The sequence below is a fragment of the Muntiacus reevesi genome, chromosome 4 (genome assembly GCF_963930625.1).
Source record: "Muntiacus reevesi chromosome 4, mMunRee1.1, whole genome shotgun sequence".
NCBI lineage: Eukaryota > Metazoa > Chordata > Mammalia > Artiodactyla > Cervidae > Muntiacus > Muntiacus reevesi.
This window is the reverse complement of record NC_089252.1, coordinates 59,478,082-59,533,837: the sequence shown is the minus strand read 5'-3', so window position 1 is coordinate 59,533,837 and position 55,756 is coordinate 59,478,082. Positions and strand designations below refer to the sequence as shown.

At 37.0% G+C, this 55,756-nt stretch overlaps 2 protein-coding genes and 2 pseudogenes across 2 annotated transcripts; 3 read left to right on the top strand and 1 right to left on the bottom strand.

Annotated features, from left to right (window-relative positions):
* Positions 1-26,217: 26,217 nt before the first annotated feature.
* On the top strand, positions 26,218-27,045 carry LOC136166167 (olfactory receptor 4C15-like). The gene has a single exon (XM_065932200.1). It carries the CDS (start codon positions 26,218-26,220, stop codon positions 27,043-27,045), a length of 828 nt encoding a protein of 275 aa, XP_065788272.1.
* An 11,287-nt stretch (positions 27,046-38,332) lies between these two features.
* LOC136167426 (olfactory receptor 4C11-like) lies at positions 38,333-40,470 on the top strand. Its single transcript, XM_065935010.1, has 3 exons — positions 38,333-38,401; positions 38,482-39,028; positions 40,382-40,470. The coding sequence occupies exons 1-3, from the start codon at positions 38,333-38,335 to the stop codon at positions 40,468-40,470; spliced, it is 705 nt and encodes a 234-aa protein (XP_065791082.1).
* LOC136167425 (olfactory receptor 4A47-like) lies at positions 40,467-41,330 on the top strand (annotated as a pseudogene).
* A 13,834-nt stretch (positions 41,331-55,164) lies between these two features.
* On the bottom strand, positions 55,165-55,634 carry LOC136167702 (histone deacetylase complex subunit SAP18 pseudogene; annotated as a pseudogene).
* Positions 55,635-55,756: the final 122 nt, after the last annotated feature.

The window sequence follows — 55,756 nt, the reverse complement described above, 5'->3', positions numbered from 1 at the left end:
AAAGAAGAAAGAAATGTAAGGCAGGCTCACCTCAGTGTATGGAATTTTGCTGGTTTGTAAATAATTCTAGGGAATTTAAGATATTTCTTTGCACTCATCATCAAAAAGCTCACAAAGACAACGCCATTTGATTATGTCTGATTCTTTAAGAAACATATCAAGAAATATGTCTCTCCTAAATATCAATGAGATAAATAATATTTGGGTCTGTTGTTAAGAGTATTTTCATTTAATCTAGACTGTAAATTTAATGAAAATATTAGGCATTAAATGAGGAAGGTGAGCTCATTGTTGAAGGCCAACTATGAAGCATACATTTTGATAGGTTTGTTACATACTTTAACTCCTTTAATTATCTAACTCCTTTAATGAAGCAGCATGTATTATTAGAGAGGTTGATACTTCATTTTATACAAAAAGAAAATGTGACAATGAAGTTAAACAATATCAAACCTTTGAAATTCTGCTTCCTCTACTCTTTCCACTTCACAAGATTTTTTCCTAGCTTGATGTGAAAATATCAAAATACAGATCTGATCATTGGCCAAGTTCTGAAGATTGTCATTGAAGTATTCAGCCTTTATTTTGGGGGTGGGGGGGATGGGGCATTTTCTTCCTCTCATTTATGCATTGATCTTCACTTCCCAGGCTACTTGCACCTTCTTGATTCCTCTTATATCAGAGAAAAACCAACTGACGATCTCATTTGTGCAGATATGTTACCCTTTACACACATCATGAAAAGTGAAGTGTAATGGACTTAAGAAATAAAAAGAAATTGTTGAATTTCAAAAAAGAGTGATACTTAGATGAAAGAGATATTTGGACAAAAAACAAGCAGCTCAGTCGTCGAGGAGACTGATACTTTGAGCATGACGTTAGCACGTTGAACAACCATTATAGGCAACCTTTCCTCAGGGATTCTCACACTGTTATCCCATAATGCTAACAAATACTACTGGAAACAATGTCTCCATGGGCGATTCAGCTTAGGACATTTTGAGATATTTAATTTGTCCAAATAATAATGTCTAGTGCCTACAGTATGTGAGAGAGTTATAGGAACTGGGTATGCAAATTTTACAAATAAGAGTTGTGTTTGGGTGAAAGTTAAATTCCAGTGAATGTATAATAAACAAATAAATAAATAAAAAATATAATTTTGTTAGCAATGGGTCTGATGAAAATCATTTTATAAGAGGGTGTTGCAAGAGAGAAGAATTGGATAGAGATTTGTGTAGTGTTTAAAGTTCAGCTAGAATTGTAGTTAGGGCCAAGTTTAAATAATCACATTATTCTTCTCACCCTTTTAAAAAATAAGTAGGTTGCTCTAACACATATACTTGAAATGAAGAAAATATCTCCCCGAAGCATGTAAAAATATTTTCTTGGAGGATGAAAATGTCAAAGTTTTTATATATAAAGCACATATATACATAAAACAGATAAATGGGCAGTGTATTTGTGGTTATAATATTTTAAGGGGAGTGATTAAGGAAACAATGTTTAAAATGTGCCTTTAGAAAGCACTGTATTGGTAGAAGATTAAGGAATACAGCCCTAGATTATGTCTGAATGGTTAGGTAAGATAACTACTCATGGAGTAACTAGGAAATGCCATCCAAGCACAGAGGTTGACCTATCACCTGTGCAGATCATATTCAGTAAAACTGAAGCTCTTCCTTCTCAGCAGGCTTCCCAGAGTACATTATCAACTATGTTAACAAACCAATTGTAGCCTGTGACTATTGAAGGTTGAAAATAAGGAAGGCTATAACCCCAAATATTTCTAAATTCAAAGGATGTCGATTGAAAATACTGTTATGGAGTGAGAGTTTAGTCCTTATTTTTTCTGGCTTAGAAACATTTTAGAATCCATTATAATGGCAACTCTCCTGAAGTTAGATGTGAGATAATTTTAACAACAGTTTTGAAAGATGTAGGGAACACCAGGTTTCGTGATACAAGAATTCAGTCCTGATACTACCTAGGTGGCCAAGAATAAGTCCTATCGATTTTTCTTCACCTGTATTATCAGGCAGGCAAATTAAGAATAGAGGTTAGTTGTTCAAAAATTATCGAATGGTTACTACTGTGATATGGCTTTGCGTTTGTGGAGTATCAGCTTGGCCTGGCTCCAGTGAACCTCTGCCCCTGGGAAAAGTGGATCATTGCAGTAGTGGCTTGGAATTGACTGGTATGGTGATTAGTGTCGCAGTCAGTGGAGACATAGCCTCAAAGGGATGCAGTTGAAATGATACAAGTCTGCACATTGAAAATGGCACTTTGCCCCCTTTCAGTTCATGTTCTATTACCCAAAGGAGAACATCTCAATAATGATGTGTCTGCAAGGTGTGTATTAAAAACTGTTTACAAATTAAACTCAAGTATAGCTAAATGGCAGGCACAGTTCCATGAACAATTTTGTAAACAGCTTAGCTGGCTGCCTTATTTGGCAATCTTTCCTATTTGGGTGAAGTCTGAATTACTTTGCCACATTCAAGTGGCAAATCCCTGGTCATTAGGTAAATCCCTGGACACTTAGATCATCTGTTTAAAATCTTTCTTTAAAATCATTAGAAATCCTGGACCTACCAAAATGACTCTCCATTAAGTGATTGGATGTTTTGCTCACAGTGTGGTCCTGACTTATTTGCCTCTGTGCTTGGATTTGCTAAGCTGTAACTCTAACATGTCATGACTCCAAGCTCATTTTTAAGAGGAAAGTTCTCATAACTACATCCTGGATGGACCCAGATCTTTGGTTACCTTGACATGGTCCTAAAAAATTTACTCCCACAATATCTGCCTTCTGTTTACTGGAACCATCAGGTAACTGGGTTTTAGAGGTTACAGAGATGACATGAGACTGAGTTTTGGAGGTGATTTTAACAAATAGTTGAGTATTTAAGAGAGTTACAGCCTTATTAATTTGAACTATTATTGTAAAATCTTTGAATAACTGAATTGCTTATATGCACACACAATTATATTTAAAATGTATCAGTAGTTCACCTGTTTTGTCTGCATAAACAAATTGTAGCTTCAGGATGAAGAGCTTTGAGCTATCAACAATTTTTAGCTTAATTTACTTTAATCTCTTTTGGCAATTTATCAAAATGTAAGTGTCTCCCTTTGGTCTCTGTCCAGATCATGAGATCATCAAATAAAATGGTCTGTTTATGTTTCAGAGATTTGTTTTAAAAAAGGGAGGAACAGGAGTAGCTGATATATATAGGATATTTTAAGATAGATGTTGTGTTTCCCTTCTTTCATGCAGTTTTCTGTATGTATACACACACACACACACACACACACACACACACACATGTATATACATGGATATATTCCTTTTCCTCTTGTACCAGTTTCCTTTAGCTTAATTTTTCTACTAATCATCTCTGAGTAGGACTTTTTATCATGATTTTTCTCTCTGTTTGAATTGATTAATGATTCCAGTTTTTCAGTGATACTGAAGAGTTGACTTTAGAAATATATCTATCTATGTAAAAATACATTCCTTTGTGAGCAGCTCTGCCCACAGGGATGGTGTTGGCTTTGGTGCTGAGGGTGATGTATTATTATGAGATTGGTATATTTGTTTAGATTATATATCTCTATATAGACATTACGTTGCATGCAATTTAAATTTATCTGGAGGCCAATAATATATTTATTCTTTATGTCATTAGTGAAATTCTATGAATGAATACAAATTAAAATGAGGTGAGTTTTCACCTAATTTGTTTTAAATATATTAGTTTAATAATGACAACATTTAGAATTGGCAAGGCTGTAGGGAAATTACTGTTTAATACTCTGTAATACACAATTTATGGCAATAAAAGATGCTTCAAAACTTTGAGAGAGGAATGTTACAGAGTCTATCAAATTTAAACATATGCATATTTTTGACGTGGTGATGATATAGATTTCTTCAACAGAAATATTCAAACCACTAAGTAAAGATTTTTGTAAGGGATGTTCCTTATGGCCCTGTATGTGAGGCAAAATATTAGAAATAAAATTAATTCCAAGCAAAAATGGACTGGTTAAAGGAACTATGTTGTAACCATAAAATGGAATAATGTTTGTATGTGTGTGTAAGTTTCTCAGTCATGTTTGACACTTTGTGACCCCATGGACTGTAACCTACCAAGCTCCTCTGTCCATGGGATTTCCCAAGAAGAATATTGGCTTGGGTAACTATTTCCTTCTCCAGGGGATCTTCCCAGTGTAGAGATCAGACTCGGGTCTCCCACACTGCAGGCAGATTCTTAACTGTCTGAGCCACCAGGGAAGCCCCAAATAGAATAATATGTAGCAATTAAAATGAAGGAGAATTCATAAGTACTGACAAATAGTCTTCATACAAATTTTGATTAGAATTTCATGTATATTATTGCATTGTATGTGCTTTCATATGGAATAAAACACATTAAAGAATGTACATGTACCTACACACAAATGCACATTTGAAGAACTTGCACTAAACTGTTAATTGAGGATCCATGAGTGCTTAGGGTTGGGAGAGGTGCTTTGACTGTAAAATTTGTATCATTCTATCTGTATGTACTATTTTCCAACAGTGATAACTTACATAAATAAATGCTTTGTATTTAAGTTATTCTTCTTTAGTTCAGAGCTATGTTTTAGAACATAATTTTGGCACTTTTTTTCCTTTCAGGTCAATTCAAAAACTTACATTCTGCTGAAGTATTGATGAGTCATAAAGCCAGTATCCTGCCAGTAAACAGAACATTTATCAGATGCATATGTAAACACATGATCCAAAGGAGGGGAAGTTCTTAAAAATAGTCTGTTGTCAATAGCATTCTCCTCTTGCTGGAAAAGCAAATGAGAATGCTGATCTAACCCCTTTACATTCATAAAACCACTCAATCTTTAAAACAACCTTTTCGGATGGTAATGTTACTTTCCCATTTTACAGAGAATGAAACTGAGGCACAGAGAGGTTGTCTGACATATTGCAGGTACTTAGAAGAAAGAAGCAACTGAAATGGGAAAAATGAAGTATTTACATGGATTTCTTTAAGGTGAAAGTTGAAAGTGTTACTCACTCAGTCATGTCCAACTCTTTGTGACCCCATGGACTGTAGCCTTCCAGGTTCCTCTGTCCTTGGAATTCTTAAGGCAAGAATATTGGAGTGGGTTGCCATTTCCTTCTCCAGGGCATCTTCCTGACCCAGGGATTGAACCCAGGTCTCCCACACTGCAAGCAGATTCTTTATTGTCTGCTGCTGCTGCTAAGTCATTTCAGTCGTGTCCGACTCTGTGCGACCCCATAGGTGGCAGCCCACCAGACTCCCCCGTCCCTGGGGTTCTCCAGGCAAGAACACTGGAGTGGGTTGCCATTTCCTTCTCCAGTGCGTGAAAGTGAAAAGTGAAAGTGAAGTCGCTCAGTCGAGTCTGACTCTTTGCGACCCCATGGACTGCAGCCCACCAGGCTCCCCCGTCCCTGGGGTTCACCAGGCAAGAACACTGGAGTGGGTTGCCATTTCCTTCTCCAATGTATGAAAGTGAAAAGTGAAAAGTGAAGTCGCTCAGTCGAGTCCGACTCTTTGCGACCCCATGGACTGCAGCCCACCAGGCTCCTCCGTCCTTGGGATTTTCCAGGCAAGAGTACTGGAGTGGGTTGCCATTGCCTTCTCCGCTTTCCTGTCTGAGTCACCACCAAAGCTTTTACTAATTATTATCGAGTTGAACTCCAGTCTGGTTATATGTCTCTACCTAAGATACCTCCTATCTGGGATTAGTATGGGTATATGTGACTAACTTTCATGAGACAAACAACATATACTAGGATATTGCTCTATTTAAAAAAAATATTTAAGCTATTTTTATCACATTTTAATGTCTATAAGGTTGGATATTAAAATGTAAATTATAATGCCAGGAAGTTAATTTGTTTAATACAACACCTCTGAAAAAAGTAATTGATATATGGTTAGTTATTGATACACCCCTGGAAGGTCCATAATGAAATCCAGGTTTTCTGACCTCAAAATCCATATAATTTGATTCTACACACCATGTATTCATTCTTCTTTCTCTGTGCCTTGACCATGCCATTGCCCTTGTTCATTCTCTAAATTATAATTTTATAAATTTAGAATTGTCTAAATTCTTGTGTCAAAGGCTAGCTCATATTACCTTTTCTGAAGTCTGCATAGCATACTGTTATTTTCCCTTCTGAAAGTTATTTTGTACATGCATTATTTCAGGAGTGCTCATTCTCTCTCCCTCTGTTGGAGAAGGTGCTGAATTGTATTCCTTGCACTATCAGACATGCTATTCAGTGAGAAATATAAACAGTGTAGGTTTTATGCAAACATCTTATGAACAATGGTATTTCACAGGCACACTGGAAAGAAATAGACATTATTACAAAGAAAGTCTAATGGCAGTCACTGAACACTGAACTTGGAAATCTAAGTTATGAAGAAGCTCTTGATTTCGGCTAATGAATGTCTGGGGATAAAACTAGCAAAGACAAAAGAAAGTTACTGGGATTCTTCAACTTGACTGTCAGGGGAATTGTGACCAGGCTCTGAGAGCGGCACTCTCTCATTTCTGGAAGCAAGAGCTGGAGCTGGTTTGCCTGGGCCCCAAGGTTCAATGTAGTTCCTTTTGGATAGATTCAGTTTTATGAATGTTATTAAATTTAATTAAATGACTGTGCACACAGCACAGCATTTGATATTTGGTGGAGCATGACTTACCTAACCTGGAGGGGTTTTTTTGTTGTATTTTTCTGTTTATTTTTATTAGTTGGAGGCTACTTACTTTACAATATTGTAGTGGTTTGTCATACATTGACATGAATCAGCCATGGATTTACATGTATTCCCCACCCTGATTCCCCCTCCCTAACCTGGAGGTTTTTTCAGCTAATGTGTTCTAGGCGCTCAGTAAGTATACAGAATAAATGAATGACAATTTACAGGAAACCTTCCAAATTATTGGCTACTAGGTGTGTCTAAGTGATAAAGTAAGTTCAGATTCCTAAGTTGACATTTCTAAAAGGCAGAGACAGAAAGAAGGGCTTGTGGGTAAGTGGTTCATTTTGGAAAACAGATTGAAGGCTGTAAATGGGGGTGAGCAAGACAAGGAAAGAATGTAAGTGCATCTAAGACTGTGATAAGATGGGTACCATTGATCCCCTGGCTCCTAACTACTGATGATCTAGGTTTTCCTTATAAAATTATATACAAATAAAGGGCTTTCCTGGTGCTCAGATAGTAAAGAGTCTGCCTGCAATGAAGAAGGCCTGGGTTGGATCCTTGGGTAGGAACGATCCCCTGGAGAAGGGAATGGCTACCCGCTCCAGAATTACAGCCTGGAGAATTCCATAGACAGAGGAGCCTGTTGGTCTGCTGTCTGTGCAGTTGCAAAGAGTCTTCCTTAAGATATGTTAATTCTTTATATTACCATGTGATTGATGAAACATAATCTTCTAAGACACTCAACCAGCAAGTGTCAGGAAGGAAAGCAGGAGATACACTGGGGAGAGGTGTTGTAGGGGGAATCACAAGGATCAAGCTGCTATCAGGATATAACTGTTAGCAGCTGGTTGTACAGATGGCTGGAGATAAAGGTAGGTCAGGAGGCTATAACAATGCAAACAATGTCCAACACATTCAATGACTACTAACTAAAAAGAATATTCTTTGTTAGACTTTTCAGCTTAGAGAGAAACTAACATCAGCCCATTGTAAACGGGGAATCTCAGCATGTGATGGAATTCATTCTTTTGGGCATTGCAAAGAATCCGGAGCTGCGGAAAATACTCTCTGCTGTGTTTCTAACCATGTATGTGTCCACTGTTGTGGGAAACCTCCTCATTGTGGTAACTGTGGTCACAAGTCAGAGTCTGAGATCACCCAAGTATTTTTTCCTTATCTTTTTATCCCTTTTGGATGCCACCTACTCTTCTGCCATTGTCCCCTAGATGATTGTGGACTGACTCTCTGAGAGTGCCTGAGAGTGCTACCATCTCCCTGGAAGGCCGCATGGCCCAACTCTTGGCTGAGCACTCCTTTGGTGGAGTGGGCATCCTCCTTCTCACCGTGATGGCCTATGACCTCTCCATGGCCATCTGTAAGCCTCTTCACTACATTACCATCATGAGGTCTCGTGTGTGCTGCCTGTTGCTGGAAGTGGCTTGGCTGGGGGGATCCATACATGAAACAATACAACTTCTCTTTATGTATCAAGTATCCTTCTGTGGCCCTAACATCATTGATCATTTATGTGTGATTTGTTTCCGTTGCTGACACTGGCCTGCATGGACACCCCCACCCTGTGCCTCTTAGTCATCCTCAGCAGTGGGACGATGTGTGTTACCGTCTTCCTGATTCTCATCTCCTCCTATGTGGTCATTCTCTGCTCTGTGAAGTCCTGCAGCTCCAAAGGGCAGTGGAAAGCCCTCTCCACCTGAGGCTCCCACCTCATGGTGGTCATTATGTTCTTTGGGCCTTGCATTTTCTTGTAATTGAGGACTGTGGCCACCTACCCCATAGACAAGGTGATGGTTGTGTCTTTTACCATCACTGCTTCCATGTTAAATCCCCAGATCTACACCTTGAGGAACACAGAGGTAAAAAAAACGCCATGAGGAGACTGGATGAAACAAGGGGCCTTGTGTGGTCATTAACTTACATGCTAAGAGCAATTCTTTCCTGAAGGACAATGAGGTCTTACCTCCCATCCATTATAACCCACTTGGAAGACAACAAATAATGCAAATCTGGTTAAGAATGCAAATCAATTTAAGGTAATAAAATTAGGTATTGCCTACCTCTCAAGTACATTTTATATTACATCCCTTTTCTTAAGGTTCTTTGTCTCTCTCTCTGTCTCTCCCTTCCTTTTTAACCTGTCTTTTGCATAATTCAAGTCTTCCTCAATTCAGAATTTCCATTTATCTGATTCCATTTACTGCTGGAATTCTCTTCCCAGAAATTTTGCTTGTCTTGTTCCATCTTATTTTATATACTTTCAGAAGAGTTCCCATCTTGTTAGACAAGTTTTCCCTGATGACTTTTTCTAGTCATTCCCCTCTATTATTCCCTAATTCTTCATCTGGTTATATCCTTCACATTAATGATCACAAGTTGTACTTTAAAAATTATTTCTTGATTTTTATTTTCTCCATTTCCCACTAAGATTATAATCTCTGTAAGGGCAGGCATCATGTTTATTCATTCATGTTGCATGTAGAACACTGCCAGTCACTTACTAGGTGCTCAGTAAATATTATTGAATGAATATAAGTCTAAAAGAAATAGATTTTTAAATATTTGCAAATTGGGTAAAAATTAAGGGAGAATACATAAATATTAACTCTTTAGGTGATAGAATCTTCCTATCTTTTTTGGAAGATAGAATCTTCCTACAGTTTTCATGCTGCCAAATGTGCTTTTTGGAAATTCTAGAAGGAAGTGTAATTTCAAGTTAGTAGTTTATTGTTTAATATGGAAGACACCACTACAAACATTCTCTACTACTTTTTTTCTTCCTTTACAGGAGCTGAATAAGAAATAGCCACGTCAGCATAATTCAGAATCTGTTGTCTATATCTTGAAGTTATATAATCGTTTACGAGAAGAGAGCAACTATATAGACATACTTTTTTCTTTAACTATGGGAAGAACTATCCTTGATGTTAAATCTGAGATCTTAGTTTCTAAATCCAAAAGATGTTATTTTCTTCCAGATCTTGCTTTGTTTGTCACTTGAGACACATTGATGCTTTTCAAAACTGCATTGCTTAGATACGCTTATGGGAAGACTAAGGTTTTAGTCTAACTTAGTGTTCTGTTATGGTTTTCTTACTTTTAAAAAATATATGATGTATATGATGATAATAATTACAGTATCAGTCTAGTATTTCATACAAGCATAACATATAAAACAAATATTTTATCTTGAAACACATCATGTGTGTGTGCAAAGGTATTTCACATTAATTGTGAACTATTTTCAATAACTATGAAGCACATTTACGTTTTGAAGAATATTTGCCAAGCTTGTATGAAGCATAAGATACTCATAGGATTGGGGTGTATAGTAATGACTAACGCAATACATTTGACTTTTGTCCTGGCGTTGACTTCCTTCAGAAGTCAAGAATACTAAAGATACTAAAGAAGACAAGATAGTCAAATGAAAATAAGGTCATAAGTTGATAACTGATATTCAGAAAGTTTTAATGAAGGGGCACATGTGTGACTGGATAGCTCTAGTTAGGTGAACAAAGGGGGTTTTTCTGAGAGTGTACTTCAAAACTGAGGTCTGAATGATGAGATAGGACCATCCTTAAACACATCAGTGGCAATAACATTCAAGGCAAGAAAAAAGTTTGGGGGTACACATTAAGATAGGAACCACCCAGAAGTGAAGATCAAGGTAATCTATATACAGAGGACAAGAGAGAATCTGGTAGAAGGTGAAATGTAACAGATAGGCAGAGCCATGATAAAAGAATCTACTATTTTCTAAATCTCAGGTTCAAAAAGAGCATGGACTTCAAAATAACTCTATTAGAATAATAATTAAAAATCAAACCCTTAATGAGCCTATAGATGACATAGAAAATTGCTGTCAAACATCTTTGCACAGAACTTCCATTTGAATTTTGCCACATCAATAGCAGAATGTAATATTTACTGCCTGCTTACAATATCTAAAATTTGAATCTCTAGATTCACTTTACAACTCTTTTCCCTGCTTCATGTCAAAGAACAAGTAGAAAAAATTCATGGCAGTGTAATAACCTTGAACTGTGTAAGAACATTTGAGGGTCTTTTTTTTTTTTTTTCTGTTTTAATTGTTGAATTAAAGAATAGGGAAGATCACAGTAAGATCCCTAACCTTAAATATTTGCAATATTTTGGTAATTTTCCAGCATCAAGGTTAGATATAGAATGTATCTCTTATATTAATTAAGTAAGAGCTCTTCTGGCCATTCATGCAGAAATTATTTCCTGTCATTTAGATGCCACAATACTTTTCTCTAATCTGTTCTATCAGTTCAGTTCAGTTCAGTCACTCAGTCTTGTCCAACTCTTTGTGACCCCATGAACTGCAGCATGCCAGGCCTCCCTATCCATCACCAACTCCCAGAGTCCACCCAAGCCCATGTCCAGTGAGTCAATGATGCCATCCAACCATGTCATCCTCTGTCGTCCCCTTCTCCTCCTGCCCTCAATCTTTCCCAGCATCAGGGTCTTTTCCAATGAGTCAGCTCTTTGCATCAGGTGGCCAAAGTATTGGAGTTTCAACTTGAACAATCTGTTCTATAGGTCCCCCTAATTATTTCACACGAAATAGCTTTATTCAATAAACATTTATTTAGCAGTTCAATGGATGACATTTTTTATCTTTTGAAATAAACCTTGGTCTTACTGCTTATTTTTATAGAAATTTGCTGCTGCTAATATTAGATTGTAAACCATATGTTATCTATGTCAGAGTTGAAAAATTAAATACTACTCACGATACAAAACTATCAAAGTGTAGGAATGAAATGGTGCTTTAATTTGAAGTAGCATATTTTTCAAAAAAACTGCTGCAAGCATCAAACTTACTGGGAAACATTAGATGAACTTATTTCCTATTTCACTTAGAAAATGTAAGCCATCAGAAGAAATTTCTCCAGATTCTTACCACTTTATCTACGCATTTTCCAGCACCCATTTGGTTATATACAGGCTTCCATGGTGATTCAGATGGTAAAGAATCTGATTTCAATGCAGGAGACCTGGGTTCAGTCCCTGGGCAGGGAAGATCCCCTGGAGAAGGGAATGGCTACCCACTCTAGAATTCTTGCCTGGAGAATTCCATGGACAGAAGAGCTTGGCAGGCTACAGTACATGGGGTTGCAAAGAGTCAGACACAACTGAGTGACTAACATTCAGTTATATGATAACCTCTTGATTCTTCTAAATGCGTTTTCTGTTCAATCCAAAGGCAACCAACATCATATGCACTGGACTTCATCTTATACTTCACATGAAGACATTGATCAAAAATATCTTCTATTTCTATTAATTCATCTGCATTTCCCTTTTTCTGAATCATTGTACATCAGCAAAGAACTAATCTATTATCTAGCTCACCCTTAAAAATAAAATATCTTAATCCCATTTCCTTTATCGTCTATGACTTCATTTCATTCTCTTTGCTTTGTAACAAAAATCAGAGGATTCGGTAATACCTGTCTCCAATTTCTCTCCTTCTCTTCTCTTTAACCATATTCGTTCACACTTCAGTTATTATATTACACTGAAAATGCTCTTTTCAATGTCATCTGTGACCTCTATGCCATTAGATATAGCACTCATCACTTGCTTCTCATATTACAAAATCCATCAGCAACATTTCATTCAGTCTTCTTTGGCACACTCTCTTTAAAAGACCACAATTCCCAAATTAACTTCAGATGGCTTTCCTGAGGTTGAAACCTGGAAATCCAACTTCTTTCATAGTATTCCTCCTCAGACTAACAGATTTCTTAAACTGAATAAGGTCAAAGTTGTGCCCTGGTTCTTCCTTCATCCCCAAACCTACTTCAGTTACAACATTCTCTGTCTCAGCCGGTGGCATATCTGGTGTCTCATTTTCACCCCACATCCATCAGAAAATCTTTTTGGCTCAAACTTCACTGGTGGTAGTCATGGTTTAGTTGCCAAATCATGTCCAAGTTTTGCAACCCCAGGGACTGTGGCCCACCAGGCTCCTTTGTCCATGAAATTTTCCTGGCAAGAATACTGGAGTGGGTTGTATGCTCTCCTCCAGGGGATCTTCCTAATCCAGGGATCAAAACATCATCTCCTTCATTGCAGGCATATTCTTTTCTACTGAGTCACAGGGAAAGCCTTTAGACCTGTTACCTAGTATCAAACTGCTATCATTTTCACCTGAACTATTGAAATGTCTCAAACCTTTTTGTTGTTGTTCAGTCACTTGGTTGTGTCTGGCTATTTGTGACCCCATGGACTGCAGCACATCAGGCTTCCCTGTCCTTCATCATCTCCTGGAGCTTGCTGAAATTCATGCCCATCAAGTCGGTAATGCCATCCAAACATCTCATCCTCTGTCACCCCCTTGTCCTCCTGCCTTCAATCTTTCCCAGAATCAGGGTTGTTCTAATGAGCTGGCTCTTTGCATCAGGTGCCCAAAGTATTGGAGCTTCAGTTTCAACATCAGTCCTTCCAATGAATATGCAGGGTTGATTTCCTTTAGGATGGACTGTTTTGATCTCCTTGCAGTCCAACAGACTTTCAAGAGTCTTCTCAAACACCACAGTTCAAAAGCATTAATTATTTGATGCTCAGCCTTTTTTATGGTCCAACTCACAACCATATATGACCACTGGTAAAACCATAACTTTGACTAGACGGGCCTTTGTTGGCAAAGTAATCTCTCTGCTCTTTAATGTGCTGTCTAGGTTTATAACAACTTTTCTTCCAAGAAGCAAGCAGCTTTTATTTCTTGGCTACAGTCACCCTCTGCAGTGATTCTGCAGCCCAAGAAGATAAAGTCTGTCACTGTTTCCACCATTTCCCCACATCTATTTGCCATGAATTGATGGGACCAGATGCTATGATCTTAGTTTTTTAAATGTTGAGTTTTAAGCCAGTTTTTTCACTCTCATCTTTCACTTCATTCCTACTCTTCCTGTTTTATTTTGGCATCTTCTGTTCTAGTACTCTATCCTCAGCGCAACACTCACTATTATCCGTTAAACTAGCAAGTCAGATTGTATCACACTTTACAAGTACTCCCCGTGTCACTCAGGGTAAAAGCTAAAATTCTTACAATTAGTAAATCCAGGTAGCTCTAACTGGCTGCCCTGCTATCTCTCTGAACCCAACTCTTATGAGCCACCCCTTACTGGCACCAGTCTGTTCTTCATACTGGCCAGTGGGTTCTTGCTCTAGAGTCTTTACATGGTCTCTGCATTGTATATTTCTCTCTGCATGGTATACTTTGTTCCAGTCATCAGGATAGCTAATTCACTTTACATTTATAAATGGGAAGAGGCAGTATTTTAGTTAGTACTGCCCTTGAGCCCAGGCAAGCAGGTCCACTATTCTCTCTATATGTTGAAGGTCTTCTGAGAATTTTTCTAAACTCTCTTCTGGTATCTGGGACTAGGAAATACCTTCTAGTGGGATGTTCCAGCCAGAGTTAGACTGCACAGTCCTCATATCTGTCTTTCCCCTTCTGGGTGCTCTCTGATGCTCTATCCCATGCATGGGGTCCGCCAGATATTCTCCAAGGCTCTGTATCCTTCACCCATGAAGCTATATATGGCCCCATGGCCAGAAGGGCAGTTTAGCAAGCAAATAGCTTCCACTAGCTGGTTCTTTTTCTTTTTTTTTTTCTTATGATATTGTATTCAATTGATTACTAAGATGGTGTTCATATTGCTGAATTGGGGGACACAAGACCCATTAAGGATCTAAACTATATGTGGTTCCTTTCTGATCCTTGACTTGGGCCAGATGCCTGGCCCTTCTCAGCTCTCACCTGTCCATGGCTGACTGCAGTACCACCATATACAGTGGTATAGGCACATATCCTATATCCTGTTCATTTTTCCTACTGACACCCAAGAAGGTCATCCCAGTCCTTCTGTAGGCTCTATGCTATGCATCTGCCAGTTGTTCAGAGGCAGCTGTGCTTAACTCCTGCAAGGGCTTTACATTGTTTTATATTGTGGAACTGGTTCTCTCTTGCTTCCATGGATGTGGTGGCACTGTGCTCTCCTGTGCTGGTGATAAACCATGAGTGATGAGGAATATAACTAGCATGAATGGGACTGCTTTTCTTGTCTGAAGTCAGGTCTTTCACCTATTGTGCCTACTGGTGGTGGTGAGTGAAAGGCAGGCTGTGGTCAGTGTTGAAAAAATCACCTTCTAGGGATGCAGTGATTATAGCCTAAAGAATTTAAAGGATGACATGGTTGGAAGTTGAATAATTCTTTACTTCTGCTGCGCAATTCCTAGTATGACCAGGAAATGAATTAGTGTTCACATTTTATATCAGGCTCTAGTCTTCAAAATTTGTGTTTGTGCTCATTAATAAGGAAATATTGTTGATAAAATAATTGGCCAGCAATAACTGTGGACAGTCCAATAAAGAATGCAACTTATCAGTTATGACATAAAGCATAATAATATATGGTAAAAATGAACTTCAGAGGCATTATTCCAAAATACAAGGGTTCTAAAGAGAACAGGAGGAAGTGGGTTCTAGGACTGAACAGGAAGCAATGCTTGGACACCAGGAAGTTTCTTTCTGTGCTTTTATTGGATAAAAAACAAATATGTGAGTACATCTTCTTTACCTGTGATTCTAAGTTCCCAACACTAAATCACTATATCTCACACACCCATTAATTTTGTAATGTATTTTAGTCATACTATTATAGTGGAGTCCTTTACAAGTTATACGGCTTGTTCTGTACACCCCAAGAGAGTGTTTTGAGAGACTGATTTAAGAGACTGCTGTTCTGTGATGAACTAACAGCACATCCCTAAATGACAAAGTATATTTTCATGGAAATTGATAATCCAGCTCTAATATTTATAAGGGAGCAACAGACTGTTCCAAATAGGAAAAGGAGTACATCAAGACTGTATATTGTAACCCTGCTTATTTAACTTATATGCAGAGTACATCATTAGAAACACTGGGCTGGAAGAAGCACAAGCTGGAATCAAGAATCCTGGGAGAAGGATCAATAACCTCAGATATGCAGATGACACCACCCTTATGGCAAAAAGTGAAGAGGAACTAAAAAGCCTCTTGATGAAAGTGAAAGAGGAGAGTTAAAATGTTGGCTTAAAGCTCAACATTCAGAAAACAAGATCATGGCATCAGGTCCCATCACTTCATAGGAAATAGATGGGGAAACAGTGGAAACAGTGTCAGACTTCACTTTTGGGCTCAAAATCTGTGCAGATGGTGATTGCAGCCATGAAATTAAAAGACACTTACCACTTGGAAGCAAAGTTATGACCAACCTAGATAGCATATTGTGATTCCCACGTGATTCCCACGTGATTGACACGTGATTCCCACGTGATTCCCACGTCGTGATTCCCACGTGATTGACACGTGATTCCCACCTGATTCCCACGTGATTCCCACGTGATTCCCACGTGATCGACACGTGATTCCCACGTTTTTCCCACGTGATTCCCACGTGATTAGCACGTGATTCCCACATATATGGAATTTAGATAGATGGTAGCGATAACCCTATATGCAAAACAGAAAAAGAGACACAGAAATACAGAACAGACTTTTGAACTCTGGGGGAGAACGTGAGGGTGGGATGTTTTGAAAGAACAGCATGTATATTATCTATGGTGAAACAGACCACCAGCCCAGGTGGGATGCATGAGTCAAGTGCTCGGGCCTGGTGCACTGGGAGGACCCTGAGGAGTCGGGTGGAGAGGGAGGTGGGAGGGGGGATCGGGATGGGGAATACTTGTAACTCTATGGCTGATTCATGTCAATGTATGACAAAACCTACTGAAATGTTGTGAAGTGATTGGCCTCCAACTAATAAAATAATTTAAAAAAAAAAAAAGAAAGAAAAGCATAGACATTACTTTGTCAACAAAGGTCTCTCTAGTCAAGGCTATGGTTTTTCCAGTGGTCATGTATGGATGTGAGAGTTGGACTGTGAAGAAAGCTGAGCACTGAAAAATTGATGCTTTTGAACTGTGGTGTTGGAGAAGACTCTTGAGAGGCCCTTGGACTGCAAGGAGATCCAACCAGTCCATCCTAAAGGAGATCAGCCCTGGGCGTTCATTGGAAGGACTGACATTGAAGCTGAAACTCCAATACTTTGGCCACCTCATGCAAAGAGTTGACTCATTGGAAAAGACCCTGATGCTGGGAGGGATTGGTGGCAGGAGGAGAAGGGGAAAACAGAGGATTAGATGGCTGGATGGCATCACTGACTTGATGGACATGAGTTTGAGTAAACTCCGGGAGTTGGTGATGGACAGGGAGGCCTGGCGTGCTGCGATTCATGGGGTCGCAAAGAGTTGGACACGACTGAGGAACTGAACTGAACTGAACTGAACTAACGCCTGGATTTGCAAAGCCTTGATGATAAAATAATATGAAAAGAACAGAGACAGGGGACTAGACTTACCAGACTACAGGCATATCATAAAGCTTTTTTTTTGTAATTTTTTTTTTGTGTGTGTGTGTATGTGTGTCTGTGTGTACCCAGTTAAGAAGAATTCTAAAGAACAGAAAAAATGGCCCCAAACTGAGCCATCTATCTTTGGAGATACACGTTTTGTAATTTAATTAATGATGAAGGTAGAACTTTAATCTGTCGGGAACTTTGATCTGTCAGGAACTTTGATCTGTCAGGAAGTATGTACTATTGGATAAATCCCAGAAGGGCATCTTGTCACTTATCTTCCCTCTGCCTCATCCCTTTATTTTTGTGCTTTTTTCTGTGCATCTTTCTTTCTTTCTCTGATTTTAAAGTTTTTTTTTAAGTTTACCTTATTTTTTTCATAGATAACCTGCTTGCTATATGATCTTCTCCACTCCATCTTGACACTACTATTTCAGTGTTGTCCCACTCACTTCCTCTAACAGAAACAAATAATAAAGAATTAAGCAAAGGAAAATATGGAATAAAGTAGAAGATGCTAAGTGTGCTTTCAAGTAAGAACTAGGGTTCCAGGATTAATTGCTCGAGTCCTGCAATTGAGTCATAACTTAAAAATATCATTTCCTTCAGGAGTGTGGCTCACTGTCAGATGGTTTACACTTGTCCCTTAACACCATAGTCAAATGAAACCTAGGCACTTATGGGCTTTCACTTTTCTGATGAATCATTTCAGAACTGCTTCTTTCTATAGGGTAGAAAAGTATATATGGCAACAAACTCCCCACTGTGGCCTCTCTCTGCAGGGACCTCATGAACTAAGTCTAGACTTTTCCAATTTTAATACTGCATTCCATCAGAGTAAACAGACTTGTCATTCCCCCCACCTTTTTTTCCCCAAAAAAATGAAAAGAAAAAAATCCCTTTAGTCTCTAGAAATTTTGCACTTTGTTTTAAAGTCATGGTGTATCAGGGTCAGGCACTGAGAGAAGAAAATAACATCTTGGATTAATGTACATGTTTTTGTACATTTATAAAGTTTGTTGTTCTTTAATCAGTACAATTACATTCTTGTCCTGAAATGGTGTATGTCTTCATTGTCTGATGCTTTGTCTAGTTCCAGAACTCACCTTTTTGCGTTTAGTGCACACAAACATTTCATCCCTATTCTGCAGAGACACTATATTTTTTTTCTTACACTATGATCTATTCTGTAACAGCTTAAAGAAAAATCTAAACAAACTTTTTGGTCAAACCAATACAAAATTTTCCATTTCTGAATATGAAGGAAAATGAAAGCATCTTTAAATACAAACACTAGGATCATTTGAAAAAGAAAAAAAAAAGCCTCATGACATAAAAGTTTTGCAAGCACTCAAGTAAGTCAAACCAGAGATAACTGTGTCTTGGAAAATCATAATGATGGGAAATTGCTAAACCCTGAGGGGGACTAAAAGGTAGTCATGCAGGTTTATGACCCTACTGGAGTTTATGACCTTAAATTCCAGTTGGAAGTTAAACAGGAAACCTTTGCTTCTTTCTTTATCTTAGGGACAAGGTTGAAGACAGCCTTTAAGAAGCAGCAAGAAAAAGGCTCGACTTCATCTGCCAGAGTTGTCCTTCCTGTCTCTCTTAGGCATTGAAGTAAGACTTGGAAACATCCTTCACATTCTGGCCAGCTATTGAATAGACTTTTCTCCATAGAGAATAGGAGACTGCCATTATGAGAAGAAGGCAACCAAGTCTAAGGCAAGGTAGGGTCCATCACTTAACTGTCTACTCTGGGACTAGCTATATAACCATGTTTGGCCTTAGAATTTCATCATTTTTTAAAAATAATTTAATTAAATTATTTATTTGGCTGTGCTGGGACTCTGTTGCTGTGTGGGCTTTTCTCCAGTTGTGGGGAGAGGGGGCTGCTCTCTAGTTTCAGGCTTCTTATTGCAGTCACTTCTCTTGCTGTGGAGCATGGGCTCTAGGATGTGTGGGCTTCAGTATCTGCGCTCCCAGGCCCCAGAGCACAGGCTCCAGAGTTGTGGGCACAGTCTTAGCTGCTCTATGGCATGTGGAATCTTCACTGGTCAGGGATCAAATCTGGGTTTCCAGCATCACCAGGTGGATTCTTGATCTCTGAGCCACCCAGCAAGCCCTAGAATTTTTATCTTCAATGGGGATTATATTTTAATTACCTCAAACACTTTGAAACAAATAAAATAATAACTAAGATTTGATTTGACAGTGCTTGACACATATTAAGTGTTCAATAAGTAGCAACTGTTTGAATGCTGACATCTTTGGAGGGTAGGAAAACCTTTTACTTGAACTCTAATGAAATTAGACTTCTCTTCAGGTTTTCTTCAAGTTAAATCCAGATAACTATTAAATGCAACAAATGAATATTTTGTCATAACTAATCTATGGTATTTTTTTCTTTTTTAGTATATTCTCATTTATCATGCATTATTTAATACTGTCCCTCATCCTATTGATTTAGATTTAAAACTGGAATTTTTATGAAGCTCTATAAATAATATCAATATAGGAGAATGGCAATTCAAGTACTGTTCACCATTTACACTGCTATTGACAATAGTATAGTACTTAACATTCTTACCAAAAATGCTAATGAATGGCTCAAGGAAGGGCAAGAAGGGTAAGAAAGTGTATCTTAAATCACAGGGCAGAGTCTTCTGATTTTAAATTTGTTCACTTAATTTTTCTCAGTGCACTTGATGTCAAATAGCACTGTATTTCTCCCAGAATTGCTCAAGCATTTAAATGGATGAAGTTCTGAGCTGCCCTAGTGCTAGTTATTGTGGCTTTTTCTCTTTTTTTAAATGAACTAAATTACTAAGACAACAGAGGAAGGAAGGCTCAGGTATCCATTAGGAAGGGCACACATAACATTGAAAGGTTATTTGGAATTCCAGAAATAGTTGATACATTTAGGAAAATCAACAGAGCAATATTGAGAGGTGAGAAAAGGATATGACATCTACAAAGAACACATTTCTCAGATTGTCAAGGGAAGGAATATGGTTAACTAGATAGGGAAAGAATAAATCTTTCCTAGTTGAAATGAATAATAATCCTGGACCAAAAAGACAAGGATTTTGATGAATGTAACAGGGAAGTTAGTTAGAATGGGATAGTATCTTAATTTAAGCTTGAAATATAATTGATGTCATTCAGTTGCTAAGTTGTGTCTGACTCTTTGTGAACACATAGACTACAGCACTCCAGGCTCCCCTATACTTCACTATCTCCTGGAGTTTCCTCAAATTCATGTCCATTGAGCCAGTGATGCTATCTAACCATCTTATCCTCTGCCTCCCCCTCTTCCGTTTGCCTTCTATCTTTCCCAGGATCAAGGTCTTTTCCAATGAGTCCGTTCTTCACATCAGGCAACCAAAGTGTTGGAGCTTCATTTTTAGCATCAGTTCTTCCAATGAATATGCAGGGTTGATTTCCTTTAAAGCACAATTTATAATGACCAACTTACTACTAGTATCTCATATAGCTTTGAATACTGTATATATTTCAAAGTTGAAACAGGAATTCACATTATTTTCAGAATGATATCAGAATAGTATTATTGCCAAAATGAATGGAAAGTAATGGAAGATAGTAGGAATAGTGGGGAGGCACCATTCCTGGATGGATCAGAAGTGAAAGATCCACAGAAGATGCTTGTTTGAGCAATAAATACTGGAGAGGGAGTGGAGAAAAGGGAACCCTCTTACACTGTTGGTGGGAATGCAAACTAGTACAGCCACTATGGAGAACAGTGTGGAGATTCCTTAAAAAACTGGAAATAAAACTGTTATATGACCCAGCAATCCCACTCCTGGACATACACACCGAGGAAACCAGATCTGAAAGAGACACGTGCACCCCAGTGTTCATCACAGCACTGTTTATAATAGCCAGGACATGGAAGCAACCTAGATGCCCATCAGCAGACGAATGGATAAGAAAGCTGTGGTACATATACACTATGGAATATTACTCAGCCATTAAAAAGAATTCATTTGAACCAGTTCTAATGAGATGGATGAAACTGGAGCCCATTATACAGAGTGAAGTAAGCCAGAAAGATAAAGACCAATACAGTATACTAACACATATATATGGAATTTAGAAAGATGATAATGATAACCCTATATGCAAAACAGAAAAAGAGACACAGATGTACAGAACAGACTTTTGGACTCTGTGGGAGAAGGCGAGGGTGGGATGTTTCGAGAGAACAGCATCGACACATGTATATTATCTATGGTGAAAGAGATCACCAGCCCAGGCTGGGTGCATGAGACAAGTGCTCGGGCCTGGTGCACTGGGAAGACCCAGAGGGATTGGGTGGAGAGGGAAGTGGGAGGGGGGATCGGGATGGGGAACACATGTAAATCCATGGCTGATTCATGTCAGTGTATGGCAAAAACCACTACAATATTATAAAGTAATTAGCCTCCAACAAATAAAAATAAATGAAAAAAAAAAAAAAAGAAGATGCTTGTTTGATCTCTGGGTCAGCCCTGGGAGAGGAAATGACAACCTGCTCCACTAAAGCCTGGAGAGTCCCATGGACAAGGGAGCCTGATGGCTGGCAGACCATGGGATCACAAGGAGCTGGACTCAACTGAGCAGCTAAGCATGAGCGCGAGCCCCAGGCATGGCCCAGAGTCACTAGCTCATGGTTTGAGGGGCCCTGTGCGGTCTCTGGAGCAGTCACAAAATCTAAAGGATACAGCTATCAAGAAAGGTCATGAACTCTTCTAGGAGAAATGAAAAAAGAATAAACTGTTTCCTAAAGAATTATATGAAATAAAAGTTGATATCACAGAGAGTACAGAGGATGGGGAAGGCTGGACCCGTGACTCAGCTCTTTGTACCCGGTTTAGAGTAGCTAAAGTGTTTAGCATATTCATTCCACCAATGAAAATTAGTTATACTGAACAGATAGTAAAATTGTCCTCAAACCCCATCTTTTTCTGAACTGTTTTGGTGATGGAGAAGATGGTATTAGGGGTTTTAACCTTGATTTTTAAAGTCAAAACTTCTTACATCAAAAAGTATATATTCTTATATACTTATTTTATCAAGAAGTATATACTCAATATATGGGTACTGAGAATAAATTCTCTACCATTTTCAAATGTTCCCTCCTTGATTTTAAAATTGCATTGAAATGTCTATACAAATCGGCAGTTATTACAATTTTTATTTTTCTCATTTAACATATTGTAAAATGCTTAATCATTTATATTATTGACAAGTATTTTAGTTATAGAATATTTTGTTATTAGGTTGTAGATTTACATAAACACCTTATTATTGAGCGTTTCAGATATTTCTGAATTTTCACTATTATAAATGACATGACATCATCTTCCATTATAAAACTTACAGCATCTGATTTTACTTTTAGAATAAATTTCAGTGTTGGGGTTACCAGTATAATGAATACAAAAACATTTATGATTCTGAAAATATTTGCTATTTATTTTCATAATGATTATTAAGTATATTTGTCAAAATGGTGAAATCAACATTAATAATTACTATTAACACCATATTTTTTCATACTTCACTAATTTTTCTACTACTGTCTTTTCTGTTCTAGAATTCAATCCAGGCCAACCCATTGCATTTAGGACAATTGCCTTTTATTTATTTATTTTTTTTTTTGACAATTGCCTTTTAATGACATCAAATCATACATCTTGCGATCATAAACTATGAGAACACTGCATTCTCCATTGTCAATGTTTTAACTCTATTTGTGGAAATTCCTCTTATCTGAAAAAAAGATGATGGTGAATTGTTTATATTTAGTGAGCACTTTAATTTTAAAATGATATTTATATTAAAACTCCCCAGATAAGTGAGATTAACAGCCTAAGAATTATTTAATCATTATATTAATATAGACCCTTGTTCTTCCCCCTCAACCTTTACATTATTTGATTTTTTTTTTTTTTTTGGTACAGTGATGCTACCTGAAGAAGAAATAGAGACATGTGAATCTGAAAGTCACAATACTTTGTTCAGAGAGCATTATGAATATTTAAAAGTGTACTCTAATATCTGAAATAGTGCATAACACATAGTAAGTACTCTGTAAATTTATTGGAAGGATGAATGAATGGGTAAATGAATGAATCTTCTTTCTTTATTAAAAGTTTAAGCATTTAAACATATCTGCACTATAACCAATAAAATATTTTATATTTGTGAAGAAGTCAAAGGATGGGTAAAAATACTTCCCATTCTTGATCATGATAAAGCAGGAATTAGAAGTAAAAATTATCATTTCTACTTTAGCCAATGGTTCTGAGGACTTGTTCTTACCATTTACTGTGATTTTCTTCTGTGTTTTTAACTGTGTAAGCATTTTTATCAGTATTGTCTTATCAGATCCTCACAAGAACCTTATCAATAGCCGTTTAAACTATATTCAGTTGCAGACATAACATCCAAGCCTTAGATTTTTAAGTTGCTTTTCCCCATCATATAATACAACTAAGTAGAGAACCCTAGATTTGAACCTAGTTCAGTATGAATCTGGAGTTGATATTCTTCTTCATTTCATTTCATTGTGTCTCTTGTCTTTCTCCAAGAATAAGCTGATAACTACTAAATCATATGTTGACTATATGTTTCTCTCTCTCTCTTTTTTTAAGGCCATAATCCTAGATTTTTTTTTACTTTAATTATTTTTTAACTTTTTCTTTTTTAAATAATGAAAGTATGATAACACACTTACAGGCAACTTGGAAAATATAGTATAAAATTACAAATAGTTCCACTATATATTACAATTATTTTTAAGTAGATAAATTGGAGTTTCAATATAAAACTCTCAAAAATTGATAGAGTGAATAGAAAGAAAAGTAGAAGGATATAGTAGACCTGAAAAGAACTGTGAACCAATTCAACAAGACAAGCTCCAACATAGTTCAATTTGTACGGTTTTCACATAAAAGTAGGATACAAATTCTAATAAATTGCCATTTACTGATCTGACGATCTTACATGGTTTGTTTTATACTTTTCTATTCATAGTGACGACCTGCAACTGAGTATGAAGCTCATAGTGTAGACACTTTCGGAGTGTCTATTACTCTGGAAACACAATGGAAATACATTTCAAAGTAAGTCAAAAGACAAATGTTAGCTAACATAAAACTGTGTATATGCTAGTCTTTCTAATTTTATAAGTTGCTTTTGTTAGCTGTGACAGTCACAAAAATCAGCTTATTTTTATTTCTCATGGTAAGTTTAATTTTTTGCTTTATTCTCCTATTTAACACACACATACACACACACACACACTCATATGCCATTTGACTTATAAATTTCTGTTATGTGTACAGGTGAGGTCACAATCCTTCACAAATGCATGTTGCTATGGAAAATGAAGTCAAAATGTGGAGTAAAAATCTGAATGGCTCATGAAATCTTTCTGTGGGTAACTTGTCTGGCTTTTTAAAGAGAGACTAGAAACTAAAATTGGTAAGGGTGTTTTACCATAAGCAACATTTTCACATTTTCCAATTTGACCCTCATTATAATCCTGTGAAATGAGTAGGGAGGTTAGACATGATCATCCCTATATTACAATGTACGTGAGTGCATAGTCGTCGTTCAGTGGTGTCCAACCCTTTGCGACCCCAGGGACTGGGGCCTACTAGGCTCCTCTGTCCATGGAATTTTCCAGGCAAGAATACTGTAGTGTGTTGCCATTTCCTACTCCAGGGGAATACAATAAAGTTATATAAATTTGAAACAGATATCCTTGGATCTTGATCAGATTGAGCTACATTATATAAATCATTAGTGAAAAATAAAGCATCTAGACTCTGCTATATTCAGCATCCTGTTTCTATCCCTTACCTATACAGTTTCTATCCCTTACCCATTTGTAAGTAACTGGGCTATTATCTTCTGATTCTATTAACACCTCATTTGAACTGCATCCTTATTCAAGAGTCATCATTCAAACATGAACAGGGGAATCAGAAAGTTTTAACCTCTACAATGAATGGAGACTTTAGAAAGACCCCTGCTTTCAAGTTCTTGCTAGAAAATTTTTGCTTCTTTCCCTATAGAGCCAGTGGGATGGACTTGAGTGTTAAAATCAGAAATTTGGGGTTAAAATTCCAGACCCAGCATCTGCTATTTGTTATACTTTTATCTCCTTAAGCATGAATTTCCTAACAGTAAGATAGGGTAAGAAGATCTAACATGAGTTGTTTTCTACCCACTAGATTCTGAAGAGTTGCTTCCTTGCATGATTTAACTTAGTCATTATAGCATACTCATTGGTAGATATTATTCTATGTATAAACTTCTGTTCTTGTTTTTAAATGATGAATTAGGAAAAATACCAATTCAACACACACATGCTTATGAATGTTTAGTTTGCAGCAAGGTGTTTTCCCAATGAGAATTTTTTTTTTTTTCTTAATAAAGGCTCAATTGAGTTCAGATTTTTAAAGACGTAATTCAGGTATTAGTCATGATTTTCAAGTTCCTCTTTAAGCTTTGTCACATTTCTTCTTCTATCTGATCTACAGAAGGAAGTTACTTGATCAGGGATGTGGCAAGCATGACTAATAAACTGCCCTCCTCCTTTCCTCAGAACTTTGATGTGGCTTCAGAATCTTTCTAACAACTGCTGTTGGGAAAATACTACTATGGGATCAGTGTTGGCAGTTGAGATAAAAAAGATTTCTTATCACCACCACAACTGGATCCTTTCCCTTCCCCTATATCGAAGCTCTGACATCTTAAATTATTTAATAATTTATATGTACCACAATTCTTCCTGGCATCCCATACCACATTCAACAAATTTCTAATTTTGTGTTCTCATTGACATGAAGATCATTAGCATGTAAGCTAATTTTTCATATACATGCACCAACTTGTCAACGATCATGATAGTATTACAAGCTGGTTTGAGACAAATTTTTCTTTCTCATCATTATAAATGTTACATGTTCACTGTGGTGGCTTTCATCTTTTACATGGAAATCATGCAAAACCACAGCTTTGTAACTGAGTTTGTACTTTTGGAGGTCTCACAGAGTCCAAATGTGCAGAAAACAATATTTGTTGTAATCTTGTTCATTTACATTGCAACTAACCGGGGGAACTTGCTAATTGTGGTGACTATCAGTAACAGCCCAGCACTCTGGGACTCCCCCATGTACTACTTCCTGGCTTTTCTGTCCTTCCTGGATGCATGCTTCTCCTCTGTCATTGCCCCAAGGATGATTGTGGATTCTCTCCATGAAAGGAAAACCATTTCCCTCAAAGGCTGCATGACCCAGCTCTTTGCTGAACACTTCTTTGCTGGGGTGGGGGTGATTGTCCTCAGCGCCATGGCCTATGACTTCTATGTGGCCAACTGCAAGCCCTTGCACTATTCTTCTATCATGAACCGCAGACTCTGTGTCCTTCTGATGGTGGTAGCCTGGACAAGGGGCTTCGTTCATTCCATGAAACAGATTCTCTTCATTTTCCAGCTGCCTTTCTGTGGCCCCAACATCACTGATCACTTCATGTGTGACTTGTACCCACTGTTGGAGCCTGCCTGCACGGACACTCACGTCTTTGGACTTTTGGTGGTCACCAACAGTGGGTTTATCTGCATCCTAATCTCTTTGTTGCTTGTGCCCTATGGGATCATCCTGCTGTCTCTGAGAACCCATAGCTCTGAAGGGCAGCAGAAAGCCCTCTCCACCTGCGCATCCCACATTGCTGTTGTGGCTTTATTCTTCACCCCATGCATGTTTGTGTATGCACAACCTCCATCTGCTTTCTCCTTTGACAAAATGGTAGCCATATTTTACACATCTTAACTCCCTTGCTCAATCCTTTGATATACATGTTCAGAAATAAGGAAGTGAAAAGTGCCATGAGGAAAGTGTGGACCAGAATAATAGTGATTTCTAATGAAAAATAAAATGTTAAACTTAGGAAATTTTAAAGTAAGTGGAAAGGTTGTCAAACTTTCTTAGACAAAAACTTTGTGTCAAACTTATTTCACAGGTAGTAAGTCATCCAGTCCTTCCCTGGTAGCTCAGCTGGTAAAGAATCCACCTGCAAGCCTGGAGAACCAGGTTTGATTCCTGAGTCAGGAAGATCCACTGGAGAAGGGATAGGCTACCCACGCCAGTATTCTTGGCTTTCCTGGTGGCTCAGCTGGTAAGCAGTATGCTGGGAATGTGGGAGACAGGTCATCCAATAAAAGACCATTAACATGGGGTCTGGGAAATAATGCCTTCTCTCAGATCAGTTGTGAACTCTAACATGGCAACTCTCTTTCCTTATATGTAAATGTAAAAATAATTGAATTTTATGCATATTGGAATCTTTTTTTTTTTTTTTAAAGAATGCCATTACTGATCAGTTCACTTGCTACTCATTTGATGGTTTATAAAATTCTTATGGTGGGAAGAAGAAAATTATCTAACAGATTAGAAACAGGAGCTTACTCAAGCTATCCCAAATGAAAAGAAGTTTATATTTAGGATGCTATTTTAGTGACTGATGAAAATCAGGACACAGGAATAGAAGAGACCAGAGCAATCACAAAACTTCCACTGTAGGAGTTCCTATAGCACAGGTTTATAAATAGCACATCCCAACCTGGATTTCAAGGATCCCTTCCCTATCTACACTTTTATAGAACTCATAAATTTCTGATATATCATATAAATTACTTTTATTGTTTTTTATGTAATCAATATTATTGTTATTTTGTCTGTTTTTTATCTTAGACTATAAGCTGTGCTTCAGGAATTTTTTTTTTTCTTTCTTTTGTTCATTGGTGTGCTGTTAGCATCCAGGAAAGCCTATGTAGAGGCTCTGTTGAATAAAAGAAATATCTTTCCATATTCAAATTTAAACTCATATATAACATTAACACATTAACATGTGAGTTTTGGCAAAAGAGTGTGATTAATTATTGCTGATATTAGCCCTTAGGTATTGATGATAGGGCTTCCTTGGTGGCTCATATGGTAAAAGGTCTGCCTGCAGTGAGGGAGACCCGGGTTCGATCCCGAGTTGGAAAGATTGTCTAGAGAAGGAAAGGCAACCCACTCCAGTACTCTTGCCCAGAAAATTTCATGGATGGGGGAACCTGGTAGGCTACAGTCCATGGGGTCGCAAAGAGTCAGACAGGACTGAGCGACTTCACTTTAAACTTTCACTTTTAATTGATTATAACTGTAATTCATGCTTTGATACAACACAAAGACAGTATTTAAAATAAATTCTACATTCTTGCTAATTCTCACATCTAAGTCTAGATATAGTATATATACAGTGAAGTAGTAAATTGATACAACCACTATGGAGAATAGTATTCCTTAAAAGACTAGGAATAAAGCTACCATATGGCCCAGCAATCCCACTAATGGGCATATACTGTGGGGAAATCATAATTGAAAAAGGCACATTTACCCCAATGTTAATAGCACTATTTACAATAGCTAGGACATGGAAGCAATCTATATATCCATTGACAGATGAAAGGGTAAAGAAGTTGTGGTACATATATAAAATGGAATATTATTCAGTTATATAAAAGAATGAATTTGAGTCAGTTCTAGTGAGGTGGGTGAACCTAGAGTCTGTTATAGAGAGGGAAGTCAGTCAGAAAGAGAAAAAAGCAAATATTGTATATTAACTCATATACACAGAATCTGGAAAATTGTATTGATGAACCTGTTTGCAGGGAAGGAACGAAGATGCAGATACAGAGAACAAACTGGTGGACACAGTTGGGGAAGCAGAGAGTGGGACGAGTACATAAATAGCACTGACATACATACAATAGTGTGTGTATGATAGCTAGCTGGTGAGAAGTTGCTATAAAACACAGGCAGCCCAATCTGGTGCTCTGTGAAGACCTAGAAGGGTGGAAAAGGGGGAGGAGAGAGAGGCTCAAGACGAAGGTGATATATGTATAATTATGGCTGAATTGCATTGTTGGACAGCAGAAACTAAGGCAATATTACCATTTGCCTGCAATTAAAGACTAAGTAAAGAAAAAATAAATAAATAAAACCATTTCTCTCTACTCTTTTTCTCATTCTTTATTAGTCATTCCTTTTTCCATTTCTCACTCAATTAAATCTGACTTCCATTCTTTAAGCATTTCTGATCCAAATAAAATCACTTAGAGCCTTAAATTTAAATTACATTAATGAGCTTAATCTATCCAGAGTTTCCAAATTATTCACTGGAAAGTTTACCTTAATGAGATATAAATTTAAATGAACAGAGTTTAAATTAAGACCCTACTTTGTGTTAAGCATACACGTGGGACAGAGAAGGACAAAAATGTACTTAATGTAGTGCAAAACTCAGATATCATCAACTCCCACAATCAAATGGCCTTAGTCAACTGAATTCAGTAAGCCCTGACCTTGATGTAACAGACCAGGATTTCAGTCTGATCTCTCAGTCTACAATACAATTCAATTCACTCAGGCTCAGCTCACTCAGAGATTGAGGGAACTTCCAGAAATTGTTGATATGACTTCTTGCCTTTGGCCCATTCAGTACTCTCTTTTGAAACTGCCCTTGTAAAAATTTCCCACCAGAACTGGAAAGTTTAACCATTCTCTCAAAGGTAGGGAGTTAACTTAGGACTATGACCAGGCAATTCAGTGCATGGACTAAGTCATTAGCTATTTATTTATTCTTTTTTTAGGCCAAGAAAGCATGACATTACTATATATATTGTATTAAAATTAAAGCAGTTTGGATTCATCCTTGAGAGATTTGTATTCTAGTCTCAGTTCTGTTACTAACTAGCTGTGTGAACTTGGTGATTTATTTCATTTCTCTGGCCCAGAATTCTTTTGTTTAGGGCAGATTAACAAAATCTATCTATCTATCTACCTATCAATTAATCTATCTATCTATCTATATGTGTGTGTGTGTGTGTGTGTGTGTGTGTGTGTGTATTTCTTTTGCATATTCTCTGAGTCAGAGATTCTTTATTTTCATGCTATATATTTTGGTATTTAGAGAAACTTTTTAGAAGTAGGTCTTCATATTCCCATTTAATTAATGGGCAGACTAAGGGTCAAGGACTTTAAAGTGAAAGTGTTAGTCACTCAGTCGTGTCCAACTTTTTGTGACCACATGGACTGTAGACCATCAGACTCCCCTGTCCATGGGATTCTCCAAGCCAGAATACTGGAGTATGTAGCCATTCCCTTCTCCAGGGGATCTTCCTGACCCAGGGATGGAACCGGGTGTCCAGTGTTGCAGGCAAGTTCTTTACCATCTGAGTCACCAGGGAAGCCCAAAGACTTTAAGGAGCACATCAAACATCTTCCTCAGGATTTCTCCAGTCCATTTGTTTAAAAAAAAAAAAAAAAGCAAACGCTATGTGTTGGAATGTGATTTTTCCCTACAATTTCTCTGAGCTGCTTGGACTTGCTTGTTGCGACTAGACCCTTCAGCAAAAGTGCAGATCTTGGTGCAATCTATTCTTGGCATTCTCTCCCCTCAGTTGCTGTCTGCTTTCACCTTTGCATATCCTTGGCCTCTCACTTCATACTTGTTGAAGATACCTAGCAGGCAGTGTCAGACCTTGCAGGTAATTCTCAGACCGCAGTGCTGGTTGTAATATGGTCTCCCAGGTAGGAAAGTATCTTTCTGATGTAACCTATCCTGTCTCTAACACCTTGGGCTGTGTTATGCTTAGGCACCCAGTCATATCCAACCCCATGGACTGTAGCCCTCCAAACTCCTCTGTTCATAGGATTCTCTAGGCAAGAATACTGGAGTGAGTTGCCATGGCCCTCCTCCAGGGGATATTCCCAACCCAGGGATCAAACCCAGATCTCCCGCATTATAGGCAGATTCTTTCCTGTATGAGCCGCCAGGAAAGCCCAAGAATACAGGAGTGGTTGACCTAGCCCTTCTCCAGGGGGTCTTCCCAACTCAGGAATTGCACTATGGTCTCCTGCAAAACAGGCAGATTCTTTACCAGCTGAGCTACCAATGAAGACCCTTTCATACCTCACAACTCTTCAAAAGCAAAAGCTAACTCTGTTTCTTTTATGAGTGCCGGGAGCCAGCACACGAGATTCCACCCATGACAAGGTCGTGAGAAGACCTGACAAGCAAGGCAGATCAGGACTTCAGGGATTTCGAAAAGCTCCCCCGGCGCTCACCTTAAAGATAGTATCTGTCTTTCTGATGCTTGCTATATTAGACTACTCCCTAATTTCTGTGACACAGGTAGACGGCCTTCCCTGATCTCTTTCCTAATAAGAATCAATTTAGAACTTTAATCAATATGTCCCCAGGACAGTGGTATCTTATAAGATTATCCAGGATGAAAGGAGTGTTTCAATTTAGACCCTTTAGCTGGCATTTTAGTCTGCTTGGCAAATGCGTACTAATGCACATGACTGCTCACAACACCTTAATCATAAACAGTATAAAGAAGCTGATCACACAAAAGGCCCTAATAGGTACAGAACACTTTGGAGGTGAGGAAGTCCTATTAGAGAACATAAAAAATTATTCTAAAAGTGGTTATAGTTAAAGATTTAGGAAAATAAGAGTTTAGAATTGTTAATTTTAACCAGGAATGCTAAACAGGGGCTGTCTCACCAGAGCTGCAGAGTCTTTGTGTGGTAAATCTTTTAGATAAATGTAACTGATAACTTCTGCAAAAGGACTGACCTTTGTGTTCATTAAAGAATAGATTACAGAAAACACCTTTGTATTTACCTAGGTCATAAAATGTCAATAGGCCCCAAGGCCAGAAGATAATGTACAAGACTCTCACAAAGAAGTATGCAGAAAACACCCTGGTTTCATGTAGGACAAGCTGATGTAATATTAAACTATCTTCCCCTTAAAAGTGTACTAACTTAGAATTTAAGAGCTATGGTAAAAAATAAAGATTTGCCAGACTCTGCCAGACCCCCCGTCTGGTCTCTCTCTCTCCCTCCCTCCCTCCCTCTCTCTCTCTCTCTCTCTCCCTCGCAGACTTGGCCCTATCAAGTCTGGTCTCACATGTCTTCTCTCGCTGAAGCCATTCATCCTGAGGGCCCCCTGGATCCTGCCGAGGCTGGACCCCAGCATAAGAGGAAGAGCATCTATCTTGATAAAGAAAATGCATGAGACAAGTATTCAAGTTTCTTTCTCTTTTACTTCTTTCCTGTCTCCCTCTATAAATTGATTTTAAAAACATGAGTAGGATTAGAAATGGAAGGTTTGAACATCAATAATGTTAAATTAAATAAATATTGATTATTGTTGTTGTTCAGTCCCTAAGTCTGACTCTTTTGTGACTTTTCTGACTCTTCCAGACTCCTCTTTCCATGGGATTCCCAGGCGAGAATACTAGAGTGAGTTGCCATTTCCTTCTCCAGGAGATCTCCGGAGGCAGAAATTGAACTCACATCTCCAGGACTGGCAGACAGATTCTTTACCACTGAGCCATTTTCATCACCCCAAGTACTGGTTATTAGTAATTGCCTGTTAAAAAGGAAGCATAGGAAATTCAAGAGATTGAGAAATTTGCTTAAATTCACATAAAAGCTAAATGGAAAGGCCAGGACTCAAGTTTACAGTACACATTTCATCTCTGAGCCTTTCATGGGTTTCAGATGTCCTCATGCCTCTAAAAGAGATGGGCTTAAAGAGGCCTTATGGAGAAGGAAAGAGAATTTCCTCACATCAAGTCACATACACTGAAGTGTAGCTAATTGGCCCCCAGGTTTGCTTTTGCTCTTGGACTGTCTGAAACAGGTAGCTTGTTGCATAACCTTTGGGACTGGTCTGTGAGAAATACTTTCCTGAGGCTGAAGGCCTGTCTTAGGCGTTTGCAGAATTTTGTGGGAGTTGCTATAAACATCCGATGCAATGAAAAGAAAGCACTTAAACTCATGATTTTCCAAAAGATATATCGTGGGAAGAGAGCTGACTTCAGAGGTGTTTCTTATTCAGAATGCAGAAATAGTTTTCTCCACAAAGTCTCCAAGAACCAAATTAAGAAATTGACCCCATTTTTCACAAGACTTCTCTCTGCCTCAACAAGAAACCTTGTTCTGTCTAAAAAAGTGTTTCTGAGAAAGAGCTTGTCAATTATCGCCACATGCAGAGTTCCCTTTCTCCATAAACTCCTTACATCCCATGATCTCTTGAGATGAATCCCAAGATAAATCTTAATGAAGTATAGTTTGTGTGTTTTATTCAGGTTTCATATAATTTAACTTCTAAGTAAATTAAAATTGAAGATGTGCAAATATTTTATTGGAAGTTACCTGTTTGTTCATAAGAGTTAAGTTTCTTCATTCTCTCTGAAATATTTTCTTCTAATTGCCTCCTAAGGACCGAGCTCTCAGAATCTTTAGTCAGTGAGTCTTCTAACGAATGATGGAGGTCCTGGGGAGTGTTCACACCAGTGAAGGGTTATGCTGATCCAGGGTTCCTAGGCTTTCCTTGGAGCTGGCACATAGCTGTAGTACCTGTTAAAAGCATCTCTGTTCACAGAGGGTACAATGAACTGGATTGAGGCCAGCTTGGTAGAAATTTCTGTCTTGGGGAGCTTCTTGTTGAAAGTGTAGGTCATTGCTGATGTTTCTAGGACAGAATACAAAATAGAACTGTGATTTCTACACAGTTGAATTTTCAAGCCCACTGACAACCCTTTGCTCATAATCAGACTCCCTTTTTGGTTTAGAGGAAAGTGACTGTGTGGTCAGTCAGGAGGAAAGAAGCTGAACTGTGATGAAATTTTGGCTCAAACTACCCTCTCTAATATTTTTCCTCACCTTCCCACTCTGTCTTTCTGTATGCTATCCTTGACTCTTCTTTCCCTGGTTTCTGCTCACTCCCTTTCCTCTCTCCTGCTCTAACTTCATTAGTCTGCTTCTTTCTTCCTCTTCTATATAATCCATTTAGGTTCATTTAGTTTTATGCTTTGATATTAGCCTCAATATGCAGTTTAATGAACTTGATTTTGGAATCAGGGCAGAAATTTAAGGTATCAATTTGACATCCTTCTCTGATGGCTCAGAATTTCTTTTCTAAGATGCAATCTACATGATGATTGGAATTTGATATTTTAAATGACATGTGGGTGAGTGCTAAGCTATCTAGGTACATCCTTGTCTAGATATACCCTAGTTGCCTTAGTTAATACTTTGTATCACAGGTTAAACTTTGTAACTAGAAAAGGACAAACAAATGGCCACAGTTGCCTTGCAAAAAATTATGGAAGTCAGATGAAATAGCACAAGGGAAAGTTTGTTTGAATGATAAGATTAGATAATAAAACTAATATTTAATCCAGTATTGCCTTATTCAATCATATGTGTATGGAAATCCACATAGCAATATAGAAGCAGAGAAGATACAGACACATGTCTATTTACCTGGAGAAAACAAAACAAAACAAAACAAAACAGGCTTTTGACCCCAAATATAATTGAATTGGTTAAAATTTCAACAAGTGAAAGTAAAAATCTGAGGATGAAGGAAGCAAAAATAGTTTCCGCTACCACTAGGACTACTAATATCATTCTATTACTTGAATTTGGGAGATACCATCTTTATTCTTTCTTATAGTATTTCTGTGCTTTTTCATATTAGTTTCGAATGACCTATCAATTTACTTTAATATGAATTTTCAGATACTTTTCCTCTTTCTGATTAATCACCAATCCTTCATGGCATCAGAGACACCAACAAGTCAGTCATCAGATATGTACTAAGAGCCTATTCATCATCCAGAGTCAACAGATAGAGCATAGAAAAGTGTCCTTAACCTCTTCACAACCAAGTTGGTGAAGTGGTGGGATGATCCAGGGATGTTTGGAAATAAATACTGAATTCTGTCATAAAGCTCTGAGGGGGTATTGATCTGACCTAATGCATACATTAAGTCTTTATGTCCCCAAATATTTCCTTTGCTTACTTAAAGCAAAATAAAATAAAATAACATGAACTGGCTTTCACAGTGGTCTATTATCTGCCCACAGATTTTCTTTTACAGCTTTCTGATTTAATGAGAGTGCAGTCTTTATGGAGAGAAAATATATTTTTCCCAAAGCAATGCATGCTATTCTTCTTCTAATGATATTTAATCATTCTCTCCAAACTGCTCCTCTCTTCACAGAGAAGGGCCCCCTGACTCTTGTCTTCATCTCCTATTGGAAGCCTAACACACTGAAACTGAATAATCATTAACTGGTTCTCTTTTTAAATACGCATCAGAGATTACTGGAACTGTCATTTGGAGTGAGTGAAAGTTGATGAGTTGTGTTCAACTCTTTGAGACCCCATGTACTATACAGTCCATGGAACTCTCCAGGCCAGAGTACTGTAGTAGGTAGGCTTTCCCTTCTCCATGGGTTCTTCCCAACCCAGATATCACATCCAGGTCTTCCGCATTGAGGGCAGATTCTTTACCAGCTGAGCCACAAGGGAAGCCCACGAATACTGGAGTGGGTAGCCTATCCCTTCTTCAGTGGATCTTCTGACCCAGGAATCAAACCAGGGTCTCCTGCATTGCAGGCAAATTATTACCAACTGAGCAATCAGGGAAGCCATTTTGAGATTGTAGTTATTATAACATTTCCAAATCTTTTTAATATTATTTTAGCTAGACTACAAGGAAGCCTAAAGTTTTATTTAGATGTGCAAATTTATTAGAGGTAAGTGGACAATGTGACTTACTGATATGGAAATATTTATTCTATCCAAGGAAACCCAGAATAAGCTTACTGAATACTTGGGTTTCAGAGACTTGTTGGAAACCTCAGCTTAACATATCGAAAGCCATAGCTCAATTTCTTTCTCATATTTGAACAGTCCAATCAATTTTTTCTCCAGGAATCTTTCTACTTTTGGCATTAAAATTCACTTGCATTATCACATAGATTTGTGTGTAATTTTATGCAACTAATCATCTTACATAGAGGAATGTTACTTCTCCAACTTGGTTGTGAAGAGGTAGAGGACATCTTTCCATTCCCTGTCAGTTGACTCTAGATATGAGTAGCTTCTTAGTACATGGTTGATGACTGAGTTGATGCTGTCATTGATGCATTGAAGGATTGATAATTAATCAGAAAGAGGAAAAGTGTCTCAAAACTCATATTAAAGCAAATTAATAGGTCATTTGACATTAAAGTGAAAAAGGACAGAAATATTATAAGAAATAATGAAGGTGAAATCTCTCAAATTGAAGTAACAGAATAAAATGGAAAGGAGAGTAGATTTGATAGATTTTAGTGTACACAATTGAAAAAAGCTCATAACTTAAAGGTATTAAAATTTTATTGACAAAAGATTTACATAATTCAAAATGGATGAAATATAAGTAAATATATACAAAATATGATGCACTGTTGTTAATCAAAATGCATGTAATTTTAACTCAGATAATCAAGTAAATATGAGTGCCCCATGCTAGAGTTTTATTAGAAATTGAGGCCCTATTATTATAAATATAGCAATATAAATATAAATAATTATATAAATATATATATATAATTATATATATATATAATAAATATAAATGTAAATTTCCAATATAAATAATGGAAAAATACAATTGGTGCATAAGAAGAAATATTTAACTATATAAATACACACACATGATCCTGAAAACACTCACAGAATATGCAAGGAACTAACATTTTCATCCAGTGAGTGAAATTGGTTAATTATGAATTTTTGAAGGTACTTTTCACAGTCTGTAATCTACCATAAACTTTGGAGTTTTTATTATGCAAATATATTCATTCTATTTTTTCTAAAGTATATTGAAGTATCCAAATTGAAAGATTATGTAATAGTTGTTAATAATTATGAAATATGCATATTTATGTAAGCAATCCCTGGAACATATTTTGATGAAATTATTAAAGTAACTAAAGGTTATATAAGAGGAGTTTATTCAAAAGTTTTTCATTAGGGTGAAAATTTGTAAATAACTTAAGATAAATGATAGAATTTATACTATGAGATTTTGATACATTGATTTATAGTTGCTAAATTAATAATTACAGTATGGATACTCTTTAACAAAATGTGAAAGGCTTTTAGTAATCAAAAATGAAAATCAGAAAGCTTAAAAGTATTATAAGATGATTGAAATGTTACATATGTGTATGCTTATAAAAAGAACAAAATAGAACAATGGGAGATATTAATATGTTTAAATCCTGAAATACATTTAAAAATCATATCTTAGATAAAAATTGGGAGAGTACAAACCTCTGGAAAACAGTAGTAGGGGAATCAGATATGGGACAGGACATTGTATGAGTGTTAGAAATATAAGAAATGGAACTTCATATTGGATCTATAGGGTGTGAAGATTAATTTGATACACTTCTTAATAGCATGGGTAATGGATTATTTCAAGCAAATAGTAATTTTTTCTCAAAATGCCAGTTTCAATGATTTACTCAAATATCTCATGTGCCCTAATTGGCAGTGAAAGTAATAGTATAATTGCAACTAGCCTAAAAGTTGGAAAAACAATTTTTTCTTAAAGCTTAATCCAAATATGATTTTGAAGAGATCAGAAATAATGGGTGCAACCTGGTTTCCAAATCAAGAAATGTGCTTTTTCAAGAAAGACCCTCCAAAAGTATTATTACAAAATTATATAGAACATAAAAATTATATATAAATGAATTTTATATATAAAATTCAGTAGTTGATATGTATACACATTATATGAGCATGCATATCATATACACATATATCTATTGGAACCTCTAATTGTCATTTGAAGAAAAAACATCAAGACATTAAAGTGACCTGATCAATATCATACAACAAAGTCCTTAACTCTTAGACTTTGGCAAAGAACACAGTCATTGAGGGTTCCCTTACACAAAATCTTATTCCCTATAGAAAGAACTGGCTAAAGCATGAAAACCAGCATAAAAAACATTATTTCATAATTTATTGCAATGCACAAAAACTTTGAGAAATAGCGAGTTATATGCTTTGATGGAATTATAACTCTGAAAGTTCTAATTTCAAGTCCAAATACATTTCTATTATTGCCAAGTCACAATTTCCCCCACTTCCTTTGCAGATGAACTGCTTCTCAGCTATGCCTGTTTTACATTCATCATAACCATGGAGGTGAACAGCAGTGTGAACAAGTTTGTTCTGCTTGGGTTAACACAGAATCTACTAAAGGACAAAGTAGTATTTGTGATCTTCTTGCTTCTATACCTTGCAACTCCGTTGGTAAATGTCCTAATTGTGATGACCATACGAAATAGTCAGACACTTGGCAGCTCAATGTATTCTTCCTTTTCTACTTATCCTTTGTTGATGCCTGTTTTTCAACAACCACCGCCCCTAGGTTGATTGTAGATTCTATATCTGAGAAGAAAGTTGTCTCCTTCAATGGATGCATGACCCAGATCTTTGCATTTCACTTCTTTGGGTGCATGGGGATCTTGGTACTTGCCCTCCTGTCCTTTGATCGCCATGTGGCCATTTGCAAGCTCCTGCAGTTCACAGCCATCATGAGCCAGTGTGTCTGTGGCTCACTGGTGAAACTGGCCTGGGTGGGGGCCTGTATCCATTCTTCAGCACAGATTCTCTTGGTTTTGAGATTACCCTTCTGTGGTCCCAATGTTATTGATCACTATTTCTGTGATACGCAGCCATTGTTGAAACTTGCCTACACTGATACTTATGTCATCAGTCTCCTCATAGTGTTTAACAGTGGGGCCATATGCACGGTGAGTTTCACACTGCTCCTAATCTCCTATGTTTTCATCTTATGTTCTCTGAGTAATCATAGTGCAACAGAGTTGCAAGGTATAATAGTAAATAGTGGGAACCAGGTTTCACAGTTGTGTGACATACTTTATTATGTAAGACATTAAATCATATTGAAATAACTCAAAATTACATTCCAGTTCTAGCTTTACCACTAAAACTAAAAATGTGCGATCTTGGGGAAATGAATGAAATGTTCTCAGCTTTAGTATCTTAAAACATAATATGAGGATTCCTGTTCTTGTTACCATAAATATTAGAAGTGATCCATTAAACTGTGGTTACGTGGTAGGAATCCACTGTGGGAGTTTTGAGCAGTGAAGGAATATAATCAGAACAGAATGAAAGAGAATCATATGGGTTAATAACAAGTTGTTATAGGCCAGAATAGAAGTGGACATAGCTGGCAGGAGGTTGCTGGAGTGGCCTGGAAGGAAACGGAGTAGGGATGATTAAATTTGTAATATATTTTGAAAATAGAGACAGCAGAATTTCTTAAAGATATGAATAAGTCATAGAAGACCAGTAGAGAAGTGAAGACTGTAAGCTTTATTGTCTGAGCAATGGCACTGAAGGTGGTATGTTGGAATGAGATGGAGAACAACTTTTATACTGTGAAAAATTATTAATTTTGTTTTATAAATACTAAATTGTTATCCAAATTCAAATGTCCAAAACTGGAGGTATTGCATATACAAACGTTAAAATTAGAGTAGGAATAGGGTCTTGAGACAAAATTGGAACCGCTTCAGTATTCATTTGACAGGAAAATGTGGAATATCCAAATAAGACCCTCAGAAGGAAGCCTCAGTGATTTCTGAGACAGCCCTGGGGAACTTCTATTCATAGCTCCATTTACTCTTACTGAATATGGACATTAGTTCAAGTTTGTCTCAAGTATTACACCTTTGTAAGTTTATACATGGTTTACATATTCATGGAATTCCCTTCTCATCTTCCCCTAGGATGCTGTCAATATGCTTATAATGTCACTTTTTACATTTGTGTGGGCTTCCCAGGTGACATTAGTGGTAAAGAATCCACCTGCCAATTCAGGAGATGCAAGAGACATGAGTTCCTTTCCTGGGGCAGGAAGTTCCCCTGGAGGAGGAAATGGCACCCCACTCCAATATTCTTGCCTGGAAAAATACCATGAACAGGGGAGCCTGGCGGGTTGCAGTCCATGGTGATGCAAACAGTCAGACATTAATGAGCACATACACACATTGATCTGGAATTGCTTGATCATTTACCTTGTGTTCAACTTGATTAACACAATGTCTATGAATCGTTGGGATCATATAGATACTCCATACTACTGATTTTAAATGAATGGATACATAAGAGATACAACTTAGACTGAATTTAAAAGTTTTCCCCTTTGTGTTGTAGGTAAACTGCTTCTAATATATGAACTGAGCTCTTATACAGACTTGATGAAACCAAGGAACAATGTAACAGAATTTGTCCTCTTGGGATGACTGAGAGTGTCCAGGGTCAGGAAATACTATTTGTCATCTTCTTGCTCATCTACGTTGTGACGATGGTGGAGAACCTACTCATTGTCCTGACTGTGGTGTTCAGTTCAACTCTGAATTCCCCTATGCACTTCTTTCTTGGCTACTTATCATTTCTGGATGCTGTTTATTCTACTACTGTCACCCCAAAAATGATTATAAACTTACTTTATGAGAAGAAAACCTTCTCCTTCCAAGTTTGCATGACCCAGCTTTTTATAGAGCACTTATTCGCTGGTAAGGAAGTTTTGCTCCTGGTGGTCATGGCCTATGACCGCTACGTGGCCATCTGCAAACCCTTACATTATTTGACAATCATGAATCAGTGGCTGTGTGTTCTGCTACTGCTGTTGGCCTGGGTTGGTGGGTTTTACATGTGGTAGTTCAACTTCTCTTGTTTACAGCCTTCCCTTCTGTGGCCCCAATGTCATTGACCACTTCACCTGTGACATGTACCTCTTGTTCAAACTTGCCTGCACTGACACCTATATTATTGACCTCACAGTCCTGGCCATTGATGGGGCCATCTCCTTGGTCATCTTCACGCTCTTACTCATCTCCTACAGGGTCATTCTGCACTCCCTGAAGAATATTAGTCAGGAAGGGAGGCACAAAGCCTTGTCTACCTGTGGCTCCCACATTACCTCTTTTCTGTGCCCTGTATTTTAATGTATGTGAGACCTCCTTCCACTTTACCCATTGATAAATCCTTGAATGTGTTTTACACCATTATCAGTTCTATGCTGAACCCTCTAATATATACTCTGAGGAATGGAGAGATAAAAAATGCTATGAGAAAGCTATGGATCAGAAAGAGAAAATGAGGCATCTGAATATGTATCACCTGTTTTCAGTGAAATACTGCTGTTTTCACATAAGATACGTATGCTTATTTAACTGCAGCAAATTTCCCTCAGATTTAATAAAGTTGGCAGATTAAAAGCATTTATTATATGAATACTTTCAGTGACCAAAATATACTTTAAGCTTTTCATATTTTATAAGTATATATATAAATATATATATATAACTTTTGCAATTTCTTAGGAAAATATACAGAGCTTTTAGGCTTAAAATTATCTCTGTTAAACTATATACATATGTTCTATGTAATGAGTTATCCTATAGTTAATACTGTGAAAGTGCAGGGTTTCTCATGCTTATATCTTAAATAATTCAGTTTTTCAGAGTTAATATGACTCATTATAGATTTCAGAAAAAGGAAATATGAAATAAGAAGTAGGAGATTGATTCACTCCTCTTTAAACAAAGATAGCCCATATTACTATTTGAAGTATGTAGCTTATTTTTGTATCCATAAGATACTTTACTAACAGTTATTTTGTTCATATTATTTAGCATATTAATGTCAAAGAATAGTGATTTTTCAGAGTTACAGTATTAATCATAAGGATACTATGTGAAAATAATATGCATGAACAAGGTAGACATGCAGAAAATAACTAAACTGTACTTATTTTCCCAAATGGGGAGTCATATTATCTCAAATTTTTCAGCTTTGTTAGTGTTATATTTTCATAAAGATAATCACTTCCTCTTCCAGGTAGTTTAGAATATCTGATTGGACCTCTGCTATTTTTCAGTATCCCCTTACTCTTGTTCATTTACAATATTTATAGCCTTTTATAGAGACCAGTCTCTGCCTTTCACGAGTAAATTTAGTGTAATCCATAATCCATGCCTCTCAAATATGTAATACAGAACTCGAGCATTATCCTTGTTAAAAAAAAGATACTGCATGTATGCCATTCTGATCACTCTTATTGGTGAAATACAGATTATTAGGTAATAAAGAGGCCAGAATATATTGTTTTATTGGGCAGAGACATCATTCATAACATCCTCTCTCTGTCTCTGTGTCTGAATTAGGCTTGAAACTAAGTATTATCTGCCTCTAATGTGGTTGGAAACATCTGGTCGAAGAAACATTATTTGGCATCCCCCCTTTTTTTTTTTTTTTTAATTTTTATTTTTCAGTGGGGGCATCCCTTATTTAGTCGGATTCATGAGGGGCATAAGGCTATGTGACAATGGATGTGTTTTTTTTAATAGTAAATCACACTGCATGAAATTTTATCCCTATTTAATACCTCAAGATTTCTTGTTGTTCAGGTGCAAAATTGTGTCTGACTCTTTGCAACCCCATGGACTGTAGCACTCTAAACTTCTCTGTCCTTTACTATTTCCCAGAGTTTGCTCAACCTCATGTCTGTTGAACCACTGATGCCAACCAAACATCTCATCTTCTGTCACCCACTTCTTCTTCTGCCTTCAATTTTTCCCAACATCAGGGTCTTTTCCAATGAGTTGGCCCTTTGCATCAGGTAGCCAAAGTATTGTTGCCTCAGTTTTAGCATCAATCCTTCCAATGAATATTCAGAGTTACTTTCTTTTAGGATGGACTGGTTGGATCTCTTCGCAGTCCAAGGGACTCTCAAGAGTCTTCTCTAACACCACAGTTCAAAAGCATCAGTTCTTCGGTGCTCAGCTTTCTTTATAGTCCAACTCTCACATCCATACATGACTACTGGTAAAGCCATAGCTTTGACTAGATGGACCTGTTGACAAAGTAATGTCTCTGCTTTTTAATATGCTGTTTAGATTGGTCATAACTTTTCTTCCAAGGAGTAAGCATCTTTTATTTTTATTTATTTATTTTTTTATATTTTATTTTATTAGTTGGAGGTCAATTACTTCACAACATTTTAGTGGGTTTTGTCATACATTGACACGAATCATCCATAGAGTTATACTTCCAAGGAGTAAGCATCTTTTAATTTCATGGCTGCAGTCACCATTTGCAGACCCCACCAAAAAAAATCTGACTGTTTCCATTTCCCCAAGTATTTGCCATGAATTGATGGGACCAGAAGCCATGATCTTAGGTTTTTGAATGTTAAGTTTGAAGCCAATTTTTCACTCTCATCTTTCGCTTTCATTAAGAGACTCTTTAGTCCTTCTTTGCTTTCTGCCATAAGGGTGGTGCCATCTTCATATCTGAGGTTATTGATATTTCTCCAGGTAATCTTGATTCCACTCTCAAGAGTTTTCTCCAGCACCACAATTTGAAAGCATAAATTCTTCAGTGTTCAGCCTTCTTTTTTATGGTCTAACTGTCACATTCATATGTAACTACTGGAAAAAGCAGAGTTTTCACTGTAATGAGTTTGTCAGCAAAGTGATATTTCTGCTTTTTAATATGCTGTCAATATTTGTCATAGCTTTCCTTCCAAGGAGCAAGCATCTTTCAGGGCTGCAGTCACAGACAAAGGTCAATGTATGGAAAAAACCACTACAATATTGTAAAGTAATCAGCCTCCAACTAATAAAAATAAATGAAAAATAAATAAATAAATAAAACCTAAAAAAAAAAAAAAAAGAAAACAAAAGAAACTATCACTGTTTCCATTGTTACCCCCATCTATTTGCCTTGAAGTGATGGGACCAGATGTCATGATCTTAGTTTTTTGAATGTTGAGTTTTAAGCCAACTTTTTCATTCTCCTCTTTCACCTTTATCAAGAGGTGGTTTTTTTTTTTTTTAATTTTCTTTTTTTTACTTTTTATATAGCAGTTCAATTCTTAATTTTTTTTTCATTTATTTTTATTAGCTGGAAACTAATCACTTTACAATATTGTAGTGGTTTTTGTCATACATTGACATGAATCAGCCATGGATTTACATGTATTCCCCATCCCGACCCTCCCTCCCACCTCCCTCTCTACCCGCTCCCTCTGGGTCTTCCCAGTGCACCAGGCCTGAGCCCTTGTCTCATGCATCCAACCTGGGCTGGTGATCTGTTTCACCCTAGATAATATACATGTTTCAATGCTGTTCTCTCAAAACATCCCACCCTCGCCTTCTCCCACAGAGTCCAAAAGTCTGTTCTGTACATTTGTGTCTCTTTTTCCATTTTGCATATAGGGTTATCATTACCATCTTTCTAAATTCCATATATATGTGTTAGTAATGGTCTTTATCTTTCTAGTTTACTTCACTCTGTATAATGGGCTCCAGTTTCACCCATCTCATTAGAACTGGTTCAAATGAATTCTTTTTAACGGCTGAGTAATATTCCATGGTGTATATGTACCACAGCTTCCTTATCCATTCATCTGCTGATGGGCATCTAGGTTGCTTCCATGTCCTGGCTATTATAAACAGTGTTGCGATGAACATTGGGGTGCACGTGTCTCTTTCAGATCTGGTTTCCTCGGTGTGTATGCCCAGAAGTGGTATTGCTGGGTCATATGGCAGTTCTATTTCCAGTTTTTTAAGAAATCTCTACACTATTTTCCATAGTGGCTGTACTAGTTTGCATTCCCACCAACAGTGTAAGAGGGTTCCCTTTTCTCCACACCCTCTCCAGCATTTATTGCTTGTAGACTTTTGGATAGCAGCCATCCTGACTGGCATGTAATGGTACCCAAGAGGTGGTTTAGTTCCTCTTCACTTTCTGCCATCATCTCAAAGTCTTCTCAAGCCCAATACTACTCACCAAATAACATCAAACATTTGCATTCATCAAAATTTACGTAATTAACTTCTCAACTTTTGGTTGTTGTTTTAAACTGAAAGCTTGAATCTCCTTCCAAAATTTCAAGTTAACCCTTTATAGTATGTTGTTATTTGGAGTGGGTCCTTCAGGATGTAATTAGTCCAAGAAGGTAGAGCCCTCAAAGATGGGATTAATGACCTTATGAAAGACATCCTATAGTCAATTGATGCTTCTGCCATGTGAAGACCATCAACTATAAAACAGACCCTCATTATACGTGGAATCTGCAGACCACTCTGTCTTGGACTTTTGAGTATCTATAACTGTGAAAAATAAATCCTTAATTTTTAAGCCACACCACTATCCTTATAATTCTGTAATAGCAGCTCAAACAGAGCAAGGCAGAAATTTAGTTAATTATAAAATTATTATAGTATTTTTCAAGTCATGAGATAAGATACTTTGTTAATTGTCTATGTTCATTGTTTTATAAGCTCCATGAAATCAGGGCAATTAATTGTATTTGCGTTCTCTGTTCCTAGAAACAATGAAAGTACATTTAGAATGTCGTTCACATATTTACTTTGAAGAAGATGGCATGTCTTAATATCTTATTTTCCAATCTCGGAAAAGATAAACATTGTGAAGAACTGATTGATGACTCAATAAAGATTTGTCATCATCTCTGTAGAGTGTACAGAAACCTCGCTTTTTGTCTTCTTATAGAAAGATAAGATTCTCTTATTTTCTTTTTATTCACACTTTGTATGAGCTGCTCAGAAAGTGTTTGGTGTCTTTTGCTGGCATGTTTTACAACTTAGTTCTCAAAGCCACAAGTATATGTCTGTATGCAAATGTGCATAGGTCTTGTACCCCACAATACATAAGTTTGTGTCCCACCACACACTCAGATCTATATCCAACCTCATGTGAATCTGTGTGACCACATGGGGGGACTCCCTAGTGGCTCAGACAATAAAGAATTCACCTGCAAAGAAGGAGACCTAGTTTCAATCCCTGGGTCAAGAGGATCCACTGGAGAAGTGAATGGCAACCCACTCCAGTATGCTTGCCTGGAGAATACCATGGACAGCGGAGCCTGTCGGGCTATAGTCCAGGGTGTCACAAAGAGTCAGACGCAATTGAGTGACTAACACTTTCACTTTTCATGTACAGATGTACTTGCAAAATTTAGTGGGAAGTCCCAGTGAATTTATTTAAGCAGAAAGTCAACCCTGGACACACTTTCTAAATCTCAGTGATAAATGGGGTTTGAAATCATAAAAGTCGTCTTTGCATCTGTTGAAAAAAATAGATTATTTTCTTTTAAGAGCTGATATAAACATTTCAGGAGATCCTTTGTCAGGCTTAAAGCATTGCATTAAAAAAATGGCAAGGAAAACAGAATTTTTCTCAAAATCCAAAGTCAACTGTACTGATGTTACAAACTGAGAAGGGCTAAACAATTCAATAGTATTTTTCTATTTTGAAGTTAAAAATAAATTACCAGAGACAAATTTTCCTGGAAAATATCTTGTTGCTATCTTTATATATATATATATATATATATATATATATATATATATATAAAATCCATGTTAATTTCTGCTAAATGTATATGATGGGATTTCTTTTAAACAATCTATAGTGCAAATCACATTGTTCTAAATAAACAGAAGAATCCATGAAAGAAATGAAGAGACAGATAAATTAAATCAAATATACCTTCAGATAATATTGCAATCTTTTGGCCTCCATCGTCATATTGGATTAAAGGAAAAAAAAAATCAGGTATTTGTAAGTAATTTAAAATTTTTTCCTTCTTATTGTGAACATGTTCCCCCAATGAAAGACTAATATTATATGATGTGAATCATGATTCACAATTGTGGACTTTATTTTGCAATAAATTAAATCATTTTGAAACATGTTAAATTTAGGTTCCAATTCTATTACTATCACTTAAAAATGTGTGCCCTTGGAAAATTATAAGCAATTCTTAGGTATAGCTCCTTCAACTGGAAAAAAGTGAAGGTGATTACAGTACTTGTTACTATAAATATTGTTATGTATTAAATTATGATAGCATGATTAGAATAAGAGTTTTGAGCTGTTCAGTGGTAATCAGAACAAGATTTAAAAAGTATAATTTGAGCTGTTTCTGGAGAATAAATTGTTGGAGTTCAAAAGAAAGTGAGAAACTTGGCAGGAAACTACTTCCCTGGGACAGGAAGAAAATGATCAAAAATATGTTATATATTTTGAAAGCAGAGACAACAGTATGCCATACAGTGCATGCATGCTCAATCATTTCAGTCATGTCTGACTCTTTGCAACCCTATGGACTGTAGCCTTCCAGGCTCTTCTGTCTATAGGATTCTCCAGGCAAGAATACTGAAGTGGGTTGCCATACTCTCCTCCAGGGGATCTTCCTGACCCAGGGATTCAACCTGCATACCCTGTGTTCTGCATTGAAGATGGGTTTTTTACTGTTGAGCCAACTGGGGAAGCCCAATATTCCATAGTTATCAGGAAATAATATGATAGCAAAAAGGGAATGAATAACAAGATGTGATTTTTCTTTCTTTTTTTTGGGGGGGGGAGGAGCAATTACATTGAAGATGGTGCAATTTAATGATATGGGGAACACCTTTTATATATGTGGAAATTTTTAATTTTTTTGTTGTGTGTACTAAATTGATATCCAACTATAGATGTCTAAAAGTGGAGGTGTTAAAAAAAACAAACAAAAAAAACAAAAAAAAAAAAAAAAGAAAAAGTGGAGGTGTTGTTTATGTTAAAGTGAGGGTAGAGATAAAGTCGACAAAATTGAACTGACTCACTATTCATTGATCAGGAGAAGGAGGAATCTTTTCCTTGACATTCTAAGAAAGAAATTCCAGGTTGTTCTGAGACAATACAGGGCAGTGACCTTCTATTCATAGTTTGATTTACTAACAGGAAGTATGTTAGTTTAAGTGGATCTAAGGTGTTACACTTTTATGACATTACAAATGATATGCATTTTCCTGGAATTTCCATCGTATCTTTTCCTGTACTTTCATTTTTTCTTTAAAGTTAAGCTAAATTATTGCTTCTTCTGGGAACCCTTCTCTGATTCCAGTCTGATTAATATATTCCGACTCTGTGATATTTAGCATTATGTGAATATCCTTCTCATGGCACTTATTAGTTGGTCTGGAATTTTCTGATCCTTCATTTTGTGTCAGATCACTGAGGGAAGGGAACTATGACTTTTGCAACTTGGGTATATTTCTATGAACTACTGGACAAAAATTGATGCTGCATACACATTTTTTAATTGAATGGACAAATAGAAAACGTATAGTGAATTTAAATGTGTCCCTCTTGTTTTCTAGGTAAGCTGCATCTAATATGCGAGGTCAGCTACTTTCCAGACTAGATGGAACCAAGGAACAGTGTAACTTATTTTGTCCCCCCAGGACTCACACAGAACCCAAAGGAGCAGAAAGTCCTTTTCTGTTATATTCTTGCTCTTCTACATTTTGACTGTGGTGGGCAACCTGCTCATTATTTTGATGTGATGTTCAGTAGGACACTGAATTCTCTGATGTACTTTTTCCTTACTTTCTTATCAATTATGGATGTAGATTATTCCTCTCCTATTGTGCCCAGATTGATTTCAGACTTGTTATTTGGGGAAAATATCATATCCTTTGAATCATGCATAACCCAGCTGTTCACAGAGCACTTTTTTGGTGGATCCGAGGTCTTCCCTCTGCTGGTGATGGCCTATGACCGCTATGTGGCCATCTGTAAGCCCTTGCATTACTTGGTTATCATGAGGCAAAGGGTGTGTGTTGTGACCAAAGGTCCTGTGTTGGAGATTTTTGCACTCAGTTATTCAAATTAGCACTATTTCTGGGCTCCCATTCTGCTGCCCCAATATCATTGATCACTTCACATGTGGTAGGTCCCCCTTATTGAAACTCATCTGTACTGACACCTTTGTCACTGGCATCTTAGTTGTGGCCAATGGAGGACTGATCTGCGCTATTGTGTTCCTGCTCTTACTCGTCTCCTATGGAGTCATCCTGCACTCTCTGAAGAACCTGAGGCAGGAAGGGAGGCAGAAAGCCCTCCAGACCTGTGGTTCCCACATCACTGTGGTTGTCTGCTTCTTTGTTCTCTGTATTTTCATTTTTGTAAGACCTGGCACAACCTTCCATACTGACAAATCATTGACTGTGTTTTATACAATCAAAACCCCCATGTTGAAACCATTAATCTTAAGGAATTCTGAGATGACTAATGCTATGAATCAGCTCTGGTGAAAAAAATGTCAGATTAAGTATTAAATAAGTGCATTATTCATCAGGAAAGTAGTAATTTAACATTAGGACCAATCTTCCACAATATAAACATCTTCATAAATCTGATGCAAACTTTCTTTCAATATCAAGCAATTAAGATAAATATAATTAAAGAATGAACAGCATGTTCATTCTACCATTTGACAGTCTCCCCATTAGAATGTAAACCATATGATGGGTGGTTCATCACTGCACCTAGAATGGTGGAATGCATTGACAGTATGGAATCAATAAATAATATGTAATGACTAAAGAATACATTTTATAGAGTAAAGCTGATTTTTAAATAGTTTCCATGTTTACTTTTATTTTCTTATTGTTGTTTTAAGTCAGAGTCCTGTCTTTACTCTTTATTTTTCTTATTGCTCAATTTAAAATGCTGAAGGCCACATTTATATTATACATAATATAATATGTATATTATAATATGCATATTAAACTATCCTTTTTAATAAATTTTGTTTACCTTAGTTATGAAATTTTAAAGTAATATTTCAATTTTAAAATAAAAATTTGAAGTATAATATATAATAAGTAATATGAAAGTTGAGCCTATGCAAAATGGAGTAATGCAGAATAAGGCTCTTATATATCTCATACTACAGCCTTCTAGTCCTTTCAGATGTTCTCAATGTTTTCTTTTCTTGAATATCGTTGATAAATAATATTTAAAATGTAAGCATGTTTTCATATGTGTGTGTGAATGTCTCTGTATAGAAGTTTCAATTTTACTTAGCCTCCTGAAGATCTTTACATACCAACCTATAAAGATCTAACTCATTCTAGATTCATCATATTGCATAACTTTTATAAAGACTGAAATTTAGGTATCCAGGCCTCTTAAAGTTTTTCCCAGCTTTTTTATGATGTATAATTCTACAATGAAGTCTTTTTGAAATTTTTTTAGTCAGTCTAAGAAATTGAATATTTTATTCATTTGGTACATGTATTTAAATGTTGATGTTCATAGTTATTGCTAAAATGCTATCCATGAGCTTGTACCAAATCCACACTCCCCTAATTCTGAAAAATACATTTGAATACATTCTGAACAATCAGCATTTGATAAATATTTGTGGTATCTGACATCTGAGTAAAGAAGTTATATTTCACTTATCTACTTTATTTATAAATATTCAAGTTAATTGAATTTGGGTATCTATTTAGGTGTTTAAATTGATCTGTATTCCTTTTACATGAGTTTTTTATTAGTAAATTTTTCATATTTTGTTTGATTGCTGATATTTTCCATATTGATTTTTATGACTTGATTACATATTATAGAAATTATCCCATTTATCTATAATGAATTTCCAGATTATGATTTGTTTTTGATGTACTTGTTCAGTGCAGAGTATTTGGTCATGTAAAAATCTACATTTACATAGTTATATTTCCTTTGGATTTTACACCTTGCTTAGAATTTTCCTATTTTGACGATGCTAAAATATTGTTCCTTATTTTTCAACATTTAATTCTTTGTCTTTTTGTTGTTTCATATCTTTTATTTTTTTTATTTTTTTTTTATTTTTTTTTTTTTTATTTTATTTTATTAGTTGGAGGCCAATTACTTCACAACATTTCAGTGGGTTTTGTCATACATTGACACGAATCAGCCATTGAGTTACACGTATTCCCCATCCCGATCCCCCCTCCCACCTCCTTCTCCACCCGACTCCTCTGGATCCTCCCAGTGCACCAGGCCCGAGCACTCGTCTCATGCATCCCACCTGGGCTAGTGATCTGATTCACCATAGATAATATACATGCTGTTCTTTTGAAACATCCCGCCCTCACCTTCTCCCACGGAGTTCAAAAGTCTGTTCTGTACTTCTGTGTTTCTTTTTCTGTTTTGCATATAGGGTTATCGTTACCATCTTTCTAAATTCCGTATATATGTGTTAGTATGCTGTAATGTTCTTTATCTTTCTGGCTTACTTCACTCTGTATAATGGGCTCCAGTTTCATCCATCTCATTAGAACTGATTCAAATGAATTCTTTTTAACGGCTGAGTAATATTCCATGGTGTATATGTACCACGGCTTCCTTATCCATTCATCTGCGGATGGGCATCTAGGCTGCTTCCATGTCCTGGCTATTATAAACAGTGCTGCGATGAACATTGGGGTGCACGTGTCTCTTTCAGATCTGGTTTCCTCAGTGTGTATGCCCAGAAGTGGTATTGCTGGGTCATATGGCAGTTCTATTTCCAGTTTTTTAAGAAATCTCCACACTGTTTTCCATAGTGGCTGTACTAGTTTGCATTCCCACCAACAGTGTAAGATAAACTCAAAATGGATTAAAGATCTAAATGTAAGACCAGAAACTATAAAACTCCTAGAGGAGAACATAGGCAAAACACTCTCTGACATAAATCTCAGCAGGATCCTCTATGACCCACCTCCCAGAATATTGGAAATAAAAGCAAAACTAAACAAATGGGACCTAATGAAACTTAAAAGCTTTTGCACTACAAAGGAAACTATAAGTAAGGTGAAAAGACAGCCATCAGATTGGGAGAAAATAATAGCAAATGAAGAAACAGACAAAGGATTAATCTCAAAAATATACAAGCAACTCCTGAAGCTCAATTACAGAAAAATAAATGACCCAATCAAAAAATGGGCCAAAGAACTAAACAGACATTTCTCCAAAGAAGACATACAGATGGCTAACAAACACACGAAAAGATGCTCAACATCACTCATTATTAGAGAAATGCAAATCAAAACCACAATGAGATACCATTACACGCCAGTCAGGATGGCTGCTATCCAAAAGTTTCATATCTTTTAAAATCATCTATATTTTTTTGTAAGAAGTAAAGTAGGCATTGAATGTGTCTAGGCAAGAATACTAGAATGGATTGCCATGTCCTACTTCAGGGGATCTTCCCAGACTAGAGATCAAACTTGAACCTGTGTTTCTGAGTCTCCTGCATTGGCAGGTGGACTCTTTAACACTGAGCCACCTGGGAAGCCCTCTGGGTGGGTACTACTTTTTCTTTTTTTTTTGCTTCTTTTGCATCTTTTATTTTGTATTGTGGTACAGCCAATTAACAATGTTGTGATAGTTTCAGCTGAATAGCCAAGATACTCAGTCATACATATACAGGTATTATATTTTAGCTATTTTTTTCTAGATGACCATTTTTGTACACACATAATTATTTTTCTCCATGTCTTTGATATTCTAGTTTTATATTCCAAAAGATAGCATGTAGTTGAATCCAATTTAGGCCTCTATCATCATCCATTGATCTCTTTATTATTGTGCCATGTATCATATGATGTAATTGCATTTAATTTAAAATACACTTTGATACCTGATAGGCTCCTTCATTATTATTCCTTATCAAAGTGATGTCTACTCTTGCATATTTATATTTTAAAATTAAAATTCAATAAGCTAATCTAAGAAGAACTAAATTTATTTAATATTGTCCATGAGATTTGCTTTAGAAAATTTATATCTTTTCCTGGAAAACTGAGAGTTCTTTTTTTTTTTTTTTTTCAATTTTATTTTATTAGTTGGAGGCCAATTACTTCACAACATTTCAGTGGGTTTTGTCATACACTGACATGAATCAGCCATAGAGTTACACGTATTCCCCATCCCGATCCCCCCTCCCACCTCCCTCTCCACCCGACTCCTCTGGGTCCTCCCAGTGCACCAGGCCCGAGCACTTGTCTCATGCATCTCACCTGGGCTGGTGATCTGTTTCACCATAGATAATATACATGCTGTTCTTTTGGAACATCCCACCCTCACATTCTCCCACAGAGTTCAAATGTCTGTTCTGTGTCACTCTCCTACATAAATCTCAGCAGGGTCCTCTATGACCCACCTCCCAGAATATTGGAAATAAAAGCAAAACTAAACAAATGGGACCTAATGAAACTTAAAAGCTTCTGCACTACAAAGGAAACTATAAGTAAGGTGAAAAGACAGCCCTCAGATTGGGAAAACTGAGAGTTCTTATCCACAAACTGGATATGTCTTTTTACTTGTTTTCTATTATGTTCATACAGATCTAGTATGTTTCCTTGCAAATTTAGGTTTTCTTGCTGATATTATAAATAGCATCTTTAATGATATTTTTGGAGTGTCTGTTATTTCAATACAGAAACTTTTTGGTTTTTCATTTTACACAGTAGTATCATATAATTTTCAGAGTGCATTGTTTGTCCTTTGAGTCTACCTTCTGCAATTTTTGACCAAATGCATTCAGTTCTGTAGTGATTGTCACAATCAACAGTCACAATTTGGGGATACACACTTTTAAAGTTTTCCATGCAACAGACTGAAGGTAATTGGCCTTAATCACATACTGCACACTGAGGCTGCAACTGTTCTGTGGAAAAGATGGCACCCATACCGTTTATGTTTTCTAAAAGCCCTACTTTATGTCTAACGTTGTCATTAGTGCTCACAGTCCTGTGGGCTGTCACTTCTATTTTACAAATTTTAAACAAAAACAAATTCAGGTAACTTGTCCAAGGTGCTCCTAGTATAATCAGGATTTAAATGTTTAGCCCACTTGGTGTTCTATAATCACCACATAGAACATGACTTTCAGATCCCTATCCTCTGGGGGAACTATAATCTTGAGCTACCATCTCAAGAAGCTAGAAGAAGAAAAGCAAAATAAATCCAGAGACCCTTGTAGAATGGAAATAATAAACAGAAAACAGAAGTCACAGAAGTAAATGTAATGGAAAAACTGAGAAAATACTTAAGACCAAGAATTAGTTATTTTAAAATTTAATAAAATTGGTTACATCCTAGCAAAACAGACTAAGAAAAACTAAGAATAAATTATAGATTAAACATTATAGATTAAAGTGTTTAGCCCACTCTGTATACTTCCTCAAATCGGACATGAATCAGCCTTAGCACTGAAGATTGTGTATGAACATCTCTGCTTACTCAACTTGACCTCATCCCCAACCTTTTCCCTTGCTCTTAAGGTTCCTCTTTCCTTCTCCCTGCATTGTCAGATCTTCAAGGTAAATCTTTCTATCTTTTTCCTGAGTTCTGATCCTCGTTCCTCTATCCTGCTCCCTGCCCTCAAAATGCTCTATTCTCCCCATTTTCAAAGTATACAAAGTCTTCAGTGTGACACTTTGGAACTTCTGCAACTGCAGGGTCAGGGAGTCATCAGTCCCCTTTCCCCCAGACATGGTGCTGCCAATCTCCTTTACTCGATAGCTAGGACTTTTAAACAAAAGACACTTTTTCTCTAACTTGTCATCACACCTTGGTTCAGGCAGGCCACTCTCTTTAAACACAGAGAGCTTCTTTAACTTGCGTCATCTTAGACTGCTCCAAAACAGTGAAGCTGCACCCCCTCATTCCCACAGGTCCTCTTCCCAAGTCCATAAAGCATCTAGGTGACAAATCCCTGTTCCATTGAATATAACATGGCTTTCTTGTTCTGCCTCATTTGGGCCGAAACATACCAACTCCATTCTTTAGCCTAAACAACCAGTACTATATTAAACCCGGAACCCAGGCCCCATTAACTTTCAGACTCAGGGTGATTGCAAGATATATTTTAACACTACAGTTTTACATAGAATGCTAAGAGCACTTTTCATATTTTACAGAATTTGAAACATATGGACTTTCTATTAATATTCATACCATAGAAAAGCCAGATCTAATTTCCAAATAGATGCATTACAATTTGTTTATAGAGTTTAAAGGCTTAATGGCAATAAGGAGGGGAGGAAGAGGTGAAAGTTTATTTTACAGAATTGACTGGGAAGAGTAAGTACAATTTAATGGGGCCTCATGCGCTCTGAAGGAGGCGGTGCCCGATGTGCAGGGGTGATCGCCATGTGCAGATAGTCTCCCATTTGGAACTTCTGCAACTGCAGGGTCAGGGCGTCATCAGGCCCCTTTCCCCCAGACATGGTGCTGCCAATCTCCTTTACTCGATAGCCAGGACGTTTAAGATCTGTAAAGACAACTGCAAAATTGAAGCGTGTGCATTTTCATCTGGCTTCTGGGTATACTTCTTTTACCAAACTAGTCAATTCTTTCAAGGTTGCATCCATCCAAGTGTAGACCTGCAGCTCGCAGAAGGCACATTTCTGCGGGAGAACTCATCCATGTGGTGTTGGCGGCCATTGTTGGTGGTGAAGCCGCGCAGGAGCAGCCGGCAGGTCTTCTTTGATCATGGCTTCTCTGGCTGCTTAATTCCCTCCTGGGTAACGCACGACTCCGCTGCCATCTCCCTTCTCCGGCCGCGAGACGCTCGCTCTGGCCTCCCACCCCGGCAGCGAGCACCAGAACCCCACCGTCTTTATTTTTGGTACTGGGAATTTGTTCTTAGTTTTTCTTAGTCTGTTTTGCTAGGATGTAATCAAT

What these genes read in the sequence shown, in the direction of transcription:
- LOC136166167 (XM_065932200.1), top strand. Translation starts at nt 26,218, where the DNA reads ATGCAAAACCACAGCTTTGTAACTGAGTTTGTACTTTTGGAGGTCTCA.
- LOC136167426 (XM_065935010.1), top strand. Translation starts at nt 38,333, where the DNA reads ATGGAGGTGAACAGCAGTGTGAACAAGTTTGTTCTGCTTGGGTTAACA. An exon ending in AGAATCTACTAAAGGACAAA is followed by an intron (nt 38,402 to 38,481) that starts GTAGTATTTGTG and finishes CATACGAAATAG; the next exon opens with TCAGACACTTGGCAGCTCAA. An exon ending in TAGTGCAACAGAGTTGCAAG is followed by an intron (nt 39,029 to 40,381) that starts GTATAATAGTAA and finishes TTTGTGTTGTAG; the next exon opens with GTAAACTGCTTCTAATATAT.